Here is a 72,089-nt window from a genome sequence, read left to right on the forward strand (position 1 = left end):
GATGTTGGATGGGATGGGATCTGAGTTACTGCAGAGAATTCTTTACTGAGTGCTGGCTGGTGAGTCTTGCCCACATGCTCAGGGTTTAGCTGATCGCCATATTTGGGGTCTGGAAGGAATTTTCCTCCAGGGCAGATTGGCAGAGGCCCTGGAGGTTTTTCGCCTTCCCCTGCAGTGTGGGGCATGAGTCAATTGCTGGTGGATTCTCTACAGCTTGAGGTCTTCAGACCACAATTTCAAGACTTCAATAACGCAGGCATAGGTTAGGGGTTTGTTATAGAAGTGGATGGGTAAGGTTCTGTGGCCTTCTTTGTGCAGGGGGTTGGACTAGATGATCACATGGTCCCTTCTGACCCTGGAATCTATGAATCTATGAATCTATGAGTTGCTTAAGTGTAACACCACACAACTACTTAAGACATAAATAAAAATATATTATACCTAGTTGTAACTGCAGGGAGGAATGAATAAAGTATTAGTCAGTTAAGAGTTTGGGCAGTTCAGGGCTTTACAACTGTTGTAAAATGTGTCATGAGATTTTTCACAACTGAGAGTCAGTAGGACCTTGGTTTCTGTATTTCATCTGGAAGGCAGCATCTTCAACAGTATAGTGACTTAATTCCTCTGGTGGTGTTTTGGTTCAATACTGACTTCTTGTGGAGGAGCACTACATATTGAATAACTACCATTTCCTGAAGTATTCAAAGTTTCTCTGAGTGATCTGCTATATACACTATTTACAAACTAGACAAATGATATCATCTGAGCGCAGATATTGCAGCATAGAGTATTGTGGATGCAAACTATATGGGCCTGATTTTTCAAAGATATGTGCAAGCATTTGCATGCACATAATTATATGTGTCTTATCTGTCCATGAAAGCACCATGATTACGATTACAAATCTGGTATTTGGCTGTTTAGGTGCCCAGCTTGCCATGAGTGCATGATCACTGATGGTATTTGGAGACATAAATTAGGCATAAACATCTTAGAAAATCTGGAATCATTCATCTCTAGAGAGCAGAGCAATATTAAAATAGTTCAGCTTTGATTTTTTGGGCACATCCTATGCTGATAAAAACCTTGGGGTTACCACTAATAAAGTCAATATTTATTATGGAGGTGAAATCATAGTTGGCCCTTGTCCATCACCTTACATGATATCTGCCATTGCTGGTATTGGGTTTCAGTTGCAGTGGCAGCAGTTCAAAGGAACGTGCTGTATTGAAGGATTTTTGCTACTATTCAAGACATTCAGGAAGCCTATGTACCTTGCACTGTACTGCGTCCTACAGTGAAGGTTTTTCAGAATTTCATTAACAGCACACTTTGAGCTGTTTACGCACATGGAAGAAGCTCAAGTTAGACAAACCAAAGAAAAATAAATGAAAATTTCTAAAGCATTTCTGCACACAGTCATATTTCATGTCAAAACTTTCCATTGAGGGACAAAATATTAAAAAAAAATCAGATTTCACTCAATTCATATTAGGTAGGCTTTTCTCATTGAGAATTCTCATATCTACCAAATGTGTATTGCAGTGTTACAGTACTTTTTGTTTTGATTTCTTGGTGGCAGGTATATGACCTGAAAATTTACTGTTTTGCATTTTGTGGTAATTTACGTATGTACAATGTGAATGCAAAGTGGATATAGATCACTTCCAAATCAAAATGCCTCATTCGCTCACACCAGTGGCAGCATTTTACTCGTACTTTATTCAGTCTTTTCCCAGATGTTGGCATGTAGATAAGGTGCAAGGCAGTATTGAATTGAGCCCATTATCTCATAAATAAACCACTTTTGTTTAATATTAGACTTAAAATTCCGTAGTCGACTTTCTACAATGATTGTGAGTGTGCTGCTTTGTTCTCAGGCACCATAATTGATGGTAGTGACTCAGAAGAATTGTATCTGTTGCTAAAGAAGGGTGCTCTGGTCAGACTGCTGCACCACAACTTTTAGGGTGACCTGTTTTACAATAAAATGAACCTTAGTTTTCCAGTCCTTGTAGTGCTTAATATATCTTTTTTTTTTCAACAAATAGCTTATTTGCTGACAAATGTGGTTTTGGTCAATGCAAAATTATTTTTGAATTTACCATTAATTCCCTGAAAGGTATGGGCTAATTTATTTTTTCTAAGACTTAGATGCCAGTCACAAAATATAATGTTTTTATAACTTCTTCTAGCCCTGTGGTTAGGGCACTCCTCGAGGATATGGGAGACCCAGGTTCAAAAACCTTCTCTGCCTGCTGTAGCAGGGGTCAAACAAACATGTTTAATTTAGTCCAAATTGCTCTTTTTTGATTCATCCAGGCTTTTCACAATTTTTGGATTCAGTTCAACCTGAACTGATTTTTTTTTCCTTTTCCTTTCTTTTTTTTTTTTTAGAACTGTCAGAAAATTGAAAAATTAGTTCTTCTCTCAGCTATAAATGCATGTTAGGAGACAGGGTCTCACCTAGGTAAATCCAGTGATTAGGATGTAGATTAGAGGTCATATTACATAAACAGAACAGAGGACTGGATAATTGTAACAATGTACATGAAAGAAATAATTGCATTCTTTTTGCCAGGCAGAGAAAGAGAACAGTGCTACAAAAATATTGAGTAGCTGTATCAAGGTTATCAGACTTTAGGAGCCATATTTAGTAATGGTAGCTGCACTCTTGCCAAGGGTGCTAATATAATGCTTGCCAATTTTCCTGGTTGTTTCCGCCCAGCATCGCATCAGTCTAATCTAGATTAACCAACTCAACTTCATATAATGTCCAAACACTTGCAGGCACTGCATCATTCATTCCATTGCTCAAGCATGCTTAGGTGTGTTAGACTGCAAAAATTAATCCTTTACCTATAATCATCTTTGACTTAGTTGTTTGGCTGAGTCACTCAGTACGTGCCTCCTGGAAAATATTCTATCAGGGTGCTTCCACTACTGTTGGAACAGTTAGTCCTTATTAACTGATACAAACAGGAGGCTATTGAAAACATAGATACAGATCCTAATGAGACCCATGTTTTATATTTGTGTCAGACGGGGAAGTTGACTTTGCAGGGACTCCATTAAATAGTGATGGCTGTGATATAAGAGTGAGCCTTGAACAGGTATGGGACTGACATTGTTGAGAAAAGAAGCCTGGGATGATTAGCAAACCTGAGTGAATTTGTAGTTACATTTGGAAAGTCCGACTGAACTACACTGACTCAAACCTCTGAATCTCTTGAAATTCATCCATGACTAGTCAGATAATAAATTATTATTGCCTCTTTTCTGAAAATATCCTTGTTTCATGAGTAGTTCAATCTTAGGATTCCCCATCCTATTAAATATAAAATCATGCAAACTCAATCATTTTTCAGTTAATGTTGATGATTTAAAATTAAGGAAGGAGAGAAGAAAAGCATTGGAACTGTTAATAGTTCTTTTTTTTCTAGGATAAATTGTTTTAGGACTATTGATATCAGATGTATATCAGTGCGCTGATGAAACCTGACACAAAATGTCAAATGCTGTAATGCACCAGGGGGACATGAAAAAAAACCAAAACATGCCTCTTGTTGAAAAATTGAGGGTAAAGCTAAGATGAAGTTTCTTTCCTATCTCACTGGGCTTCATTTACTTAATTTGAAAGTGTGAAGTCAAAATTACAGTATAATAACTCTTTGATTATTCACATTCTAATGTCATGAGAGAGATGTTGCACTTTATCATATGCCTCCTACTGTAACATTAGTAGAGGATATTAGGTGGCAGTTTAATCATATCATAACTCACTTTACACTGGGGTAAAATCAATGAAGAGTCTGGTGGCACCTTAAAGACTAACAGATTTATTTGGGCATAAGCTTTCATGGGTAAAAAACCCACTTCTTCAGATGCATGGAGACATTGGGATGCCATCACAGCCACAGAATTGACAGGGAAATTGTGTCACAGCTCTTTTCTGTCTATTATACATTAGGGTATGATGTCCGTAATTTGATGGGATCAGGAAAGTGATAAGTTACTGCCTCCTTTCTGCCACCTCCACTTGCTCCTCTATTTTTAAAAATCTGTCACCATATTGTCTACGTACTGTACTTCGATTATAGGAAAACAGTGAAATTTGTTCAAACTTGACTGTTATCTCTTCATTCTACTCTTGAATTTTGCCACCAGCTTCTATCTTTTGAGAGTACTGCTGGTTTGTTTTTTTGTTCTGTTTTCCTGTTTTCCTGCTCCGGTTATTTGGGAAATGCTTTGATTGCAGCATGACCTGAAAATGGCAAGGGTTGAACTCATTCTGATTTCCTCTGGGAGGCTGTTCCAAAGTCTTGGTCCTGCTGTTGGAAAAAGTTCTAATTTGGGGTTCCTCTGGCTTGTGTATGGGCTCTGTTTAGTTGTAGCATGCCAAGTGATTGCAGCTGCTGTGGTGGTTCATTTGAGGAGAGGAGACTCTTTAATCAATCCCTTAAGTATGCAGCATAGTTATAATCATGTTGGTCTCAAGATATTACAGACACGAGGTCAGAGAGGTAACGTCTTTAATTGGACCAACTTCTGTTGGTCAGAGAGACAAGCTTTGAATTTACACAGAGCTGCTCTTCGGGTCTCCATCTCTTAAGGACTTTCTGGATCAATACCAGAACCCTGTAGTCCATGCATTACTGAATGAAAAGCCTCTGCAGGCTGTGAAATTATCAATGGATTTTGTTTGCTTTGTCTAACTTCAGAGACCAGTCCATTCCTACTATACAAACTGCAGCTGCCTCATAAACTTCCTAACTACTCCTACCTAGTTGGTGGTAATTTCAGAAGCCAGGTAATTATCAGAAAGGAATTAGTATAGTCTTCTTGTTAGCCAAAGATGGAAGAAGACACTTCTCTCTTTGTTATACATGGAGTGCTATGTCTCAGAGAAACACACTGTACAGTATCTATTGCAGTCACTGTAAAGGACCCTGATTTCCCAGCTTTCTCTGATTGAGCATATCAGTGGCTGTTCAGGAAAATTAAAAGGAGACATTTGAAATATCTTATATTGTAGTTTAGGTTTCCTTTTTTCTATTAACATGAAAAAGAAATGTTAGATGCTTTGATTTTCAGAAGAATGTTCTTCTGTATCTCTAATTGAGACATTCTTCTCAATTAAACTATTTCCCAGAGACCTTTGTGAGGTAAGATATTTGTGCTGTTCCTGCATTCCTTGCACATCAAGAAGTCCCACCGGAGTCAAAGTTTTCATTGCATAGTATAAGTAAGATTTAACATGTGAACAGTATTTAGGAAAAACAAGCTGCTGGATATGAAATCAGATTCCTTTGCACAGCTCTGCCACTAAGAAAACTCAGTGGTCACATTTTAGAAAGAAATGTTCATACCTTTTTGTGCATTGTCAAAAAAATTCTAATGAAAAGGTATTACTATATAATATAGAAAGTATTTTTGCAACTGATAACATTACATTAATAGAATATTTAACATAGGCAGGCTAATGCTCATTACTTGTGGAGTGTGTTTTTTTTTTACTGTTGTGAATAGTTCTGTTTATAATTGACATTGGTCACTTATATTCTGTGTATATATATTATGCACAAGTGTATATACCTGTATAGAAATTCATCAGTTGGTGTTGCATATTCTTTTTCAGATTTCATCATTTTGCCTTTTAAAAAACATTGAGCTGTAGTGTGTGGATAAAACATTGAGCTGTAGTATGTGGATAAAATTTAATTTCCTCTGAACCCAGTACTTTGGTTACTGGTTCATTTTAATAAGATCACTCAGTTTATATATACTTTTAATACTTTGCATGTTGTATATATGCCTAAGGGGCTTCCACTGGTCTCTATCAATAAATGTTCTCTGTATTTTTTTCTCTCTCTTTCACTCTCGCTCTGTGTGTGTGTGCGCACACACCCTTAGGAATTAGATTTCTATCTAAGAAAAATTGCTGCCAATTTGACCCTTAGAGTCAAATTGTATAATTTATGGGTTAAAAAACACTTTGTCAATATCAGCATCTTGGTACCAAACTTTTTTTTTTCCTCCCTCTGATAGTCTACACCTTAGCAGAGCAGCAAGAATTTTGATGAACCTGTAGAACTTCTGCTGAGAGTTATACCCCTAAGGTTATCTGAGTGATACTAGCAGAGGCTGATTGCTTTTCTCTCTCCATGCCATTTACATATCAGAGGGATTTTTTCTACATGCATCTGAGCTCTAGATAAATTTTGGTACAGCCTCAATCTCTCAGTGCCAGCCCCATGTTCCTTTAATACTGTTGGGAACTGTGAACTGGCAATAATATGGAATTGAAAAGATGGAAAATGTACTGTAATGTAATCTTCTCAGATTTTTTTAAATTTATGAGATTATAGTGATACCATTTCCGATGCAAAGGTTTTGGTATCTTTCAATTTAAAAACAAAACCACCATGTGAATTAACTAGAAGCATTTAATCATTTCTGCCATGGCAAACTCCAGTTCTACATAGTCTTGCAATGCTTACCCTTTAGATATGGTACACAAATGAATTGGGTAATCACAACAAAGCCTTTTCTAGGCTCTTATCAGTAGTTACACAGTCATTGCATATTTTAAATCAAAATGAAGTGGTTTGGGCTTTGACATACTAGTAAGCTGCACTGGAACTTTTTCATACACTGATTTGAGTAAAGATGTCCAAACCATCCTTTTTTGGGTAAAGAGCTATTACCATTTCCTCACTTTCTGTTACTTTAAAATGCTATCACTTTGTTTCTCCTGTATTACTTTCTGTTGTGCTGATAATAGGTGCTTTAGAAAGTCAGCCCCCTCCCAGCTCTGCAAATCAAGGCAGAAAGTAATCATTCTTGTGATAACATAGTAATTTCTGTGTGTAACTACCAGGAGGCATGGTTATTAATAACCAAGAGGTGTACATTTACAGTTGGCCATCAAAATATAGTAATATCCCCACTGACAAAACTTCATTAACTTATGGGTAAGGTAATAAATAAGAATACCTGACACAAAAATAATAAAATAGAACTTTATAACATAAATTTAAAAACAAAATGTTTGAAAGGCAGGAAATTAAGAGTTATAGTGCCACAAACAACCTTAACTTTGCCCTTCTCTGTCCTTTATCCCTTAGCCTTTATATTCCAGATACACCCTTTAAGTCATACACTATGCATCTTTCACATGTCCAGGATGAAACACATACTCACAATGTACTGTCCTATTTAATACACACTACAATAGCCATCTATCCAGCGATATCTTCCTCCAATTCATTCATTCTTTCTTTCAAAGAAGGCAGCAGAAATACTTATTTCTTCCTCTCCAAGGGAATGATCCAAATGGGTAGACTTCTTTTCCCATCAATGAATGTTGGACTGAGCCTCTTATGCATACCAAAGACCTTCACAATCCCCACTCAACCATTGCATGACCACCAAGAGACTACAGTATTTTAGTATCTCACTTCTGCATCCAGACAACAAACTTGGTCCCCAACAATAATTCTGCTAGGACCTAGGACACTTGGTATTCTGTTCCTCAATTGGATAAGTGTAACTCTTAAAATCATTTTTCCCATGGTTAATAATTGCAAATTTAAAATTTACTTTCCACAAATATTAAACTAACATTAATTTATGTTAGCTGTTTCTGAAATTATTCTTGCCAATAAAGTAACTTACTAAAATATTTGCAGAAAATGAACTAGAATATTTGCATGAGGATTGTTGAAACAAATTCATTTAATTTTTTTTTAAAAATACTTTGACGTATTTGCCAAGCTTTTATGAAAATGTACATTAGAAGATTTTGGTAATTTAACTGTGTATTGTTTTTACATATGTGAGTTACAGTTTTGAGTATTTTTTGTCATAGACCTTAGTGAAAATCAGCAAACAGGAAATTGAAAGTTAATGCTTACCTACTCCTTATGATGATTTGAAAAAACATTTTCAATTCCAAGTGGTTTTTTTTTTGCCTTTACATATAATAATAAATTATTTAATTGAATGTTTGTTTAAATAACCTTTAAATAACTCAGTAGCATCAGTATTAAAAGTATTTGTATTAATATTTCATTATCATTTTATTATATGTGTAATCTAAATAGCACCTAGCCTTAATCAAAATCAGGGCTCAGTTGTGCTAGGTGCTGTACAAACACATAATAAAAGATGGCCCCTCCCCCAAAAGATCTTACAGTATAAATAGACAAGATAGAAAATCAAATTATGCCTGCCCCTCTGCATGCGTGTACCAAAGGGTGCAATGGAAGATAATGCAGGGAGATCTTTTCTCCCCTCCAGCAGACTTACATGGTTGTAATGGGGAACACAACAGGGGTTTGGCTTTTGACAGTGCTTGCAATTTAAAGGGGAGCAGACCAGGGACACAGACCTGCCTCTCCAGAGCACTAGACAACACTTGGTGGATCACTGGATACATATTAGCAAAGATAACCACGTCCCACTGCACACCATTTCTGTCCCACTCCTGGCACTATGCCTTGGTTGTAGGGCCGGTGCAACCACTAGGCAAACTAGGCAGCCACCTAGAGTGCCAAGATTTGAGGGCGCCAAAAAGTGGTGCCCAAAATGTCTGGGATGCTGACCCAGCGCCGGCTAAATGTGTACACCTCTTCCCGCCATTGTGCGACGGGGCGCTGTGGCTTTGATCAGCTCCTGCTGGCCTGGAAGTGATGTCATTCCCCTTCTGGCCACCGGGAGTGCTGCGCTGCTCCCTGCTGCTCTGGCTCCGCCCAGGGTCCCCGCCACTGCTCTGCCTCACCCCACCCCCACTCCCCTGAGCTCTGCAGGAGGGCTGGGCCTGCACTCACCAGCGGGGGGGAAGTGCAGAGACTTGGCCCCAGCCGCCCTGCCAGGGAGTGCTGGGGGGCAGTTTCCCCCTGCCCTTAAAGCCAGCCCCACCCCCCGAGAGGCCTGCCATCCCTGTTCCCGCCCCCCCACAGAGGCCTGGGGCACCAGACCCCTCCCCCAGCATTGGATCTGCGTAGGGCCCCAGAAATATCTAGGGATGGCCCTGGTACCCGTCACCCTGCCCACAGCCAGCCCCTGCTGCACCTGCTGCCCTGCCTGCAGCCAGCCAGCTCCATACCCCCTGCCCTGCCCATAGCCAGCCTCACACCCCCTGTCTCCAGCCAGCCCCTGCTGCACCCTTCTGCCTGAAGCCAGCCAGCCCCACACCCTGACAAGTTATTCATTTATTTTCATTAAATATGTAAACGAAATAATGAAATTAATAAATTTTCAAGCCGAATGTGTACTAATTCTAATGAACAATGCCACATTATGCAGTATTCATTTTTGAAAGTTTATAAAGTGGGGGTGGGAGGGCGCAAAGTGGAAGTTGCATCTAGGGTGCAAAATATCCTTGCACTGGCCTTGCTTGGTTGATATACCTGCTCTTCTCTTCAGCATAATTCCACCTCTATACAAGCACATGGGACAGTAATAATGATGCTTAAATAACGCTCTTCATCAATAGAACTCAAAGTTCTTTATAATGATGAGTTAGCGTTATCCCAATTTTACAGTTGGTGAAACTCAGGTTCAGAGGTGTTCAGGCCAATTTTTTTCAAAAGTGGTTTTTGATTTTGGCTGCTTTGTTTTTTTGGGTGCCCAGCTTGAGCTGCCTGGGGTCTGATTGTCAGAGGTGCTGAGCACCCACAACTCCATTTGAAATCAATAGGGGGCAGTAGGTACTGAAGCACAAGGTATCTCAGTTGGGCACCTGAAATGAAAAACAAATATTTAAAAATTTGGGTCACTAACTCAGTCATACTCAGTCAGTGGCAGAGACCTGAGTAGGATCCCAGTCTTGTGTCTATTAGCTCTATCCACTGCACCCCAATTCATCCTACTCAAACCCATGATCTTCACTACCAAAAAAAAAAAAAGTCACATGAATGAACGGAACTTCTTTTTTCAAAAGAGTGTGTGTGTGTGTGTGTGTGTGTGTGTGTGTGTGTGTGTGTGTGTGAATATTTATTACAGAAAATTATCTTGGGCTGTAACCTTTTATGTCAAGCTATTATCCAGAAGCAACTCTCGGGGGTGAGAATTTCTTTATTTTGAGAGAGTTATTGCTGTAATGTGCAAGTGAGCTTTAAGTGCCGTTAGCAGGTAAAAAACATGAAGTGTAATCTTTTCAGATCTGAAATTTAGGGTTTTTACAGACAGATTTTTTGGCAAGTGCTATTTGGACTGACAGATTAAGGGGTAGAACCTGCATGCCAGTGAGAAAAGTGAAACAAGTTATGAAGAGTGGATCTTTCCATTTTCACATCACTCTCTCCACATGGGTGTAATCTGCATTGGCAGCAATTTAATGTCCTTTTTACTCATTCTCACTCTCTCTCTTTGTTTCATGCACAATATTAATTTGAAAGGTCATTATCAAAATTCACTCATCAAAAACAGCATAAAAAGAACAGGATGTACCATAAACTGAATGCTTGGTTAAGATTAGTAAAATATGTATTAAGAGACGACATTGGTATGCCTGTGAGTGCTCAGTAGGAAATAGAAATAGAAATCTCTAGGAACTGGGAACATTTGTCACCTCACAAGTTTGAGGTCCTAGTGGTATATGGCACATTGTATGGCAGTGTATTGGAAGAGCTGTCGTATGTCTTAACTTAAATTTGCATTTCTTTAATCTTGCTAGATTATGGCACATTAACATTTTAAATTTAGCCTTTGGTATATAATTTTTTTTAAATTGCTTTTTAAATATTGCACAATATAGTTTGGATGGATCCAAAACCCTGCATTCTAGTGGGAGTCAGGTGTAGTTGTTTGTAGGGTTCCATTGTTGAAGGGATCGTGGTGTCCAGGTAGTTGGTAATGGTGTGGGAGTATTCTGGAGAGAGCTTGATGGATTGGTGGTGGTGATTGAAATTGCGGTGGAAACCTAAGAGGTGGAAATCCAGGAACGTATCCGGGGTACTCACCCTAAGGCATTCTTAGGGACCAAGCCTAAGGGAGAAACCTGCAATTTCTTCACAGGTACATGACTGAACAGTTCTGCTTCTCTATTGGCCTTTAATTATTGTACAATCTTTTTCATGATGATATGACCTAACCCTACTAAGGACTTAAAATTTTGAGGACATTACATGATTTCTTTCCCCCATATATGGGATCCTAAACCCCCAAGTAAACCCTTACAGCTTGTCTGTCTTGTTAGGTAATCCCAAGGGAACAATATAACACCTCAAGCTTAAATGGAGAAAGTGTTTTTGTCCACTGCCCTGCTTTTGTCCAGTGCCTCCCCTTTCCTGCTCGTGGACTCCCATACCCTGTTCCTGTACCAAGGGACCTACAGGGGAGCACCGAAACTACTTCCCAATTTGTAACCATACTGCAGCCTCCCCTGACTACTATAACAATTGTGGGCTATATGGGCACCAAAGCAAATTCGTAAGTAGGCACAAAATGTACAAAGCATAAAATTCACTTACTCGAGGAGGCTAGCAGAAGGCCTATACATCATTTAAAAACTAATTTGAGGGACTAACTGTTGGGTAGATTTTATGCAGGTCCTCTGCACACAAGTGAATTTCATTTATAATGAGATATGAATTACAAAAGATTTTTCTTCTCTTTTTGTAAGAATCTGGGAGAGATGAATAGGGAAAAAAAGTGAAAGAAATAATTATGCAGGAGACTTCCACTAGGCACACTACAATGGCATGATTTTACAGCCTGATATGAAAGCACACTGAAGTCAACAGAAGTCAGTCTTTCCATTGACTTCATTGGGCTTTGGATCAGACCTGTAATGAGGAAAAGGACAGACCAGAAAAGCAGCACATTTTAACATATTGTAGATGCCAGATATTGTGCCCCATTTTAACAAACTTTTATTTAAAAAGTGAAACAAGCCTTTAGAAGCTTTGCTTTTTATTTGAGACTAGGAACTGTTTTATGTAACCAGTCTTTCTTCAGAAATACAGAAATTCTGCAGTTAGTCAATATCTTTTCTTTCTGTAACATAGTTGTATGCTTATCCTGTGAAAATTACAGAAGACTTACTTGAGTCTTTTTATAATACCTGTCCTTCTATAGCCACCTGATAGATCACTTAACCATAACCTTTCCCATGCATGTAATACAATGGCTGTATGAGAGGTCATATATGGCTGTTGGAAATGTCAGCACATAAATCCTAGAATTCGTATTTGTTGTTTTTGTCAAAAGCAAGGAGCTTTTTGTGGTGGATCTCTAACAGTTGTTTCACATGAAGAAAAAAGTCCTGATTCTGATCTCACACTAGTTTTGTCCCACTGTAAGTCCCTAGTGACTTAATTATAATTCTGATTTACACTGGTATGAGATCTGAATCAGGCTAAAAGACACTAGTCTACTTATTCATCTTCACAGATACAGTACTTCAACTATATTTGTTTTCATAATGCTATAATTAGAGTTGCAAAATTCAGATCTGGATTTAATTTTCCCCAAAGCTTTTTGAGTGGGGAGAGGCAGTTGAAACCTAGTCTTGATTTGAGCTCATCTATAATTTGAAATATTTCTTTTTGCTCTTGCCTCTTATAACGTTAAATATGTATCTCTTTTATAAAGTGCTTCTTATTTATAGATATTAAAGTGTTTTACAAAAAAGGGTAAGTATTATTATTCACATTTACACTTGGAGAAATGGAGGCACAGGGATTAAGTTACTTGCCTAAGGTCACATAGGAGTCAGCAGCAGAGCCAAAAAGAGACCCCAGCTCTTTTGGAATTAAAGTGGGCCCAAGCCTGGAAATTTGGATTCAAATTTTGAGAGTGTCCCCAACTTTCCAAGTGTTCCAATCTATGGTTTTGTTTCAGCCCATTACAAAATTAGAGGCTGTTTGCAGACTTTGTGTGTTTATGGTTTTGATTCAGGCACATCTCTAACCAAAACATTTTTTATGGTTATGAAGTTATATGAACTGTACTAACCTGTTTCCCCTGAGTGTGAGTTATTGTAAACTGAAAGTGCTTTATTGAACCCCACATGCAGTGCTCTAAGCAATTTACCCCGTTTGATGTTTTTTTTTTTAAAGTCCTCTCCTTGGAGAATTATCAAATTAAGAGGCATAAATGCAGTTTATATAACTCAAGCTTTCATTATGAATTCCCATCAGCAGTCTTCCAAAGCTATCCTCATTTACTCTTCTAAGTGTTTCTAAATCCTCTAAAAATGCTCCCTGCAATGTTTCTTTGACTGACAGTATTGCTGATTGATTTATTTTGTTTGGAAACCTTCCTTCTTGTACCAATCATACAGCAATTTTATTTCACTATAGTAACTTTGGTGAAAAATTAATATTTTGTTTACTATTGACATTTTAAGCTATCAAACACTTCAGGCTGCAGTTATTTTTAAAGGATAATAGATCCCTCTCTTTTTCTCTCATGCATTGAGGTTTTGCCTAGAGGAGAAATCCTGTGTTCTTGAGTCTTTTGTTATTATGTAAAGTACTTACCATCCTGATTTTACAGAGATGATTCTTTTACCTTTTCTTTAATTACAGTTCTTCTTTTAAGAACCTGATTGAATTTTCATTGTTCTTAAGATCCCAGGGTTTGGGTCTGTGTTCACCTGTAGCAATTGGTCAGGATATTATTCTCAAGCCTCCCCAGGAAAGGGGCTGTAGGGGCTTGAGGGGATATTTGGTGAAGGTAAGGCTCCAAGAGGCCCTCCGTGAATGTTTATTTAAATCACTTGGTGGTGGTAGCATACTGTTCAAGGTGGAAGTTGTGCCTTGGGAAAGTTTTTAACCTAAGCTGGTAAAAATAAGCCAGAGTTCAGAGTGGAGAAGGAACCCTGACATGCATGCTGTCTCAAGTTTCACTTTGTTACACAAATGTGTTTTAAGAACCCAAATTGTTATAAAATCAGTTGATTTTTGTTGTATTGGGCTACACTGTTGCACGCTAAATCCTTAGCTGATCTTACAGGAAACAGTATAGTACAGGGAAGGCACTTGCAGGGGAAATAAGGGAACATGAATAAGCAAGAGATGTAAAGCAAGAACAGCACCACTGTGAGGCAGCTCTTTAACAAATAGCATAAAGGCATTGTCTGGGTTAGTTAGAGTGCTCCTTTACTATGAAGCCATTCCATTGCCGGGACCTTACTATCCACTACCCCCCCACCCCCAGAGGTTTAAGGTGGGCTATAAGTATGTGGGTTTGACTCTCTGCTGTACCAATCATAGGAGTCCCCAACTGCCCCCGACCCCATTCACTCCTTTAATGAACACCTCTTTTTAAGTCCTTTTCCAAGCCATTTATTCGGTCCCTGTATATCTTCCCTGTGGGGTACCTGCACTGGACATCCGCCCTACACTTAAATAATTAGTTGTGACATTTGGCCTACCACCCATCATGTCATGGATTATCAGAGCCCTTCCTGACACCCGCTATGGGAAAGAAAAAATAACCCCAACTGCACCCAAGCCAATATGGTGGTAAGGGGAAAATTCCTTCCCAGCCCCTCTAAGAAAAGGGCAGCTAGCGTAACGCCCACAGCAGGTCTTGACCAAACCTGGTATATCATCACCTAAAATGGAGCAAGGGTGGGTCCTGCTTCAGACTTCTCTGTGTAAAAGGAAGGCTTCAAGGGCAGAGCTGTCCCTTTTAAACCCTGCATTCCCAGAGGATGAGTCAGTGACCATGCTGACCCCTTTATGCAGCAGTTTACATCATAGAATCATAGAAGATGAGGGATGGAAGGGACCTCAGGAGGTCATTTAGTCCAACCCCCCCTGCTCAAAGCAGGACCAATCCCCAACTAAGTCATCCCAGCCAGGGCTTTTTCAAGCTTGACCTTAAAAACCTCTAAGGAAGGAGATTCCACCACCTCAGTAGGTAACCTATTTCAGTGTTTCACCTCCTAGTGAAAAAGTTTTTCCTAATATCCAACATAAACCTCCCCCACTGCAACTTGAGACCATTACTCCTTGTTCTGCTCTCTGCTACCACTGAGAACAGCCTAGATCCATCCTCTTTGGAACCTCCTTTCAGGTAGTTAAAAGCAGCTATCAAATCCCCCCTCATTCTTCTCTTCTGCAGATTAAACAATCCCAATTCCCTCAGCCTGTCCTCATAAGTCATGTGCTCCAGTCCCTCCAATCATTTTTGTTGCTCTCTGCTTGACTCCTTCCAATTTTTTCCACATCCTTCTTGTAGTGTGGCCCCAAAACTGGACATGGTACTCCAGATGAGGCCTCACCAATGTTGAATAGAAGGGATCGATCACATCCCTCCATCTGCTGGCAGTGCCCCTACTTATACAACCCAAAATACTGTTAGCCTTCTTGGCAACAAGGACACACTGTCAACTCATATCCAGCTTCTCATCCATTGTAACCCTAGGTCCTTTTCTGTAGAACTGCTGCCTAGCCACTTGGTCTCTAGTCTGTAGCGGTACATGGGATTCTTCCGTCCTAAGTGCAGGACTCTGCATTTGTCCTTGTTGAACTTCATCATGTTTCTTTTGGTCCAATCTTCTGATTTGTCTAGGTCCCTCTGTATCCTATCCCTACCCTCTAGCGTATCTACCCCTCCTCCAAGCTTATTGTCATCTGCAAATTTGCTGAGGGTGCAGTCCACGCCATCCTCCAGATCATTAATGAAGATATTGAACAAAATTGGCCCCAGGACTGACCCTTGGAGCACTCTGTTTGATACCGGCTGCCAACTAGACATGGAGCCATTGATCACTACCTGTTGAGCCTGACGATCTAGCCAGCTTTCTATCCACCTTATAGTCCATTCATCCAGCCCATATTTTTTTTAACTTGCCGGCAAGAATACTGTGGGAGACCGTATCAAATGCTTTGCTAAAGTCAAGGAATAACACATCCACTGCTTTCCCCTCATCCACAGAGTCAGTTATCTCCTCATAGAAGGCAATTAGGTTAGTCAGGCATGACCCTGCTCTTGGTGAATCCATGCTGACTGTTCCGGATCACTTTCCTCTTCTCTAAGTGCTTCAGAATTGATTCCTTGAGGACCTGCTCCATGATTTTTCCAGGGACTGAGGTGAGGCTGACTGGCCTGTAGCTCCTCGGATCCTCCTTCTTCCCTTTTTTAAAGATGGGCACTACATTAGCCCTTCTCTCATTTTACAGGGGACCAGAACTGCGAACAGATGAATTCTGATACCCAGTCTTTAGATTATTAGCACATACTGATCTGCAGAACATTGCCTCCACCAGAGCAGGCTACGTGGCTTTTTAGAGAGTAGCCAGACAAGATCTTCATTGAAGATGTGGCACCAAATAGGTAGAGAAAGACATTTAGAAATAAAAAGAACAGGAGATAGCACAGTAAAGAGTGGTTGGGAACTGTCAGGCTATATCAGCAGAGGAGATACATGCCTTTGACATGACTAGAATAGGGAGTGTGGCGGAGAAAGGCACCCAGCTGAACTCTGCAAAAGCCATGTACCAAGAGAGAAATGGAAGAGAACAGATAGCTTTAAGAACAAAAAGCACAAAACAGAAACCCTTCAAACAACGGCAGTCCTGTTGAGAAGGTGCCAGTTCAGGGCTGCATTGCATATGCAGTACGTCATGGTTACCTGTCCCCCCAGCCAGTAATGCTAACTGCCTGGACGATGTAGATTGCAATTTGGCAGAAAAAGACTATGACTAAAAGAAGCTGAAGGAGCTGTCAGACCTGAAAGTTTTGCTCACAAGAACATAAGAATGGCCATTCTGGGTCAGACCAAAATGGTCCATCTAGCTGAGTATTCTGTCTTGCAACAGTGGCCAATGACGGATGCTTTAGAGTGAAAGGACAGAACAGGGCAATTTTTGAGTGATCCATCCCCTATTGTTCAAACCCAGCTTCTGGCAGACAGAGGTTTAGGGACACCCAGAGCATGGGGTTGCATCCTGGACCAGCTTGGCTAATAGCCATTCATGGATCTATCCCCCATGAACTTATCTAATTCTTTTTATAACCTGGTTATAATTTTGGCCTTCACAATATCCCCTGGCAATGAGTTCCGCAGATTGACTGCATTGTGTGAAGAAATACTTCCTTATGTTTCTTTCAAACTTGCCCTGTTAACTTCATTGGGTGACCCGTGGTTCTTGTGTTATGTGAAGGGGGGGCGGAATGTCCTGTGTTAGTTTGTGTGTCTTTTGTTAATTGCTCTTCAAATTCTTTTTTTGGCATGTCTAATTATACTTTTACACTTGATTTGCCAGAGCTTATGTTCCTTTCTATTTTCCTCAGTAGGATTTGCCTTTGATTGCCTCATTTACTATGCTTTTTAGCCATTGTGATGTTTGATAGGTCCTCTTACTGTGTGTGTGTGTGGGGGGGGAGTTATTTGGAGATACACATTTAGTTTGACCCTCCATTATGGTGTTTTTAAATAGTTTCCATGTGGCTTGGCAGCATATCACTTTTGTGATTGTTCCTTTAAATTTCCATTTAACTAGCTTCCTCATTTTTGTGTTGTTCCCCTTTTTGAAGTTAAATACTACTGTGGTGGGTTTTTTTGGCACTCCCCTCTCCCCCAAACTGGACCCTGTGCTGAAGCATGTTTTACCAAACAATGCTAACTCCTGGAAAAAGTTAAAGGATCTGCACTGAGTCCCTCCTTGCTCTGAGGATTAGTTCCACACCATTCTCAAATCATTTCCCCCCCAAGATGCACCACAATTCTATCTGGTGGCCACTGACCAGCCCACACAACATACAGCAGCGGTATTAGATGATCCAGTAACTTGCCCCTTCTTGCATGCACTGCCAAAGTCCAGCTGCAAACCCTGGGGCAACCTGGAAGCATGGAGCCGCACCTTTTAAAACCTGCATTCCCAGGGGATGTCTCAGTGACCATACTGAGCATTTTTTTGCAGCAATTTTACCTCTCTTCCCCACACCCCCACCAGTCATAAAACACTGTTCCCTTCACTCTGCCAACCAGCCTACCCCCTCCCACACACACACACACTTAAAAGTGTAGGACAGTCATTAAGGGTAACAGTGTTGCTTCAAAATCTCTGCAAAAGAGGGTGGTAACATAAATTTGTACAAAAATCTATACAGAATCTGTATAACAATTTTGCCATCTCAGTGCTGACTGAGATTAACACTAAAACCAAATGGAAAAAACTGAATTTCCCTCACTTGAAATATTGATGGCCAATGGAGGGAGTTAAAACAATTTAAGATTTACAACGTTAAAGCCTTTAAAATTCCTATTCTGCGGGAAAAATATATATCTGTTTTTACTGGAACTCATTGTTATTTCATGGAATTGACTTTGCAGGACAGGACAGATGGAGCTTTGAAACTCCAAGGCAATATATTAATGAGTATGTATATAGAGGAAAATCCATGGAAATTTCAATTCTCCGTTGTTCCTGAACGTATTTAGGGGGGAGGGGGGAGCACAGCAGTACAGGAGATTTTTAAACACATTAACCATTAGAAAAATTTTTGAAAAAAAATACTCTGGACAGGGTTTTACAGAAATGTGAGATAATACTGTATGTATACACATACACACAAAGATTAATGTGTTTAGGAACAAGATGAGATAATACATCAATATTTAATGACACTTAAACTTATGTTTGAAAACCATCTATACATGCACTTAAAATGTACATCCAAAGCTCTCACTTGAACATGTTTGGCTAGATTCTGGTCCCTGATGTGGGTACTTTGGGCCAGTCCACTAGGACAATACCAGTTTAGCAGACTACCTGAAGAATCCCCAACCAAGGGTTGTGTTTAGGTGGTGTAGAGCTCATGTAGCTGGCCCACAGTGCCACCATCTTGGCGAGCTTGGTCTAGGGAATGTAGAGAATGTAGGGCTGATGTGTAAAATATTATGAATAGATGACCTCGCTATTAAGACATTCATAAGAAAAAAATTAAAAGAGAAGGACTTACAATAGTTGTAATGTGTACAGCTTGTGTGTGTGACCCTCAAAGATATTGCACTATGGATTCATGATTACTAGTTCTGTGTTATATGCCCCCTGAAATTAGGCATCTGGACTTCCAGCAACATTATTAAACCTCAGTATTATTAAACCCTTGGAAAGGCAATATCTATCTGAAGCAGCTAAAATGATCAGTTTAGAGCCATGGTGTGATAGAGTGGTGGATATGGTTTACTTACTGTGTTTTCACAATGGGTCATATTTACCTGTAATTTGAAAAGATTTGCAAGTTAGACTGAAAATCAGGTTCCAGTTAAACCTTTTTCCCCATCTGTAGTTTTCAAGGTACAGAAATCATATCTAAACTTGCAACAAGCTACCTCAGGGTACATAGAGTATTGGATTTCCTGACAGGCCAGCCAGTGGTAATGAACTATCAGTAGCACCCTTCCTAGCTGATGGAGAAAGTGGCTTTGAGTCCTTACATTTGTTTCCTGTTGCATAACCCTCTATTAAGTGAACTTGTTTTTTTCATGGTCCTTAAATGATTGATAGTCTGGCATTTTCAAACACTCAGAGGAGTTCCTAACTATAGCTTTTCAAGTCTGTTTATATGTGCTACAACTTTGCTTGTAAAAAGAACTTAAAAAAAAAGTTGGGAGTATTATAAAAACTGAAATTGATACAATTGCACTCGTGACATATCAGAATATTTTGAGCCTGATGCAGCATATAATTTACTCCAATTCTATGTTGCTTATCTTTCCCTTCCCACTTTGGGGACCACTGGATTGGAAGGGAGCACATTGTATCTTTGTCCCCCAATGTCTCTATCTCTCTCACTCACCCACTTACTCAATCCTTGCAGAAAAGATAATACAGTTTTAGGCTGATTTTCCTGTCTTTACTACATTGCTAAAAAGTGGAAGTTATGGTGTAACTCCAGTAATCTGAGGCCTGGTCACACCTACAAGGTCGACACAAAGCAGCTTATGTCAACCTAACTGTGAATGTGTCTTAATGTAAATTTGGCTTCCACCAAAATAAGTGCTCGCTATGCTGACTTATAAACACCTCCTTCCCGAGCAGTGTAGAGTCATGGTTGATGTACCTTGGTCGATGCAATGATAGTATAGACAATGCATTACTTTCACTGACTGTTACTGGCCTCCAGGAACTATCCTCCATTGACCCACACTGATCGCTCTGATCACAATTGTGAGTTCCGCTGCACAAGGGACAGGTAGACAGGAAGCTGACCCTCCCATTTAAAGCCCCGTGAATTTTTAAAATTCCTTTTCTTGGTTGCCTGGCTTGGTGAGCACACCTCGCAGCTTTCCATGGTTGAGTGTAACTGCCCAGCTGACCATGCAGTCTAGACGCTGCAGATGTGCTCCTGCCTGGAGTAGACAGGCGGTGTTGGCTCTCCTGGGTCTGTGGGGAGAAGAGGCTGCACAGGCACAGCTCCGGCTCACCAATAGAGATGCGGATGTCTATGAGGAGATTGCTCAGGGGATTCAGGAGAAGGGCTACAACAGGGACCAGCAGCAGTGCTGCTTGAAAGCCCAGGAACTGTGTCAAGAAGACCAGGGACATCAACAATAAATCCAATGGAAAGCTGCAGACTACCTGCTTTTACAAAGACTTGTAGGCCATCCTGAGCGGAGACCCCACAACCCCTATGGATACTTCCAAGGAGCCTGAGTCACAGGCACCTGCCATGAACAGCAAGGAGGAGGAGGTGAATGAGAAAGAGGAGATCCATGGAGGACAGGCAACCAGGGGATCCACCTGTGTCATGAGCCAGGACATGTTTTTGACTCCACCACAGTCCAGCCAATCCCAACAGGTGAGCACAAGCGAGCCTGATGCAGGGGAAGGAACCTCTGGTAAGCACACAGTTAGTTTTAAAATTACGGGGATGTAGCCCCCGAAGTAGCAGGACATATCTGTTAATTTACCTTTTTTTTTGCTAGAAGAGGTAGTGAAACAACCAAGAGGGAGAGTTGCTATTTGCTTTTCATTCCCCTCTAGAGCTGGGCAGAAGAGGCCACACAGAGCAGTTTGTGTATGTGCCCTGGGATGTTTTGTGAATCCTCCATAGACCTCTTGATAAAGCTTTCATAGAGGAATTCTGCAAACCTCTGCCAAAGGTTTCTGGGCAGGGCTGCCTTATTTCTTCTGCCACAGTAGGACACTTTCCAATGCCACTCAGCAATTACTTCAGCAAGCACCACTGCAGTACTTATGCTTGCGGCATACAGGCCTGGGCAGCATTAGAACACCAGCAGCAACTGTGCTTTCTCTGCCTCTGTTACCTTCAGGAGTGAGATATCAGCTAAAATCACCACTGCCTATGGAAAATGGTGCAAGTATTCTGTTCCATTGCCCTGTTCAACTAGAATCATGCCAGCAAGCTATGACCCCTCATTTCCCCAATTCCCTTCCGACGGCCATGGTCACCATGGTTCATGCTGTGACTAGCCCTGTGCTCTGTCAATCCCTAGCAGAAGTGAGAATGTGATTCTTACAACTTCTGAGGAGGAAGGGGAGTGAGTTCAGTATTTAAGTTTCAATTTCCATCGTGAATACTCTGACAATGCTACCTCTGTGTGTTGTATCTGCAGCTGCTGCCATCGTGGCTTTTGGGGTTATCGCTCCACTCCCACAGAATGCCTGAGCCAGATAAGGAGGAAAAAGAAAAGGACTTGGGATCACATGTTCCAGGAAATTCTTCAGGCCAATGCTGTATCACAGAACGAGCCCAGGACCTCGAGGATCACCCTTGCAGACAGCATGGAGAAGGAAAGAGTGGAGAGGAGAAAGGTGCAGAAAAAGGAGAGGGACATGCAGCAGGAGATTCTTGTGCTTGTCTGACAGCAAATTGAGCTGCTGCAGATTTTGGTAGACCTGCAAGTTCAACAATCCCATGCTCGCCTCCCTCTGCAGGCCATAGAGAACTTGATATCGAGATATCCCTATATCCCTCCCCTTCAACATTCCATGTGGCATCTGTGCACTACTCTTACCACTCCACCCAGGGGGATATTGAAGACAGAGTTTCACGTACACTGACCTATGAAATTCCTGGTTGTTGTATGTCTACCTCAAATGGAGTGTTCTTTCCCCTTCATAAGTTCTGTTCTCTTAATTTATTAAGTTGTAAATGATTATTTAATTACCTCATTATGTGACAGAATATTTTTAAGCAAAGTTCGTTTTTATTAGTTCACAACTGATGCTGAGCAGTAATGACAACCACCAATTCCCTATTACTTTATTTTGAATCCATACAGAATCCATAACATCCTTCACAGTCAATATTAATAGATGCATTGACAATGTTGCAGTCCTACAGACACAACCATCACTACAAGGTTCATGCTGGACTGCAAAAGAGCAAGGCTGGGTAGGGCACACTACAACAATATATTACAACAATACTCAGGCTCACCATTAAAATGTTCTTTCAAAGCCTTCCTGAGCCATATAGGTCTGCACTGAGCTCTTCTAATAGCGTTTGTATCTGCCTGTTCAAATTCAGCAGACAATCCCTTCGCCTCTGCAAAACGTTTCCTCTTTGCTTCACAGATATTATGCAGGACACAGCAGGCAGCTAGAACTATTGGGATATTTTTCTCATTGAGGTCCAATCTTGTAAGCAAACAATGCCAGTGACCCTTCAAATGATTAAAAGCATATTCAATTGTCTCCCTCCTTATAGGTTTGTAAGGTCAGGCTTGACAAAGCCCTGGCTGGGATGATTTAGTTGGGGTTGGTCCTGCTTTGAGCAGGGGGTTGGACTAGATACCTCCTGAGGTCCCTTCCAACCCTGACATTCTATGATTCAACCTGCTGAGCCTGTAATTGAAGGACTCCTGGCTACTGTTGAGGTGGTCAGTGTATGGCTTCATGAGCCATGGGAGCAAGGGGTAGGCTGGGACTCCAAGGATCGCTACTGACATTTCAACGTTCCCAGTGGTAATCCGCTTATTGGGAAAGTCCCTGCTTGCAACTTTCTGAACAGTCCTGTGTTCTTAAAGATGCACGTTTCATGCACATTCCCTGACCAGCCCACAGTGATGTTTGTAATGTATCCCTGGTGATCTACCAGTGCTTACGTTACCATAGAAAAGTAGCTCTTTCTGTTGATGATCTCTGTGGCAAGGGGGTCTGGGGCTAAAATAAGAATGTGTGTCACCTCTAACCCCACCACAGTTCAGGAAGCTCATTGCTGCAAAACCATCTGCTATTTCCCACACATTGCCCAGAGTCACAATCTTGTGTAGCATGACAACCCCCGCGGTTGATTTCTTGACTACAAATTGATTCCCAACTGACATTGCAAGTTTCCACATGCAATCACCACTCGCTGCTCATGTCTCAGTAAGGCTCCCATCTTGTTCCTGAGCTGGAGGGTTGGGGCAAGTTTGATGCAGAGATCCAGAAATGTGGCCTTGTGCATCTGAAAGTTCTGCAGCCGCTGCTATTTTTCCTGAACCTGAATGACAGTGCAATCCCACTATTCAGTGCTTGTTTCTTGGGTTCAGAACTGGTGCTCCACCATGTCCAGCTGCTCCATGAATGCCACCAACAACTTTTTAATTGTTTCTTTCTGTGTCCCACAGCAATCCGTCCTCCAAGGACTCATTCTGTTCCCTGCAGCTCCTATTGCAGTTCTGCAAATACTGCACGATCACGCACCCTGTGATTGCAATGCTCATTACATAAGTGCAAATTGTGCTGCAGATGAAATTATGGGATGGAGAACACTGCATTATGGGAATTTGACTCCAGGCGCGGTCACACCTGTGGTTCATTTCAGCCCCATTAGGCATTGCAAAAACTACCCCAAACAGTGTGTTCTAGATGGTGCACTGCATTCTGCATCAATACAAGTGCTCGTAGTGAGGATGCTAACACAAGGAGCAAAGCGTGCATACGCACAAGTGATGTAATAACTGCAGCAGCTATATACTGATGTAACTTATTTTGACATAATTTTGTAGTGTAGACATGGCCTTAGTAGAGGACGCTGTTTTCCTAAACATCTCTGAATATGTACTATCAGCTATGTATATGATTTCCTAGTTCAATTGCTTTTGTAATTTAGCTTTGACAATTTGATCTGTTTTCTTGTTCAACCAGTTTTTTTTTACAAAGTTCTTTTTAGTAAAGGGCCTTTTTTTGGTTACTGTTTCATCAAATTCTCTTCATAAACCATCATTTTATGTTATGTATAATGATTGGCTCTGCTTTAGTACCTTTTAAAATAAGAGTTAAACACAAGTCATAGAACAAACTATTTCATATAAAAATGAGTATATTTTTCTGTATCACAGAGCATGATTGAACATGTCTGCAATAACTCTTGATACATACAAAGCTCCTTCTGTAGTTGTCATCTTTGTGATCTCCTTTAAAATGGAAAAACCCCGTCTGTGCAGATGGCTTTTTCCATTAGCCTCTCAGTGATCTGACTCTAATAATACTTTTCTGGAGTATAAATTGTACATGCTATAGATAAAAGCTGACACTCTTGTAAAGTCTAACAGTTATATTTCAGTAATAGCATTAATGCAATTTTAGCTTTCATTTAACAAAGTTTTTTTTTTCTTGATAGTAATATTTAGTGTTAATAGCACAGCATATTTTAACCAGCTGATCATATACTATGGTTACGGCTTTGTTCTCTAAATGATATTGAACAAAAATAATTTCAAACTTGGGAAAGTCTGATTTTGTAGGATGATTTAAGAGTGAATAAAAAAATCTGCTTTTCTCATTCTATAAAATTGCAACAATAAACATGTCTCGGTACTGTACAAAGTCATTTATGTGCTTCTTAAAATGAGGAAAAAAGGGACTAGCTGGATGTCTGATAAGATGGGTACCTCTAGATGGCTAGTTTAAATCCATTCTAATTTAGTATGATTGGAAGTTCACCCTCTCATCAGTTGTCACTGACATTCAGCACTGTGTTACCAATATCTTGATTTTTGTTGTTTTTCTTAAAGCCCCAGTTTCTGGGGTAAGGTGATTACATGAGTGTCTCAGGCCTTGTTGTTTTTGTTTTGAAAGTAAGTTTCCAGTTTTCATGGGTGTGGAGAAAAGTTTGAAAATGTGAATCCTAAAGACTCAAACACCACAAGGCAAATAAAAGGAACACAAAATGTATTATTTTTCATTTATTATGATTCCAAGCTAATCTCATAGTTTTTAAATTCATGGAGTTGGTAAAACTGAGTGTATATAAAATGAGTTGGTAGGTTTCTCCACTGGTAACTGGATGAGTATACATCACAAAACCCAGCATCCCAGTAAGTTATAATTGTCACCTGTTATAGAATGATGGCCTCTATAAATAAATCAGGTCCAGCTCCCCTGAGCCAGAACAAGTGCTTCTAGTTTGGCCAGTTAAGAGCGCAGAGCAGCACCTGTGGCCATAAAGAATCAGACAGAATCTAAGAGTGTGCCTACACTACAAACCTAAATCACCCTATATTAGGTCAATTTACAGCCATTGCACCAGGAGTGCTTCCAGTAACCTAAGAGGGGCGATGTGGGGAACTGAGAGCCCGGGGTCTCAGCTCTGCTGGCAGCTCCCTGCCAGGATCTTGGTTGTCCCACAGGCGCCTGGGTTCAGGAAAGCCTTCCCCCCTGCTCTCTGTTCTCCGCTGGTTGTGGGGGGAAGCCACCTGGGGCTTCTCACCCCCAGTTCCCTGCTGGGAACAGGGGGAGAAGCCACCCAGGGCTTCTCAGTCCCCACTCTCGACCACTCTCCTCAGGGAGCTCAGCAGCCTAGCCAATTTCACAGCTCATTGAGCTGTGAAATTGACAAGGCTGATCGGCTCCTGGGTGGGAGTCCCGTGGGCTTCTTGTCAAGCTGGGATCAATATCCAAAGCTATCCTGGCTTTTCACCCCAGATTCCAACTGGGATTGTGGTTTGAAGCAGCTCCAGGCTTCTCGTCCCAGCTCCCAAATGGGATTGGGTTCCAGCCACCCAGCTCTCCTGGGGAGTGGGGACTTTCTTATCAATTTCATAATTGCTCTAACTATACTGACATAAGCCTTATGCCTCTCCTGGACATGGGAGTTATGATTTTGATGTAGTAGGATATGTACATGAGTGGGAGAAAGGCTGTAATGTAGACACTGACATAATTAGGTCAATGTAAACTGACTCCCAGGCATACATAAAAATCCGTAGCTTGAGTTAAGTGGTGTTTTAAACTTAAGCTAGCTGGTCTTTGAGCAGATATGGGTTGAAGTTCAGGCACTACCAATGCTCGATCTAGTATTGCTGTGGGGACTCAGCTACTCTATGTTGCTAATATATATCTCTAGGCATAGAGTATCATAGATTATTAGTGTTGGAAGGAACCTCAGGAGATCATCTAGTCCAACCCCCTGCTCAAAGCAGGGCCAATCCCCAAATGGCCCCCTCAGGGATTGAACTCACAACCCTGGGTTTGGCATCTCAGCTAACTTATGTATATAACTTGAGCTAACATTACATTTAAGATAAGCCCTGAATTTTTAGGCATTTTGACTATTTGTAATAAATATTTCTATGCATATAATTAAATCAATAATGCTCTTGCATTAGTTAAATAGATTTCAGGTAGCTGTTTGCAATGGTGTTCTAGATGTGTTGGTCCCAGGATATCAGAGACAGGATGGGTGAGGTAATGGCTTTTATTGGACCCACTTCTGTTGTTGAAAGGGACAAGCTTTCAAACTGCTCAAAGCTCTTCTTTTTCAGGGCTGAAGAGGAGCTCTGTATAGCTTGAAAGATTGTCTCTTTCACCAACAGACATTGGGTCCAATAAAAGATATTATCTCACCCACCTTGTCTCTCAGATTTCAAATAGGCATTTTCAAACACTTGGTTCAGTTTTGGAAATATTCAGGGAGCCAGTGCATACTTTGCTCAGCTGATGCACAAGAAGTCATAACCCTGGTTGAACCAGCTTTCCAGCATTCCTCCCAATGTTTCACATTTGAACTGAGGCAGAGACATCTGGAACAAGTCAGATTAATTTTTTGGCACAGACCTATTTAACATTTGCCTTGAACAAAACACTTCAGTGATCTGGTCGGCAGTCTTTCCAATAATAACTGGTTCTAGTCTTGGAAGGATTAGATCTTTTTGGGTAAATGTCAGTAAACCTCAACTTTGCTGTGTACACAAACTGATGAAAAATATTGCTATTGGGGATTGAAATTTACAGATAGGCAAAATAACACAACAAAAAATGCTGCCTGAGATCTTATTAGTGTTTGATTTAAGGATATTTACTTTGTATATTTTGACATGTGATTTTGTCAATTGGTGTTTTAATAAATTTAAAGCTTTATGAATCTCCACCTCTACTGTCATGTAATAATTGTCTGACCTTCCACCTCTATTGTCTGACCCACATAGTTTCTTGCTGCTGTGAAAATAAATAAAAAAAATGCTTAAAAATAAACATCAATGTTGTACATCCAAATTATTAAAAATATAGAATTCTACCAAGCCTATCTAAAAGCTATGCAAATTAAATGTTGTCTACCATGTTTCTCTTCTACAATTTAAATCTTTGTTCTCCATTACATATACATCTGCTGTTTTTGATCTCCCATACATTGGGACCTCAGTTGTTGACTGTAGAATGTGTACTGCTGTGGTTAGAGAAGACACTTCCTGGAGTGGAATTGTGTTGATCAATTAGAATTGGAAATCCCTTAGGGTACATTAGAGGGTTTTTTTCTGAGATTTTTTTAGTTAAATGTGAAAAATCTATATCACTGTTTTGCTGTATTCCAATCAAATGCACATTCTTGGCTTTAACTGTGCAACTTGAGTTTGGGGAAGAAATCCATTGTAGTTATAATTTGACCAAACGGTAGATAATTACTTGGATTTTATTCTCTATGATGGCTAGTGCATAGGAATTTTTGTCTGTCAGAAAATATTTTATCCCTATTTTGATATTTTTCTTTTCTTCATTTTCTCTTTGAAATGATGCCAGATTAACTAGCTGTTCATTTTGTACTATGTCATTTTAAGCACACATCTATATTTCATTAATTTCATTGCCTTTAAAAATGTCAGTGACTTGAAGGTTAAAACATGTTTCCTGCAGCAGTCTGCACCTCACAGGTTCACTTTGGACTCCAAATTTGAGTCTCTCTTTTCCTAAAGGAGTGACATGGTTATCCAAAGTCACACATTTGACCTCTAACTCATACATCTACTTTTTTGTAGTGCTCTTGATTTATGAATAAAAACGTCAAAGTCTCAAAAGGGGCTTTAGGGGTTACCATGCCTCTTAGACAATTTATCATAGCAGATGATTAAATTTGTCTTCTCTTTCGTCCTATATAAAATAATCAAATATCTTCAGCTATTCTGCATATCTGTGGAGAAATTTGAGAGCTAGCCCTTTAGATGCTTTCTCTACAGCCCCATGATTAAAAAAGAGTAAAATAATTGCTTATGTTGATGCTAATCCTTTGCAAGGAAGTAATTGCTCAAACTTTGGTTCAGTAGAACATGACATTTTTTGATGTATAACAAGCACTCAAAAGTTAGGTTTTTCAGAAAAGAAAACAACATTTATGTTAAATGCATGAGAATTCAGCTTTGTCTGAGTCTCCTCAAGCCTTTGGGAACAACCAGCTCTTTTCTAGAAACTCTGACTCTATTTAGAGGCTTAAGCCAGGCATTAGCATATTCATTTCTAAGAGCTGGTCTTCACTACAGGAAGATTGACACTGCAGCAGGGGTCAATATAGTGGGTCTAGTGAAGACCTGCTAAATCGATAGCAGAATGTTCTCTGGTCAATCACTTATCAGTTTGTCTATTTTTCAAAAGCGACTTAGGCACTTAGACTTCCCAAGTCTTTTAGCTCTTAAGTCACATAAATGCTTTTGAAAATATTACCCTAAGCCTGATTGAAAATCAACAGGACTTAAGATCCTGTATGTGTTTTGAAAATGAGACCTAGGTACTTTTGAAATTCTTAACTTCAGAAATCTCCAACTATAATCTGAATTTAAAAAATATACAAAATTCATGTAGATAATATTAAGTTGTTTTAAAACCGGCAGCTTGATAGATCTCAATGTAATAGTAACAGTAACTAGTCATCAAAATGAGGCACTTTAATAGTGTCCCACAGATAGCGGATCTTGGCTTAGTGATATTCACTATCTTTAGCAATTGTGTGTGTGTGTGTGTGTGTGTGTGTATATATATATGTTATGATGGGGCAAGGCCAGATGGCTACAGGAAAGTAGTGAGAAACATGTATGGTAGGCCCAGCCTAAACAAATCCCTGTACCATGGTACCCAAATGGCAGTTGCTCTAGGTTAATCAAGACACCTGGGGCCAATTAAGATCCTTCCAGAAAGCCAGGTTGATTGGGACACCTGAAGCCAATCAAGGGATGGTTGAAACTAGTTAGAAACCTCCCAGTTAGTCACGGGGGCACATGTCAGGAGCTGTGGGAGGAAGTTGCACTGTTGGAGAGACTGAGCAGTACACACCATATCAGGCACAAGGAAGGAGGCCCCGAGGTAAGGTGAAATGGAGCTTGAGGAAGTGGGGGCTGCTGTGAGGAAGTAGCACAGGGAATTGTACACGTCCTATTTCTAAAAGGTCAGGTACCATAGCTGATACTATTAGGGTCCCTGGGCTGGAGCCCGGAGTAGAGGGTGGGCCCGGGATCCCCACTCCCCCCCCCCGACTAATCACTGAGACTGGGAGACAACAGAGACTGTGCAAGGCGGATAGTATCAGAGGGGTAGCCGAGTTAGTCTGGATCTGTAAAAAGCAACAAAGAGTCTTGTGGTACCTTAAAGACTAACAGATGTATTGGAGCATAAACTTTCGTGGGTGAATACCCACTTCATCAGACGCATGCTCTCATAGGTTTCACACCCACTCTGAACTTTAGGGTACAGATGTGGGGACCTGCATGAGAACCCCTAAGCTTAATTACCAGCTTAGAACTGGTTGCTGCCACCACCAAATGGTTTAAACACATGTTTATGGGAAAGTCATTTGGAAACTTTTCCTTTCCCCTCCCCACCAATTCCCTGGTGAACACAATCCAAAATCCTTGGATCTTAAACCAAGGAGAAATTGCTCAGCCCCCCTTTCCTGGCAGGATTGGAGTTTAATTTCCCTTTCCCCCACTAATCCCTAATGAGTCCAGATCCAAACCCCAAGGAAAAATCAATCAGGTTCTTAAAAGGAAGACTTTTAATTAAAGAAAAAGGGTGAAAGAAATACCTCTGAGAGATTAGCACGCAGGCTACTCTCACAGACAACAGATTCAAAATACAGAGGATGTTCCCCTGGGCAAAAACCTTAGTTACACAAAAGAAAACCCAATTTGATTATCTCTCTAATGAAAAAAACAAGACACAAATGAAAATAAACATAACCTAATTCATTCCTTCTCTAATACTCACTACCTTGGTTGATTCCGGGATCTTTTCACTCCGGCACAGAATTTAATGAATAGAACAAAGGAAAAATTTCCCTCCTTCCTCTTGAAAAAGCTTTTCCCACCATTGGTTCCTCTGGTCAGGGGTTACTAGGCTAGGTGAACTTCTTAACCTTTTACTGTCTGTTTATGACACATGCATCTGACAAAGTGGGTATTCACCCAGAAAAGCTTATGCTCCAATACATCTGTTAGTCTTTAAGGTGCCACAGGACACAAGGGAAGATAGTTTCTCATGATGAAAATGGCTCATAAGTCTGTGACCCTTGCCTCTAGAGAGAGTAGGGCTACATGAAGGGTCACAGTGAGCCTTTGAGGCTAGCAAAATCTGCCAGGAAATGCGGGACCCAGGAGACAAGGACAGAGCTTTGTCACAACTGGTGTTAGCAGTGGGATTATCGTTCACAGCGTGGGGGAAGGAGGTTAAAAAAATGTGCACTGGGGTTTGGGATTTTGTTTTGTTTTGTGTTTTTCCTTTGTACCACAATGGAGGAAGTGGTAAGAGCTCTGGTACAAGCCATGGCAGCCCAGTAGGAGGCCACCCGGGTTCAGGCAATGGCACAACAGGACTCTATGCAGCTATAGCAGGAAACCAATCAGTTATTGATGGGCCAGGCAACCCAAGATCGTGCCCTCTTGTGAGAGGTTGTGGACCAGCTCAAGATCCTCACCACCCAGGCCCAGGGGTCTGATGGGATGTGAACCCTGAAGGCCACTGATTATCTGCCAAAGATGACATTGGAAGATGACATAGAGGCATATCTCCTCTCATTTGAGAGGACGGTTTAACATGAGGTGTGGCCCCAGGAGCAGTACGCCAGCATTCTCACCCCTTTTTTTTTGTGAAGAAGCCCAGAAACCCTACTTTGACTTGCCTGCCCCGGATGCCACTGACTATACCCAGCTGGAGGCAGAGATTCTAGCACGATCAGGGGTGATGGCAGCAGTACGGGCCCAGAGGTTCAGTGAGAGGAAATACCAGGGGAACAGGTCCCAGCTTATCGACCTCATACACCTTGCACATAAGTGGTTACAGCCTGATGTGTGCAGCCCAGAGGAGATTTTGGAGATGCTGGTCATGGACCATTACATGCGAGGACTGCCAGCAAATCTTTGCAAATGAGTAGGCCAGAATGATCCCTCCACCTATGACAAGATGATCACACTGGTAGAAAGATACATAACAGCCAGGGAACTGACCCAACTACCCAAGGAAGGCCCCTTTTGAAGAAAGCACTCGACCCCAACCCTGGAAGGTTGGGCAGCCAAACACCTGGGGAGTCCTAGGTGGAAGAAGAGGACAGGCTGAAAACCAGCAGGGACCCCAGAAGGAAGGAATTGGCCTGAGTGGGGGGAACCCTGCGACTAAACCCCTTAACCTCTGTGATAGGGGCATGATTAGAAGCAATTATAGATGTTATGCATGTGGGGAGTGGAGACATGTGGCAGCACAGTGTCCTAGCACTGAGGAGCCTATGCAATGTAACTTGGGGGATTGGGAAGTCCCATGCTCCCTTATCCACCTTGTGGGTGTCGCATTAGCCCCACATAACTACACCAGGCTGGTGAAGATAAATGGAACAGAGACTACAGTGCTTGTGGATTCTGGGAGTGCTGTCACCCTTATATCGGGTAAACTGGTAAAAAGTAGCCAGCTGCTACAAGCCAAACGTGTAGCAGTATATGAGTGCATGGGGCCATGAGCCATTACCCCACCATAGCAGTGGAGATAGAAGTTCAAGGGAACCCCATTGAGGTGACAGTGGATGTAGTTCCTAAACTCACATATCCTGTAGTCATTGGGAGGGACTATCCAGGGTTTGATAATTTACTCCCCTCGGAGAGGCTGGAGGGAGGTGGGGACAATGAGGGCAGCAACTCGTCACTAGCGGAATATCAACTCTTGATGTTTGCTGAGATTTCTCAGGATCTCTTCTCAGTCCTCCAAAAGAGCTAGAAGACAAAAAAAGAGAGGAAGGCTGCAAAAGCTTTGGGAACCAGATCCTGACCCAGGGCCAGAAGACTGCCCTACTAGGCAAATGAACACAACCAGCCATCAAGAAACTACCACCATGGAAGGCTGGCCTCAGCTGTGATGGCAGTGAGCCGTTGGAAGAAGCAAAAGCCAGCCCCTGGGAGCTCGGGCAGGTTAGTCCTGGGAGAGAGACTTTCAGGTGGGACAAGGCAGAGGACCCTAGATATGATAATGCCAGGAAAGAGGTGGCTGAGATAGATGGGATACCCGTGGATGGGAAGGTCCGGGGTCCAGAACCTTAAGTTATAGTGAAGAAAGATCTCCTGTACCGCATGGTGGAAGTGCAGGAGCAAGAGATACATCAACTTCTGGTGCCACGAAAAAACCCATATTGAGCCTCACCCACAGCCATCCATTTGGAGGACACCTAGGGGTAGAGAAAACCCAGGCACAGATCCTGTGGAGGTTCTTCTGGCCAGGAGTACATGAAGATGTCCAGCGATACTGCACCTCTTGTCCGGAGTGTCAGCTACATAGCCCTCCTGCACATTTGCAGGCCCCTTTGATACCTCTTCCAATAATAGAGGTACTATTTTAATGCATAGCCATGGATCTGATTGGGTCCCTAGAGAAGACAGCTTGGGGCAACCAACAAGTGCTGGTTGTACTAGACTATGTACTGATACCTGGAAGCCATCCCACAATGCAACCCGGCTTCCAAGACAATAGCGAAGGAGCTAGTACAGATCTTTGCCCGGGTTGGGCTACCCAAGAAGACATTGACTGATCAAGTGACACTTTTTGTGTCCAAGATGATGAAAGATCTCTGTTCGTTGCTCCATATACAAGCCCTGTGGACCTCTGTATACCACCAACAAACAGATGGACTTGTGGAAAGTTTAAATAGGACCCTCAAGGCAATGATCAGGAAAGTGGTGATCCGGGATGGGAAAGATTGGGATACCCTATTGCCATACCTCATGTTTGCTATACAGGTGCCAACCTAGGGCATATTGGATATAGTCAGAGAAGCATGGGAAGAGGAGCCAAATCCCAGAAGGAAGATAGTCAAGCATGTACTGCAGATGAGGGATCGGATAGCCTGAGTTACACCCATTGTATGGGAACACTTGGAGAAAGCACAGGAGACCCAACGAACCTATTATAACCACCAAGCTAAGCTTCAGTAGTTCCAACCAGGGGATCCAGTGATGGTCCTGGTGCACACAGCAGAAAGTAAACTGTTGGCCCAGGGACCCTACGAAGTGATCGAAGCCATGGGAGAGGTGAACTATAAGGTGTGGCAGCCAGGCCACAGGAAACCGGGACAAATTTACAGCATCAATCTTCTAAAACCTTCGCACAATCGAGGTGCATGCTTAGTCACGTAGGAGACCCTTCCCCAGGAGGAAAACTTACACAAGTGAGGATATCACCCGACTTGACGCTGATCCAAAAGATTGAGGCAGCTGACAAGATTAATTGCAACCAAGATGTGTTCTCTACAAAACCGAGGTGGACGACTGAGACCTATCATCATATCCGCATGATCCCCGGATCCAAGGTAACATTGAGACCCTACTGAATCCCAGCAGCCAAAAGAGAAGAAATCAAGTACAAAGTAAAGAAAATGTTAGAATTAGGGGTTATCGAAGAATCTTACAGTCAGTGGTCCAGTCCAATTTTTCTAGTGCCTAAACCTGACAGTACCACGAGATTCTGTAATGACTTTTGCCAACTGAATGAAATATCCCAATTTGATGCATACCCCATAGCACGCATCAACTAACTGGTTGATTGACTGGGTATTGCCCGCTTCTTGACTTCACTGAATCTGACAAAAGGATATTGGCAGATTCCCTTGACTAAAGAAGCTAATGAAAAGACAGCATTCTCCACCCTGGACAGGCTATTCTAGTACACTGTCCTCCCTTTCGGGTTACATGGGGCCTGGCCATATTCCAGCGCCTCATGGATAAACTGCTGTGCCCCCATACTCGTTATGCAGCTGTGTACCTAGATGATGTCATAATCCATATGCTAAACTGGGGAACCCACTTGGAGAAAGTTGAGGCAGTACTGCACATCTTAAAATGGGCTGGCCTCACTGCTAATCCCACTAAATTCACCATAGGGCTAGCAGAGTCTAGGTACATGGGGCATATTGTAGGAAGGGGAATAAGCTAATAAATGAATAAACTAGAGGCAATTCAAAACAGGCCCCAGCCAACCTGAAAGAAGCAGGTCCATGTGTTCCTAGGTGTGGTAGGTTATTACCAGTGTTTTATTCCCCACTTCGCTGGGGTGTATGGGGTTGTCAGAGAGGGGTAGTACCTCTGACGGGGGAGCAGTCATACTCCTAGGAGTAGCTTATCCACTTTGGTCCCCACTTGACACCCAGCTCTCACCTGCTGCTCCAAGTAGCTGTCAGTATGCGACAGCGGCCACACCCCGGAAACCGTCTCGACTGGCGGGCTAAACCAGATGAGGGAAGCCGATGTGTCTGAGACCCTCAGTGAGTTAGGGCCTGTCTACCCATTGCATGCGAAGGCTGGATCCGGCTGACTGAGGAAACCGGTTCAACGGTCAGCAAGGCGGTGACAGCAAGCACGGTGGAACGCTTAAGAGCACGACAAGACACGTAGGCGTCCTGGTCATCCACTGCGCCCTGCCCTATCTCCAGCCGTCTCGACTCTTGTCCTGCCACTGGATACAGATAGGAACCGGGAAGAGAGAGTGAGATTGATATCACGCAACTCTCCCTCACTTTAATCCAATTCATGCACAAGTCTCAACATCATATCATATCATATCACATTATATCAAGTCCTGCGACGATGGGCGAGAGACAAAGCAGCAGGTGTGGATACACTGGGAGCTGTAGCCACGGACCTGCACACAGGCGGCTCAGGTATAATGGTCGTTCCTCACTTACCGACGCAGCAGTGGAGCTCGGCATCTTCCTGAGCGATTGAGCAGCCCTATTCAGGATTGCACTGCTCACCTCCGTAGAATGAGGAGAGGGCTAGAAAAGGTGCCCTAAACATTGCCTGCTTCACCTTACCCTGGCCAGCATACCGCGGTTGGCGGGGATCCCACAAAAGCAGTTGAACAAAAACAAAACTCAGAGTGACACTGATCACCATCGACACATGGAATGTGCGCACGCTACTGGACAACATCGCGGCAGACAGACTGGAGAGAAGAACAGCACTTGTTGCCAGAGAGCTCGCACGCTACAACTTTGACATTGCAGCCCTTAGCAAAACTCGCCTTGCTAATGAAGGACAGCTGTCCGAGTCAGGCGGAGGCTATACATTCTTTTGGAGTGGCCGCAGCAGTGATGAGCGTCGTGAATCTGGAGTTGGCTTCGCCATCAAGAATCATCTTGTTTGGAAACTTGCCAGTCCCCCCAAGGATGTGAATGACTGACTAATGACAATGCAGCTTCCGCTTCAAAAAGGAAAACAAGCTACTTTGATCAGCGCATACCTCCCACAATGACCAACCCAGAAGATGTGAAGGATAAATTCTACGAAGAACTAGATGCTCTGCTATCATCAGTGCACCTCACAGACAAGCTGATTCTGCTTGGCGATTTTAACGCAAGAGTCGGATGCGATGCCGCAGCCTGGGAAGGAGTCATCGGGAAAAATGGAGTGGGAAAGTGTAACAGCAGTGGCCTGTTACTGCTGAAAACTTGTGCAGCACGTGACCTTCTGATCACCAATACAGTCTTCCGCCTCCCTACCCGTAACAGGACTTCGTGGATGCATCCCTGTTCCAAGCACTGGCATCTGATCGACTATGTCATCATCAGGAGAAGGGACAGACAAGATGTCAGGGTTACAAAAGATATGTGTGGCGCTGATTGTTGGACGGATCATAGGCTCATAGTATCCAAAATGAAGCTCCATATCATGCCGAAGAGACGACCACAAGGCTGTAAGACTCTCAAAAGGATCAACGTGTTGAAGCTGAAAAACAGCCGCATCACTGAAAATCTAGCAGAAGACCTAGAGAATGAGCTTGCTGATCTTCGTATTGAGGATGACACTGAGAAAGACTGGGAGCGATTCCGCAACACTGTCCATACAGCTGCATCAAAGGTATTAGGGCCCTCCACACACAGGCGGCAAGACTGGTTTGACAAAAATGATGCAGAAATCCAGGCCTTACTTGCTGAGAAGCACTGCCTGCATCGTGCATATCAAAACGATCCATCCTTAGCGGCAAAGAAGACCGCCTTTATCAACGCTCGCAGAACAGTACAGAACCGACTGCATAAAATGAGGGACTTGTGGCTGAGCGCCAAAGCAGATGAAATACAGGCGTATGCAGACAGGAACGACTACAAGCAGTTCTATGAAGCTTTCAACACACTCTATGGTTCACAGTCTTCTGGGAGCTTTCCCCTCCTGAACTCTGATGGCATTGTGCTTCTTACAGAGAAGACACAGATTCTCCAGAGATGGGCTGAACATTTTGAAGTAGTTCTCAACTGCCCCTCAGTCATCAATGATGAGGCCATTGACAAGATGCCTCAGGTTGCAGTCAATGACTCCATGGATGCTTCACCAGAAGAGGAGGAAGTGAAGAAAGCCATCAACCAGCTGTCAAGTGGCAAAGCCCCAGGGTCAGATGCCATACCAGCAGAGGTGTACAAAGTCGGTGGACCCGTGCTGTCAATAACCTAGTCCCAGATTTGGACCTTAGAGTCCAAAATATGGGGGTTAGCATGAAAAACCTCCAAGCTTAGTTACCAGCTTGGACCTGGTACTGCTGCCACCACCCAAAAAATTAGAGTGTTTTGGGGCACTCTGGTCCCCCCAAAAACCTTCCCTGGGGACCCCAAGACCCAAATCCCTTGAGTCTCACAACAAAGGGAAATAACTCTTTTCCCTTCCCCCCTCCAGGTGCTCCTGGAGAGATACACAGAAGCAACCTCCGTGAATCTAAGCAGAGGGATTCCACCCTCCCCGTTCCCAGCCTGGAGAACAGAATTACCGAGAGTCAATCTCTCTTCCCCCCTCACCCAGAGTGAATGCAAAGTCAGGCTAGTACATCTAACTCACACAGGTTTTCCCCTGACTTCTTCCTCCCACCAATTCCCTGGTGAGCTGCAGACCCAATTCCCTGGAGTTCCTCACTAAAGAGAAACTCCAACAGGTCTTCAAAGAAAGCTTTATATAAAAAAGAAAGAAAAATACATACAAATGGTCTCTCTGTATTAAGGTGACAGATACAGGGTCAATTGCTTAAAAGAAATATGAATAAACAGCCTTATTCAAAAAGAATACAATTCAAAGCACTCCAGCAACTATAGACATGTAAATACAAAAGAACATAAAAATCCCCTATCTGATCTTTGGTACTTACAACTGGGAAACAGAAGATTAGAAAGCAGGAAATAGAAAAATTCTCCTTATAGCTGAGAGAGATTCAGGCAGACAGAAGACAAAGAACTTAGACACCAACTTCCCTCCACCCAGAGTTGAAAAAATCCGGTTTCCTGATTGGTCCTCTGGTCAGGTGCTTCAGGTTACTTTTTTTTCAGGTGAAAGAGACATTAACCCTTAGCTATCTGTTTATGACACGTGCTGCTACGGAAATTCACTGAGCTGTTTCAGTCCTTCTGGAAGCAGGGATCAATTCCACAGGAATTTAGAGACACATCCATTGTGCACCTCTATAAGAGGAAGGGCAATCACCAGGTATGCGATAATCACCGTGGAATCTCACTGCTCTCTACAGCGGGGAAAGTTCTTGCAAGGGTTCTGTTGAACTGATTGATCACTCACCTGGAACAGGGCTTACTGCCAGAATCACAGTGCGGCTTTCACAAGGGATGTGGGACTATTGACATGATCTTCACTGCGCGTCAGCTACAAGAGAAATGTCAAGAACAGAATCATGAACTCTACATAACTTTTGTGGACCTGACGAAAGCGTTTGACTCTGTCAGTCGCCAGGGCCTGTGGAGGATCATGTCGAAATTCAGCTGTCCAGATAGATTCATACGAATGGTACGTCAATTTCATCACGGTATGATGGCTTGTGTCCTGGATTATGGTGAAACATCTGAGGCCTTCCCAGTCACCAACAATGTCAAGCAAGGGTGTGTTTTAGCACCCACTTTGTTCAGCATGATATTCTCTGCCACTCTCACTGATGCCTTTCAACACTGCACTGAAGGAGTAGGCCTGAAGTACAGAACTGACAGGAAACTATTCAATCTGAGGTGATTGCGTGCCATCACCAAGGTGAAGGAAACTGTACTTCGAGACTTTCTCTTTGCCGATGATTGTGCTCTGAATGCTAGTAGAGCCGGAAATGGAAGCCAGTATGGACAAGTTTTCATCTGCATGCAACAATTTCGGTCTCACCATTAACATCAAGAACACTGAGGTCATGCACCAGCCAGCTCCCCACGCTCCGTACTCATAACCGTCCATCACTGTAAATGGACAGAGACTTCAGGCAGTGGACCACTTCATGTACCTGGGCAGTACCCTTTCCTGAGCAGTGTCAATCGATGATGAAGTAAACTGCCGAATTGCTAAAGCCAGCTCTGCATTTGGCCGATTGCACTCCAAGGTCTGGGAACGTCGAGGGATCAGCCTACCAACGAAGCTGAAGGTCTACCGAGCAGCGGTGCTTCCAACTCTGCTATTCGCCTGCGAGATGTGGACTGTCTATCGGAGTCATGCACGAAGGCTCAATCACTTCCACATTTCCTGTCTGCGAAAGCTTCTAAAAATCAGATGGCCGGACAAAGTGCCCGATACTGAAGTCCTTACCAGAGCCAGTCTGCCATCAGTTCACACACTGCTGATGGGAGCCCAGACCAGATGGGCCGGACATGTCGTGAGAATGTCAGACGAGCACATTCCAAAACAGCTCTTCTACGGAGAACTTATCCAGGGAAAGTGCTCCCATGGAGGACAAAAGAAGCTGTTCAAAGACACGCTGAAGACCTCTCTGAAGTCCCTCGAGATCAACACCGCCACATGGGAAACCCTCGCACTGAACCGTCCAGCATGGCGCAGCCTCATTCACACAGGCAGTAATATCTCTGAGGCAAGGCATACTGCTGAGGCTGAAAGAAAGTGTGAGCTATGCAAGTCCAGGGCTGCCCGCACATTATCGACAGTGCCATCACATGTCTGCCCGAAGTGTGACAGGGAGTTTCACGCCCGAATCAGACTGATCAGTCATCTTCAGATGCACACAGCCCGGTCATCGAACGAATGAGCTGTTGAGGTCTTCATCGACAACGATGGACGAACATCAATTCCCCACTTCTCCATGAGTGCAAGTCCCCTAATGGATTTGGTAAAGGCCCGAGGTCCAGAAATGGTGAAGTGGACCAATGCAGCAGAGGGGGCGTTCACGGATCTTTGGACAACCCTTTGTAATGATTCATAGTCCCAGACTTTAACAAGGAATTTATTTTACAAACAGATGCTTCCTAGGTGCAGTTGGAGCAGTTCTGTTGCAAACGGTGGGAGAAGAGGAACACCCGATCCTCTACCTAAGAAGAAAGCTGCTCTCAAGAGAACAGAAATACGCAGTAGTCAAGAAAGAATGCCTTGCTGTCAAATGGGCCATAGAGATACTGTGTTATTACCTCATAGGCTGGCGATTTACTCTTGTGACGGACCATGCACCCCTCCAGTGGATGCAGCGGAATAAGGAAAAGAACACAAGGGTCACCAGGTGGTTCTTATCCCTCCAACCATTCCAGTTCCGCATACGGTGCAGAGCTGGATGCCACCATGGCAACACTGATGGTCTGTCACGAGCACACTGCCTGGCGTCCCAAGTTGCCCAACTCTATGGTGTTGAGCATGGGGGTGGTATGTGATGGAAAGTAAAACAGGTATGTCAGCCCCAGACTAAACAAATCCCTGTTACCATGGTAACCAAACAGCAGTTGCTCCAGGTTAATCAAGACACCAGGGGCCAATTAAGATCCTTCCAGAAAGCAGTGGAGATAACAGCTAGGTTGACTGGAACACTTGAAGCCAATCGGGGGTGGCTGAAACTAGTTAGGAACCTCCCAGTTAGTCAGGTGGACACATATCAGGAGCTGAGTGAGGAAGTTGCGCTGTTGGAGAGACTGAGCAGTACACACCATATCAGGCACAAGGAAGGAGGCCCCGAGTTAAGGGTGAAATGGAGCTTGAGGAAGTGGGGGCTGCTGTGGGAAAGTAGCCTAGGGAATTGTATGTGTCCTGTTTCTAAAAGGTCAGGTACCATAGCTGATACTATTGGGGTCCCTAGGCTGGAGTCCAGAGAAGAGGGCGGGCCCAAACTCCCCACTTTGCCCCCCTTGACTAATCACTGAGACTGGGAGACAAAAGAGACTGTGCAAGGGAGGATAGTTTCTTATCATCCCCCTCGCTGGCTTATAATGAAAATGGCTCAGTAGGCTATGACCCTTGCCTCTAGAGAAAGAAGGGCTCATAGAGGGTCACAGTGAGCCTCTGAGGCTAGTGAAATCCACCAGGAAATGCATAACCCACAGAAACAGACAGCTGCAGCGGCACAGGAACCAGTAAACAGAGCTGTAATCAGGGGAGTTTCAGAGGGAGTTCTGTTGGAGGAGCAGGTTTTTGTAGTTTGTGGATTGTATTGTGTAGTGTGTGTGTGTGTGTGTGTGTGTGTGTGTGTGTGTGTGTGTGTGGAGGCTGCTAGGGGCAGTGTGCTGGGAGAGCAGCGGAGCCCTGATTAGGGGGCGGGGCTTACCTGATTAGGGGTCCTATATAAGTAGCCAGCCAGCCAGGCAGTGGCACAGGAGCCAGCAACCAGAGCTGTAAACAGGGGAGTTTCAGGGGGAGGTTGCTGGGGAGACTAAGACAGAGGAACTGACAAGCTAGTTAAGGGATAGGGTGGTGGTCTGATGCCTGCTGAGGGTTTGTGTTGTGTTGTGTTCCATTGACTACCAGGCTTTAGGTGGGAAGGCTATGACTGATATAGAGGTAGCAGTGAAAGACACAATGAGGATGACTGGATGTGGAAGCTGCGGCATGTACATGATCCTGGAGGGGGTGCCTGAAAAGAGTTTTGTCTGCATGAAGTGCCGCCTGATAGAGCTCATGGAAGAAAATATCCGAGGACTGGAGATGCAGGTGGAAAGTCTCGTTGAGTTTAGGAGGGGGTTTGAGCAGATGATGGAGCACAGACACGAGGGGGCTGAAGGGATAAGCTCAGACGTGCAGATGGAAGCAGGATCAAAGAATTCAGAGGAGAGACTGCTTGGTGAGGAAAGTGGACGGTAGAAGCATGTGACTAAGAGAAGCAGGCAGAGGAAAAGACTGGCCAGTGAAGGGGAAATAGAACTCAGGAACAGGTTTGCAGAGTTGGAAAATGAAGAAGGGGCACAGCAGGTGGCCGCTGAAGGAGAGAGGGCAAGGAAAAAGAGAAGAGCTGATAGTCCTACAAGAGGAGGGGAGGAGTCAATGGAGGCAACATCAAATATGAGCCCCAGGAGGATTGCAAGGGTGAATAGGAATCGACAGGACTTGCAGCCAGTGGGATAGACCGGAGAATCACACTGTCACCAGGAAAAGGCAGGTCTACGTGATTGGAGACTCCTTATTGAGAAGAATAGACAGGCCTGTAACTAGAGCTGATCGGGAGAACAGAAGGGTGTGCTGTCTGCCAAGTGCTAAGATACAGGATGTGGACCTGAGGCTGAAAAGGATCCTAGCAGGAGCAGGGAAGAATCCATTGATTGTCCTTCATGTGGGAACGAATGATACGGCTAGATACTCTCTGGAATGTATCAAGGGAGACTATGCCAGACTGGGGAAGACGCTTAAGGAAATCGAGGCTCAGGTGATCTTCAGTGGGATTCTGCCGGTTCCTAGAGAAGGGCGACAAAGGTGTGACAAGATTATGGCGATCAACAGATGGCTCAGGCAGTGGTGCTATAAGGAGGGCTTTGGGATGTATGGCCATTGGGAAGCATTTACGGACAGAAGACTATTCTCTCAGGATGGACTTCACCTGAGTAAGGAAGGAAATAGACTTCTAGGATGGAGGCTCGCCAACCTGATTAAGAGAGCTTTAAACTAGAAATTTGGGGGAGATGGTTGGGAGATGTCCAGGAGAGCTCCAAGCCGGAATTTAACCTTGAGAGGGAAGTAAACAAAGTAAGAGGGGATACAGCCACGGACAGAAGAATTGGCATAAGGAGGAAGGGTAGTGTAGATAGCAGACTAACAGGTGATGCTGGTGGTAGAATGTCTCTGCCTAACAGGGTAAAGAATGTCAGTGAAGCCAAAAGGCAAAAATTAAGATGTCTGTACACTAATGCGAGGAGCCTAGGGAACAAAATGGAGGAACTAGAGCTACTGGTGCAGGAAGTGAAACCGGATATTATAGGGATAACAGAAACATGGTGGAATAGTAGTCATGACTGGAGTACAGGTATTGAAGGCTATGTGCTGTTTAGGAAACACAGTAATAAAGGCAAAGTTGGTGGGGTAGCATTGTACATCAATGAGGAGGTTAAATGTAAAGAAATGAGAAGCGATGGAATGGACAAGACAGAGTCTGTCTGGGCAAAAATCACACTGGGAAAGAAAGCTACTAGAGCCTCCCCTGAGATAGTGCTTGGGGTTTGCTACAGACCGCCGGGATCTGATTTGGATATGGATAGAAATCTCTTTAATGTTTTTAATGAAGTAAACACTAATGGGAAATGTGTAATCATGGGAGACGTTAACTTCCCAGATATAGACTGGAGGACAAGTGCTAGCAAGAATAATAGGGCTCAGATTTTTCTGGATGTGATAGCAGATGGATTTCTTCACCAAGTAGTTGAAGAACCAACAAGAGGGGATGCCATTTTAGATTTGGTTTTGGTGAGTAGTGAGGACCTCATAGAAGAAATGGTTGTAGGGGACAACCTTGGTTCAAGTGATCATGAGCTAATACAGTTCAAACTAGATGGAAGGATAAACAAAAATAGATTTGGGACTAGGGTTTTGATTTCAAAAGGGCTAACTTTAAAGAATTAAGGAAATTTGTTAGGGAAGTGGATTGGACTGAAGAACTTGTGGATCTAAATGCGGAGGAGGCCTGGAATTACTTTAAGTTGCAGCTGCAGAAACTATCAGAAGCCTGCATCCCAAGAAAGGGAAAAAAAACCATAGGCAGGAGTTGTAGACCAAGCTGGATGAGCAAGCATCTCAGAGAGGTGATTAAGAAAAAGCAGAAAGCCTACAAGGAGTGGAAGAAGGGTGAGATTAGCAAGGAAAGCTATCTTAGTGAGGTCAGAACATGTAGGGATAAAGTGAGAAAGGCTAAAAGCCATGTAGAGTTGGACCTTGCAAAGGGAATTAAAACCAATAGTAAAAGGTTCTACAACCATGTAAATAAGAAGAAAACAAAGAGAGAAGAAGTGAGACTGCTAAACACTGAGGATGGAAAGGAGGTTAAGGATAACCTAGGCATGGCCCAATATCTAAATAAGTACTTTGCCTCAGTCTTTAATAAGGCTAATGAGGAGCTTAGGGGTAATGGAAGGATGACAAACGGGAATGAGGATATGGAGGAGGATATCACCACATCTGAGGTAGAAGCCAAACTTGAACAGCTTAATGGGACAAAATCGGAGGGCCCAGACAATCTTCATCCAAGAATATTAAAGGAACTGGCGCATGAAATTGCAAGCCCGTTAGCGAGAATTTTTAATGAATCGGTAAACTCAGGGGTTGTACCGTATGACTGGAGAATTGCTAACATAGTTCCTATCTTTAAGAAAGGGAGAAAGAGTGATCCAAGTAACTATAGGCCTGTTAGTTTGACATATGTAGTATGTAAGGTCTTGGAAAAAATTTTGAAGGAGAAAGTAGTTAAGGACATTGAGGTCAATGGTAATTGGGACAAATTACAATATGGTTTTACTAAAGGTAGATGGTGCCAAACCAACCTGATCTCCTTTGAAAAGGTGACAGATTATTTAGACAAAGGAAATGCGGTAGACCTAATTTACCTCCATTTCAGTAAGGCATTTGACACGGTTCCACATGCGGAATTATTAGTCAAATTGGAAAAGATGGGGATCAATATGAAAATTGAAAGGTGGATAAGGAACTGGTTAACTGGAGACTACAACGTGTCGTACTGAAGGGTGAACTGTCAGGCTGGAAGGAGGTTACTAGTGGAGTTCCTCAAGGATTGGTTTTGGGACCAATCTTATTTAACCTTTTTATTACTGACCTTGGCACAAAAAGCGGGAATGTGCTAATAAAGTTTGCGGATGACATGAAGCTGGGGGGTATTGCTAACATGGAGAAGGACCGGGATATCATACAGGAAGTTCTGGATGACCTTGTAAACTGGAGTAATAGTAATAGGATGAAATTTAATAGTGAAAAGTGCAAGGTCATGCACTTAGGGATTAATAATAAGAATTTTAGATATACATTGGGGACACATCAGTTGGAAGCAACAGAGGAGGAGAAGGACCTTGGGGTATTGGTTGATCACAGGATGACTATGAGCCGCCAATGTGATATGGCCGTTAAAAAAGCTAATGCGGTTTTAGGATGCATCAGGCGAGGTATTTCCAGCAAAGATAAGGAGGTGTTAGTACTGTTATATAAGGCACTGGTGAGACCCCACCTGGAATACTGTGTGCAGTTCTGGTCTCCCATGTTTAAGAAGGATGAATTCAAACTGGAACAGGTTCAGAGACGGGCTACTAGGATGATCCGAGGAATGGGAAACCTGTCATATGAAAGAAGACTCAAAGAGCTTGGCTTGTTTAGTCTAGCCAAAAGAAGGCTGAGGGGGGATATGCTTGCTCGTTATAAATATATCAGAGGGATTAATATTAGGGAGGGAGAGGAATTATTTAAGCTTAGTACCAATGTAGACAGAAGAACGAATGGGTATAAACTGGACACTAGGAAGTTTAGACTTGAAATTAGACGAAAGTTTCTAACCATTAGAGGAGTGAAGTTCTGGAACAGCCTTCCAAGGGGAATAGTGGGGGCAAAAGACATATCTGGCTTTAAGACTAAGCTTGATAAGTTTATGGAAGGGATGGTATGATGGAATAGTTTAATTTTGGCAATTGATCTTTGATTATCGCCAGATAAGTATGCCCAGTGGTCGGTGATGGGATGTTGGATGGGATGGGATCTGAGTTACTGCAGAGAATTCTTTTCTGAGTGCTGGCTGGTGAGTCTTGCCCACATGCTCAGGGTTTAGCTGATCGCCATATCTGGGGTCGGGAGGGAATTTTCCTCCGGGGCAGATTGGCAGAGGCCCTGGAGGTTTTTCGCCTTCCTCTGCAAAGTGGGGCATGGGTCACTTGCTGGTGGATTCTCTGCAGCTTGAGGTCTTCAAACCACAATTTGAAGACTTCAATAACTCGGACATAGGTTAGGGGTTTGTTATAGAAGTGGATGGGTAGGGTTCTGTGGCCTGCTTTGTGCAGGGGGTCTATGAGTCTATGAGAAAAGGATAGAGCTTTGTCACTCTCTCTATATAAAAATTTTTTAAAAATTATTGGTGATGAAGTTGTCCAGAGATGGAGAGGATGGGACTATAAGTTTTCAGATGACACGAGAATTGATAGAGTTGTAAATAATGAAAACAGGTCGGTTGCACAGAGTGTTGTTTCAATTTTAATAATTAATAATATTTCAAGTTGTCAGATAACTGGCTCAATTGGACTGTATCAAAGAATATTCCTCAAAAATGTACACAGCACAAGACTGACATAAAGGTTACACATACCAAACCAATCTGGGCAGCAGCTAGCAGCACTGGACTCTTCCAACTAGTCACCAGAATTACAACCCTTTATATACGATGCATGTTTACAGAAAAGAGACACAGAAAGTGACCTCTTGATCCATGGAGCAATTTTTGTGGTATTTGGTTTACATAACTGATGAGTATGTTGAAATCCTCATTGTTTAAACTTTCTGGTTCTTCCATTATATCCATCGCCATGATATCTGAGCACTTTGGGAGACTTTGTTCAAAAGAAGCAGGAGGGATAGCTCAGTGGTTTGAGCATTGGCCTGCTAAACCCAGGGTTATGAATTCAATCCTTGAGGGGGCCATTTGGGGCAAAAATGTGTCAGGGGATTGGTCCTGCTTTGAGCAGGAGGTTGGACTAGATGATCTCTTGAAGTCCCTTCCAACCCTGATATTCTGTGATAGCAAAGAGGGGCTCTATAAAGAGGTATTAAGCTTACAAAAACAATTGAACAAGTTTTTGAATACTCTTGATCAATTTATGGCCTGCTCATCTACAGTCACAATTTCAGTGGTAATCTGGTTTGATTTAATTCACAACAAAGAAATGGAATTATATAAAGAGAAAACTGGAAAAAAAATGATTCAGAGAAGCTATGCAACCTATCCATTTCCTAGCAAACATGACTGATTCCAAATGAAGAGATGAGAGGTTAAATCAAGAACAAGGTGGTTACACTTAATGCAATATATTTATTTATGCTTCCTGTCTTTTATAACATTCAGAATTAGATTTCTACCCCAAAAGTTTGCAAAGGAAGTTGTACCACAGTTTGCTGCATTAAAATAGTGAGAAATAGTGTAAGTTAAGTCATAGAAGACTGGACAGTTGAATTCAGAGTTTTGTCAGTTTTTAAAAGACCTACACTGTAGTCTAGTCACTTCAGCCATCAGTTATATTTTAGTACATTTAGATTGGCCTGGTAAGAATTTCATCATATACTAGATACTGAAAAAGCAGTTAAACTGGTTAGAGTAGCTTACCATTCATTTACATCTAAGGGTAGATACAGAAGAATAGCAAGCCTAACTTTTTAGTAGGCTGGCAAGTTGGTTATTTTTTTCTTGTGTTTTACTTTCAACATTACAAGCATTAATTCTGGAGAATATCTTTTTATATGTGAGGTATGAAGAAGCTTACAAAATGAATCACATAGTTCAACATCTGTTTTGTATTTCTTAATTTTTTTTTTAGTGGAATGTTTTTTCACAAAAAAAGTGAGACATTAGCTGGGGGAGAATCACAATGATCCTCTGAGCCTCAGTCTTGTGGATTACATGATGCAATCAAAATCCTCTGGAATATTTTTGTATATTTCTGTACAGTCCTCTAGCTCATATTTATACATATGTATATTTGTATCAAATAATTTTACACAATCTGTATGTTGTAATATCTCCTATTTCTCCTAGTAGATCTATATTTTTAATGGCACGAAAGGTGGGAGTCATTTTGGTGACCACTAAGAGTAATATTTTTTTTGAATTAAGTGTACACACAAGAAAAAAAAAACCGGAGCTACACAGAATTCAAAACATCACTGAGTGGCTAACATAGAAGGAGGGCATCACTGAGTGGCTAACATAGAAGAGGGAAGAATTTTATTTTTAATCTAAAAAGTAGAAAGTCTATCATGCTAGCATTAGTGGATTTAGATTCAGATAATAAACTAATCCTCTCACTTTACTTTATTTGCACTTACAGCTATAATTCCCCCATTAGAGAACACAGACCTATTATACTTCTCATTTCTTTGATGTGTTCTGTCTCCATTGTACATTACAGATGTACTGACCTTGTTTTGCTTACATCCCAAATGTGTTGCTGAGTGGCAGAGATATTACCAGTATTTGCTAAATGATACTTCCATTTTATACTTCAGGATGAACAACTATTAGTCAAACTTCTAGTGACCACTTACTGTCATTATTTTTAAATTGTATTACTCAACATCACACTTTTTAAAGAAAAAAATACCTCATCTACTGAAAAAAGTGACCTGAATGTCAATATACTTGCTTAATGCTCCAGCAAGCACCTCAATTTCTCTCCATTTTCAAAGCACTTGGAAGTCATTTGTATGTCATACTTTGACATCAGAATGAAATCTTTTATGTTTTAAAATCACTTGGCAAACCTTCAGGACATTTCTCCTTTAATATTAGAAGTTGTGTGGAATGTAGAGGGCTGATTTCAATCAATTTCATTGGCTAATTTTCCAGGTATTAATTCTGTAAATGCCCTCTGCATACCGACTGTAAGTGAATCACCCAGAAGAAAAAAAATCCATATGCTTGTTTCTCATTAATTTTCAGTTTATATTAGCAGTAGATGCCTTGGCACAGGGTATTATGTGTCTCAGGCAACCAGCTTCCACAAGCCAGTTATTAATCCCCAAGGAATTATCTGGTCCTTGATCATTATTGCTTAATTAAAAGAGAAATATCTTTATTGTTTTTCCTACTGAATTATTCTCTTTTAAATCTGTGAACATCTTATATTTTTATAATATATCTTTAAAATTTGTACCAAGAACTCTGGATGTCAAAATGACCATTCTTGCTACAAACACATTAATGGCTGCTTGAACCACTTCATACTTTCACTTTTTATGAAAGACAAATCAAACGCTGAAGTACATTTGTTTTTGATTTTCAATTAAAGTGAAAATTTATATGAAAAAGTTTGTAGAGCCCTTGCAAAACTGAGGGAAAACCATTTACCACTGAACTGTAAAGGATGGGGAAAAAAGACTGAAATAGTGTTTCCAACTTAAACTTAAAATCATATCCTAGTAAATAAGAGTGACAACAATTTAGTCTCAGCCTACAGCAGAACAGCCAGGATCAGATAAAACAAATACAGTGCACACTGGATTGGACAGATTCATATATTGGAGGTTTTCCCATTCAATATGAATATGCATAGAAATATAATGTCAAGACATATTACAGCAGTGGAAAAAAGTATAGCCATATGCAGTATGGTATATATTAGGGAAAAGAGCATACAATTCTGTAATATTTGCTTATAGCAATCAAAGGATTTATTGGAATGCTGCAAATGACAACTCCAGCAAACACAGGCAGGATTTAACTTCCTTCTAGTGTCCCCTGAACCAACACAACAACAACATATCAAAACAAGACATGAACACACAATCTTAAACCTATCATGTAAGGTGCTGAGCAGGATTGATTGTTCATTAGGAGCTGGCAGAACTACACCCCACCAATAAAGCCTAATCACTATCTGTAGTGTTGCTACTGTAATTTAGGGTGCAGTAATACCTTGGAGAGGCTGAAGCTGTTACAGTGCTTACTAGGACTCTGCAGCATGTAGCTGGGGAAGAAGCTGCAGAGCTGTGATTCCAGAACAATACTAGACTAATTTAAACTAGCAGGAGGGTATGGAGCATCTCAAACTTTTCCTCCTGCTTGCAGCCAAGGTATATCCTAGCTTCTCCAGGCTCAGCAACAGGGGGCTCAAAATTGGAAGGGGTGAGGTACTTGGATGAGAAAGATCTGGTGGAAGTTTTTCAAGATCAAGTAAGTTAGATGGGAAGAGGAAAGGTTTTGAGCCTGATCAGGAGCTGGAAAGTGGGGGATCAGGAATGGCCAAGGTTTTGAGCTAGGGCAAAGGGTTTCTGAACTTTGGGTTTGAAAAATGTGTGGACAGAGTGGGAGTTTCTCATTCTGGGGTGCTTTTTTGAGCTAAGAAATGTTGTGGGTTCTAGTAATTTTATGAGGAAGCAGAGTGTCTCTCTTGTGGTTTATATTTTTGTAATGGCAAGCCATTTACTGTGGGTGTTTTCTGAGAAACCAAAGTCTGTAAATCTGCATGCACAAATGTCTTGGGTCCATCTCAGTTTTACTTTCAAAAGTTCAACAATTTATGCAATGTATGGATGTCCACTCAGATTATTCTTTATTCATTATTTTCTGAACTCCTTAGTGTAGATCCTGCTGACTCAGTATGTAGTCGTAAAGTCAAGCAAAATTTTCTATGAAATTAATAGCGGTTATGGCTTAGTAAATATTGTAACACTAGGCCCTGAATCAGCAGGAACTGAAGAAACTACTTTCACGAATCAAGTATCACGAGTCTTAAACATAATACATTAGCTAACTAGAGTCCTGTGAATACAAATAACAGACCAGGACAATATAATTGATTTTTAGTCTCTGTCTGACCAAGGCCTGCCCACCATCTTCATTTGGTGTAACATAGTCACTTGGTATGACAGAACTAAGACAAGTTGATTACATTACTTTAATTCTTTACAGAAGGAAGAAAATGTAATGAATTTTGTCCAGTCCTCAACATTTGAGCTGTATTTACAACACCACATCTTAAAACAAGCTGATACTGTTTTCCCCTAACCATTCCCACCTTTTCTTTTTCATAGCTGCTAATAAGTAGAATGGACATTAGAGAAATTATAGTAGAGCTGACTTCAAGAAGCAGAACAAAAACAATACTCCCATAGAATCAAAGAAATGTGAGGCTGGAAGGGACCTCAAAAGGTCATCTAGTCCCATGTTGGATTTACTGGGGACAGACACAGCTGAAAATGTTTAGTTTATGGAATTGAGTAAAATAGCATATAATCAGAAGATTCATTCATTTGTGAATGCCCTAGAAATAAATAATTACACCAGTCACAAGTTAATTCTAGAATGATTATTTTCACAAAATAATCTTTGACAATGCACCCAAAGACACTGAACAGTTGTATTATGATATTGAGTAGTGTATTAGAACAGTAATCCTACTGACAGTTGTTCATTATTGCTATAGTGTATCTATTTGGCTTTGATTACCTAAGATACATTCCAGACCCTCTTCATCCAATATTCACAATTTTAACCATTCCTTGATTGATAAGTAGAATAAGTTTATTCTACCTAGGTTTTATATGTGCGCTGGAATGCTGGGGATAGCTGGAGATGCATTTCAAAGCGTGGATAATGTTTCACTATCAGTTCTATTAAGTCTCTGACACGTCCATATTGATTTAATCATTAGACTCATGATGACCTTTAAAAGTCAATTCCCCTCTTGAGCAAAGGAGGGTTATTTCAATGAAAAATGAGAGTTTTTTTTTCTTTTCATGAGAAATATTTTTTTTCCAGTATTTTTTATTTTGATCACCATGGAAATGATTTATGCCATAGTTTCTATACATGTTCATGCTGGATATGTGGACCATTGGAGTTAGGCAGCTAAATACAATGCCAGTGTATCAAGAATGGAAAATCTAGATTTCTTTCTGCTTTCTTCTTCTTATCTGAAACACTGAGTAGTTGCACAAGTGACTAATGAGCAGACACTAGCAAGTGTCCTGAAAAAGTTTTTCTATTTGTTCAAACAATTTTAATTTTGATTGTGAGCATTTTGCAGCACTGTTTCTGTCACCATAATTTCCAAGGAGCATGCAATCAGGTGAATTAAGAAATAATCTGAACCTTTACTTAAAGCTTAAACTAATCACTTCTGCAGTCCAGGAAAGTTCATTAATAAAACCACTGCTTTTCATTACTCTTCTGTAAGATCCTGCTAGTAGTCACTGCTATAGATATTGATGGAGGACATTTTAACTTTCTCTTTTCACATGCATATAACTATCTGAAACTTAATTATTCATTTGTATTGCAGCTAAGATTGAGGCCCCACAAAGCCGAGTACTGTGCAGAGTAGGAGACAGTCCCTGCTCTGATGAGCTTACAGTTTAAATAGACAAGACAGATGGAAGGTGTGAGAGAGCGAGTATTAGTAGCCTCATTGTACTGATGGAGAACTGAGGCACAGAGATTGAGACGTTCCCAAGGTCACACAGGAAATCTTTGACAGAGCTGAAAATTGAACTAGATCTTAAAAGACCAAGCTCCCTTGTTAACTTTTAGGCTGAAACCTTTCACACTTGTGCTCTGCCTCCAGGTAAGCAAAATCTCTTTAGAAGTTTTGGTGTAATGGGCAGTGGGGAATCATTGTTCCCATTGTGTAAAATAAAACAAATACCACCAACAATATTTTCTTTTACCAGGATTACAGCAAATACGCTTTGGGCATGAAAACTGGCATGAATATTGTCTTCACTTTAAGGCAGCAGAGATAAGTATTTTCATTTAGTTTAGAGGTAAAAGTCTGTTTTACTAAAGACGTGACCATTTGAAAATTATATACTGAAGACAGATAACAAAATATTCTCTGAAATATGCAGATGTGAAAATAAACAGATGCACACACCATGTATGTAGCTAGTACAGAGGCAAATTTTGTATGGGTTCTCAAGGTCTGAAAATCAATGCAAAGAACATGATTCCACTATGCTGAAAGAAAGTCTGTGCAGAGGCTGCACAGGGAGGTCCACAGACCCTGTGTAGCACAGCTCGTTGCTTCCCTTATTCCTGATCATCCGGTGACTTGTTTCGTGGACCTGCAATAATCATATGCCCCAGTCTGTTGGAGATATTAAAAAAGGGAGTATTATCAGACCATGCTTGGAATGATTAGCCTAGAAAAAGAAGCTGTCTTTCAGTCATGCCCAAGGTGAGGTATGAACATAATTTTCAGCTTGAGGTATGAACATAATTATTTCACAAAGGTCAAGGGGTTGCAGCTGAGGTTTAGAACATGCTTTTTGCCTGTTCCACTACTTTGTACCACGCAGGAGTCCCCAGTCAGTATAGCCCTCTTCTACACTCTCTTCCCCACAGTCTTCTCATGAGCATGTGGAGGGCTATCTACTCAAAGAACTTACACAGCCCTCATCACTATAGTATCCAAGTATTTTAAAAATAGAACTAACCTTAACAACCTTCCTCTTCATTTCCAGCCTATAGGGAAAATGCTTGATTAAGGTTTAGTTTTATGTTGGTGGGCATGTGAAAAGTGTACTGAGGTGAGGCTAACTTGAAGAGACTAATTTTGCATTATGTGTGTGTGTGTGTGTGTGTTCATCCTTATTTTCCAGGGTTTCATCCTAGCCATTCAAATATTCTGCTAATATCTATTTGTTCAGGAGCTTGACCCTTATTTAGTACTCTGTGTTTTGCCCACTATCTACATATGGATGGTAGTTGGAGATTTTACTGTTCAGAAGCTGATTTCTATACATCTCTTTCCCTCTTTGGAAACCTGTAGATCATGGAGAAATAGGAAAAAGCAAGCTTTAAAATCCATGTGTGAAAGACATACTAGTTTTACACTGTTAGATATATGAATTCTAGAAATGCTGGCTTTTACATGTGGCCTGATACTTCTAATTGTAAATGAAATACTGTCATAATATGGGGCCATTTACTAGTTCCAAAAAGATCAGGTGGCATGTGTGTACGTGCATATAGCCCTGAACTGGTGTCAGTGGGTACGCAGGGCTGCAGCAGTAGTTTATAACAAATTAGAATCAGTCCCTTCCTTGCAACATCTCTCTCTGACAACACCAGTTTTGTTTACAGCAGTTGAAGAGTCTAGCACATTGGCACCTAGTTACAAAATCAGCCACCTAATTAGATGGGGATCACTTTCTGTGTGAACTCTTCCAAAGAAGGAACTCTCCTTTTCAGTGGGTGGCTAGAATGGTTATTTTCATTCCAAGCCATTTTTATTTCACTTGATGTCCAGGGAAGATACAAGTATATATAAAAATAGCAGCACAGAACTGCATTCAAAGCTTGTCAGTTTATCACACAGCACTAAAGGAACAAATAATGGGTTTAACTTATCTGGCAGTTGGATTTGCTCTTGGTGTGTAATATTCACCATTCACGAAGACCATCACCATCGTTGCTCATTGCTATGCCAATAAACATTTTCCTGTTAATGATACTTAGTTTGGACTTCCCTTTGATTTGGATAGTGATGTCTTTTTTTATTGATTGTTAGAAAACTAAAAGGAAAATCTGAGATTGCACTAGCAGAGATAAAGCTATCTGATGGCAACAAGTGTGAAGATTCTGTTTGGTTTGAGTTTTGTATGATGTTTTTCTATGAGGATTTTGAGAAAATCCTGAAGTTAAAAGAACATCAGCTGCTTCTGGACAAAGTCTCCAGCTGACCGAAGAAGCAATATCTTGTAGTATTCAAGTATTATATGCCAGCAGGCTTGGTTGATTTAGAATGGTGAAAATTCCTTGATAGTCAGGGGAGATATTTTAGCATGGACATGACAGAAGTCTATTTCATGTAGTTTCAAATACATTAAGCTAACTATGAAAACAATTTCGCTGTGAGTTTTGGTAGTCTATATATGCAGCAATTCTACTCCCTTCTCCCCCATGACCCCCACAATATCTGTATATTACATACATAGAGCTAGATCTTCAGCTGATGTAAATGGACACAGCTTCACTGAATTCAGCAGAGGTAAACCAGTTTACATCAGTTGACACTCAAAGTAGCATATTGGGTAAGTATTGCTTACTGTGTACTTATACTGTAATTAATTTTGTTGGACTCAGTTTATCTGGCTTATACAGACTAATTCCTAGTATTTTAAGATATTATACCTACATTTAAGGCTGTAGAAAAAAATTATATTTTGTTTTAGAAAAACTGCACAATGATGTAATTAAAGACCATATCAGACTATATATACAGAGGATGAAGGCACTATTAAGGTTCTGCATGCAGTATTACAGGTTACCTGAACAGTGTTTTTTTTAAATTCAGGCTTGCACTCTTTTTTTGTTATTTCTCTCTGATGTATAAATAAATCCTTAACAATTCAGGTTCATTTATTTACTTGTGATCTATTTAGAAATATAAGCTACGTCAAGTCCATTTTTCACTTCTTTTGCTGAAAAATTTCTCTGTATTTCTAACTCTAGTCTTAATTGAAGGGGCAGGGGTATTGAGTCTTTAATAAACACCATAGTTAAGCAACTGTTTTACTGATTATCTGTATCACCTTTCTCAGTGTTCTTTTAATTTTGATTGCTTAACTAAAGAAAAGCCTTGAGGAATTAAATTATGTGTTTTGTTTAGTTTTTTAAGAGATTATTACATATCCTTATCAATAGCAATTAATAGAACAGGATATAAGAAGTCAAAATAGTATTGGATTATGATTTGGCAAAATAAATTAGATTTTTTTTTGACATAACGATTCAGATTTTCAGAATTAAATCACACAACCACAATAGAAAATAACACACACTCAATCACAATCTTGGGAAGGGGACTTGTTCTAGATTTTTGACTGAAATAAGTTATACCAAAGCTATTGGTACAACCATCTTGGGACATACCTGGAACACCGACTGCTTTGCTCTGTTTAGCACCTTACCGCCACAAGTCTCTTTTCCCTGGACGCCTTTGTGGATCATTCCTTGGCCAGTTACAGTTATTCTTGCTGAAGTTGCAGTCTCCCTGCTGTTGGTTGCTGGAATGTCCAGTTTAAAATAATATATGAAGTCTCTCCATATTGTTTGATGCACTTTAAACTTGTTTTAACAGTCCATTATACAATGCAAAGTCATTTCAAGAACTACTGTTATCCAGTTGGCTGGAACAGTGATGTAATCTTCCATTTCTGTTCTCTTTGTTTTAACAATGGTGGAATCTTGGTGTGTATGGCTGAGATGAGGCTGTGCATTATACATCAAAGAGTTACCTTATTGATTATTCCACTCTGGGGTCAAGTATCCATTTAAATACATTATTTGCTTTGGTTCCTTTTATTTACTGTCTCTGTCAGCACTTGTGCATTTCACCAACTTGATAGCATAAATATGCTTCTTTGAAAATACTAGCTGGCTTCTTCATTTAAAAGACAAGTGAGCTATATGAACACAACCCTTTCTTTCCTAATAGAATTGTCCTTGAGATACACCTGGTCATTAAAGTTGACAATATTTTGCCCAAAGCTGTATTACTTAAAGCTGACTTCCTTTTTATACAAATTTTAAGGATAGTATTACTTTCCATAAAGTTCCCCATTACACTACTGTATCTGGCACATCATATAATATCAATGTTTTATATTAATTCAATGTGTTTTTAATTAATTCATTCAGAGAAAAGGGGAAAATCTCTTTATTTGTACCAGTGGTGCACTCTTGTGAAAGCTTCTCTGAGTTTCCTCCGACTATTGAAGAAATCTAGCCATTAGACCTTAAGTTTTGATTCTCTTAGACTTCGATCATACCTTTTTCTAAAATTTTCTTGATACTTGGGCAATTCTAAGTTAGTAACAACTCATAATTTTTGAGCGTTAGTTATTATACTTGCATTTCAGTTTCTTGTGTCTTTTGATGTCGTGATTTCACAGGTTTCCTAGTGGTAATATATATTTCAGGGTAGATGAACCCTAATTTCTAATTTAAAATGCAAGCAAAATTTAAATATATATTCAGGTCTTCTTTATACACAATGGGGACACATGAAATGTTGATTAGACCAATGAAAAAATCTAGTCCAGTATCCTGTCTCTGACAATGATCAGTACCAATTATTTCAGAAGCAGGTTCAAGAAGGCTATATTACACAATTACAGAATCATTTGGTCATAGGTGTAGTTTCTTTCTAACCACTATCAGTGAATGGTCACCTTATGAAGAATGAGTTTATATCCCTTCTTTAAAAAAATTTACTCTATCTATTGTAATTATGAATATTCTCATTAATCAAGTAACTGTTCAATTCTTTTTTGAATCCTGATATTTTATGACAATTAGTTTCACAGGTAAATTATAACTTGTGTATATACATTTTTTTACCAGTTTTAAATTTGGTGCCTTTTATTCACGATCTTCTTATTCTTTTATTATGGAAAAAAGTAAATAGAAGTACCCAATTTACCTTTTCTATGTCCTTCATTATTTATATTCCTCTACTATAGTCCTTCTTATTCATCTCCTCTCCCAATGAGACAGTCCCATCTTTTGCCTACAGCAGTCTCCTCATGACTGAGCACTCTCATCTTTTATCAGAGAACTGATTCTCTTTCTTCTGTTTACAGAGAAACAAGGGCATAGCCCTTTCCCTCATTGTAAGTCACCTTTAACTGTGATATTTCTTAACTTTTGAGTGCTGAATGTGCAATCCTTATGATCTCTTAACATAGTTTTTGCATGGCATTTCCTAATGTTTTGAAGAAAAAATGGGGCAAGGAACCCTCTACTCCCTTTAAAAAGGAACTTTTCTTGGCAGGACTTCAAAGCTCTGCAGGCTTCAAACAATTTGACAGTAGCATGTGCAAATACCATAATCTGAAATGGTCTCTCTCTCTCTCACACACACACACACACACACACACACACACACACACACACACACACACACACACACACACACACACAGTATACTCTCTGATGTAGCCATTTCAGATGTATTAAAATAAAAATTCACAAGAATTCCTTTTGTAATATAAATGTATATTTTTTATCACCCACTTTGCATTAATGTTCATGGAGTTAGACTGGAAGAAATCCAGAGAAACAGCAAAATTTGGGCCAATGATCACTTTTTTTTAAATGTTGTATTTGTGTAGTATTCAGGCAGCCACTCTAACTGCCCAGGAAATGTTACATTATATAGTGGAGTAAAACAGCTGTATATAATAACTCTTATCTTTTCTTGTTCCAAATTGCCATGTCAAGTTATATTAATTGTACGTACATAATACTACCTCATATATAAATTTTTAAATAAGAACAAAGTATATGAAATTGAAGTAAATGCTTCCCCCCCACCACACTTAAAACATTAATGGGTTTCATTTTCACACCATATCTGTCAACCTGTCACATTCAAAAGCTGCATTCCAAGCATAATTTACTGTATACCTTATTGCTGGTGAAAGGTTTATTGCTTGATGAAACTAATTGCTGTGGATGATGCAATGCTGTACAGCTTTTTGTGGAATTCAGCAAATGTACATAACTGTAAAAATCAGTATTTTATTATTTAATTAAATAGTGTGTTTGGCTGATTCCTTATAGGTGATGGCATATTTGTGGAGTGAGGGAGTTAAACTGCCTTTTTTGAACCTTCGTCACTTAAAGTTGAACTGAGACATCACAGGTAGCAAATCTTAACTATTCCAGTGATTTATAGAAAGACAGTAAAACAACAGAATGGGTATATACAGCTTTTTTTTTCTGTGCCATCTATGCTTTAGCAAAAAGAGCATTTTGAAACATAAATCCACTTTGCTTGTTAGCTTATATGCAAACATAAATGGCAAGAGCTGTCAAAAGTTTATCAGAAATCATACCTCAGAATCCCCCCACACCCCAAACTCTTCACAAGGAGACAGGCTAGGCCTGTGGCAGGTTCAGGAATGGAGGGATTCTCTCCCTCCTGCCCCACTCCCAGGGCTTGAAGTAGCTTCCATGGTCTGTTATGCCACATCCCTGCATAAGGGGAGAGAATGGGAAGATCTACACAGTGTGAGGGATCTTACATCTTTAGTCTGTCTATGCCCTTTCCCTCCATCCTAGTATGTTGCTGCATAGAACTTCACAAAAAGCAGTTAAGCTCCGCTCCACACACAGGACATGTAATTCCTGGTGGTCCAGTTCCTTCTACAGTAGAATTCCATCAGAGCAGTTCTGGTCCTTTCATTTGGTAAGGAAGGGATTCTCCTTTGGCAGGGTAACACAAATACCATCGGGTTCCTTTGTTTTCAGGCTAGCATAAACAAACACAACAGTGTCTCCCCTGGTGACCCTCCATGATTAGCTCCAGCTTCCACTGAACTGTAGGACAGTAGCTCTTTTCTCCAGACTGCTACTTCCTTATTTCTCTTGATTGATGATCCCAGCGTACCAATTTCTATCAGAAGTGGCTTTCCTTATCCAGATGCTGCTGTATTAACCAAATGTTTGCTTGATCTGCTCTGCCTCCCACCATTCTCTTTGTTCCTTTTTATTCCATAATGTTTCAATACTCCACTAGGACATTGTGGTTTTCCCTCCACCCACCTTTATCCACTATGGGAGAATTCATTTCTCCTTGCTATAATCTTCAGTGTCAGGTTTCCCCTGTATATTGCTGTTCTCCCTCTCATACTAGAGGGTCTCTGTGACTTGCATGTCACAGCGGTCATCTTTTAGCTATTAGGACTGTTAAATCTTCTTTACTGCAGCACCATGGAGAGCTCTCAGAATCCCTTAACCCCTTTTCCTAGCCTAGGCCCATGTGACTGCTGCCACAGCTTAAGTCAGGCTGTTCAGTCTCCTTTATGTTCTCACTCCTTTTCACACAATCCTTTCTTTTATAAGACTGCTTGTTCCTGCCTCTGGGCTTGATCCAATGTCCAAGTGCCCCATTTTATGAACCACCAGTGGGACCTGCTTGCTGGGACGAAAATGATCCTTCAGGATGACTGCTTCATAGAATGTTATGTATAATTTCCCTGAGGAAAGTCTCAGATCTGAACAAGCTTCCTGTTCAGCACCCTTGGGACCCTAGTCTCAGGGTGGAACTTCTATAATTAGAATCTGAGGTACATGTTCTTGGGAGAGCCCCTGATCATAGCAATGTGGCTTTGGCACCCCAGAATTTTAGTTCAAGTTTGGGGCCACTTTTCAGACATCTTGTCTCTAGTGCCACATCTTTAGCAAGGAACTTGTCATCCCTGAGGAGTTATTAAATTGAAGTTCTTACTCAAGCTAGCTGGAGGGTGGGGATGGAAAGCTAAATAAAAGCACTGATCTTCCAAAACAGATGTTGTCATATAAGTTGTGCTTTGGATGCACCCACTACACTGATCTCTCCATCAACAGGCTGCCACTTCAATGTTTCCAATTAAGGTGTGGCTTATTTTAGCTGAAACAGGCAAGATCAGTGAGAGCCCAGATCAATGGCACATCCAGGCTGAAATTATTGTGGTTTTGATAGTGATGAACTGCTCAGGAAACCTGAGCAGTGTAGACAGAACACTATTATAACTAATAGAGTTAACATTTAGAATAAAGTAGAAGAAGGAAGAGAGAGTAAATGGATTTTGCTTTAAATTCATAATTCCACATTTAAACTGGACAGCCTGGGGAAAAGATTAGAAAACAAGTTACAATCTTAATAACTTTCCTTCTCTTCTGCTTTATCTATTTTTTCCCCTTCCGGTCTACTTACCTTTGTGGAAGCAAGTTCAAACTTGGAAGTAGGATAAGGGGAAAAGGGAAAAGAAGCCAGACTGCATGATATGAAGCTGAAGAGACTTAAAGTTAAGCGAAAGAAGCTGCAGCTGTAGTTTTAGGTGGACTGGATCTTTTCTGTCATATCTGCATTTGGGCTGTTGCTCTGGTGTTCTGCTTGGCTGTATTTAAATTACATTTAAGTGACTAACAGTACTAAGCCTTGCACATTAAGATCACTACTTCAGCAGTTCTGAAAAGCGTATCAAAGACATTCCTCACAACAGGACCACCCAGAGGATTCAGGGGGCCTGAGACAAAGCAATTTCAGGGGCCCTTTCCATAAGAAAAAATTGCAATACTATAGAATACTATATTCTTGTGGGGGCCCCTGCAGGGCCCAAGGCAAATTGCCCCACTTGCCCTCTCCCGCCCCCCACCCCGCGCGGCCCTGCCTCACAAAATGAATCATTTAGTTCTAGCAAAAGACGCTACAACTAAGTAAAAAGAGTTAATGAAGGAAAGGAACTTAGGAATCATGTTTTCTCAGTTTGCTTAGGAAGCAAGGTTTGTCTTTTTTAAAAAGTTAGTGCACAGTTGCAGCCAGTCCTAGTTAGCTCTAGAAAGATTTTTTGAATTCAGCTAATTTTTGTTTTCTAGTTTTTCAGTCAGTTTTTGTATGATTCAGGTATTCATCAGAGTCAGGCTAGAAATCATGATGGGTTTTATGCTCTATAAACAAAAAAAATACTTAATATAGTTCAGTATTTTAAATAAAAATCTCATTTGGGTAATTTGTATGTAACGTGTATCCAGTGTCTTTTAGAAACAGCTGTGATGTTAACCTGTGGTGCATTACCAAGGTGACATTATTCATTTTAGAGGCAGTCCAGAATTCTGTTGTAGCTGGTCTCATTGCTGAACATGGTATCTGCTGTAAAGTTACAACTGGCCATAAAAATGCTATAAATTTAAAATGATTAGATGCTCCAAGGTGACCAGCAACAAATAGGATAGGTTATTCCTTGCTACAGACTAGCCCAAACCAGAAACAATAGTCTGAGTACCTCAAATTTTATTGTTGTTTTTTTCCTAAATCAGGACTCATACCCAAATCTGAGCTTTGTGACTTTCATAGCCTGATTTTTAGGGCTGCTGAGCAGTTGCAGCTTGTGTTAACTTCAGCTGAACTTGTGGATTCTCATCACCACTGAAAATCAAGCGCTAGGGATATTCCAGATAAACTCCAGACCAGAATTTTTGGAACAACTGAAGTGGAGACTGACACCAAATAATTCATTCCAGACTTTACATTCAGGCTAGTGCATGCTGTGACCCGACTCTGGGATTTCAGTGAGAGTGCAATGTGAGCCATAGAGTTCATAGGGCCAGATCAGGTTGGAGGGGGGCAAAAGGGAGAGGGAATATCACAGATTATTACCAGAACCTATGAATTTTGAGAGATCTGCTGGAAGCCAAGTCCACTTGGAATGGACCCTCTTTGCCTCTGCATCGCCTCCAGGGATCCCTGCCTACTCTCCAGCTCCTTGGCAGCATGAGTCTGAGCCTCAAAGCAGCATTAACTCCTCAGCATGAAGTTGGTAGAGGAGAATGTTAATTGTCTTCCCTGCAGCCTCCTTCTCTACCCTCTGAACTCAGTGCCTCCTCCTGCATACGTGGATTCTTTAACCCTTCAGACTGCTCTTTCCATGGACTGTAGCAGTGCTGGCTCGGGGGCGGGGAGAGATTATCCCTGATCCAGGCAGTGGGAAGCTGCATACAGAGGGAACATGATTTGGGCCCTAATTATGCACTTGAGTATCATCTCAGCAATCAGAAATACAACCTGGCCCAGGCCTATTATTATTCCTTAGTTATAAGGACTCCTTGTTAAAATATATGCCTTAAAGAACTAGCAATGTCTCAGGAGGCTTCGATATCAGCAGATATGTTGTGGAGAAGAGTAGCTGCCTGCAAATTTGCAGAACTGGTGAGTTTGCTTAATTTGAGAGGCTTTCACCTTGGCAGATTGTGTGATGTAACATACACAACACAGGTGATATAAATTAGGTGTCTCTGCAATGGACCTTGCCCTTCCCACCCAAAGAGTTTATTGCACAGGCTCCATAAGACCATTTCAACAGTAGAGAATGTGCATATCCACTGAATCTTGCTCCTCTTGCTTAGCCTGGTTTAGTGGAGTTCTAATGTGTCTTCATCTCCTGCTCTGACTGTACTTTAGGCTAAAAAATAGTTGCCTTTCCTCTGCCTAAGGGGATAGTTATAGAGAACTATCCCACTGGACTCCCTCTAGACTTGCATATGAAGGCTGCAAAATAAATACTACTTTATGGCCTTTTCACACTGGGAATGTGTGAAAGGACTGCTCCTCTTGTGGGGAAGGAAATGTTTCCTAGTTTCCCCCTCTCAGGGCAGAGGAAATCTCACCTGGCCTCTCCTCTGCTTTCACTAAGAAGTAGGAGTAGAAAAAAGAATCTCACTTTCTCCTCTTCCCTGTCTGCCCCCCCCCACCCGGGTTTGAGGGAAGGGATTGAGGAGGGAAACAAAATATCAGTAACAAATTATCAGTCTCTTGTGCTTAAACAAGACCCTAATCATTATAGAAGAGATTGAAGAGTCCAGGGATTATGGGGATTGGAAATGCTGGATTAGCACATGCTAAATGCCTGATGTGTGTCTGCAAACCTCCAACCCAACTAAACACATTAGGTTTTTTATTATGCAAAATAACATGCTCCTAGAAATTGGGGGAAAGGAAATATTTTCCTGAGGAAAGGGAGGGAACTTTCCCATATGTAAGAAACTCATGACTTTATTTCTTATCCAAACATACAGGATTTCTTATTTATTGTATAATTTTTCCCAGCATATTAGGTGATCTCTCACAAGTCTTGCTTATATATTATTATTATTTTATCATGAGAGTGATGTTTCCATCATGGTTCGTAAATTGTGATTACGTACTTTTGTTTGAGCCTTTTGCTATTTTTCCTTTACATTAGCAAACTTCTGCAGCATCCTCTTCACTTGTATGCAGGCACTAAATAAATTAGCTTAAAACATATCATATAACTTTTATCTATATTTATTATATCTTTTATAAAATATAAAGTATATATTTTAAAACAACGTTAAATGCAAAATAAAGCTTTTGTTAGACTATTATTCTTTAGTGACATCTAGTGGCTAGTAGAGCAACTCTGACTAAGGCTATGATTTAGTCACGGATATTTTTAGTAAAAGTAATGGACCCAGGGCCATCCCTAGTCATTTGGGTGCCCTACGCAGCCCCCTCCCCCACGGGGGGGGGGGCTGTGTGGGGCCCCAGGCCTCCTCTCCCCCATACTCTGGGAGGCAGGAGTAATGAGGGGCCACTTTTGAAGGCCCCACAGTCCCAGAGTGGGCTGGAGGATTAGCAGGGATCAGGAGCAGCCTGTCGCTCAGGACACAGGGCTTGGGAGAAGCCTGGTTTCAACCTGCTCTACTCTGCCAGCTCCCAGCTGCGGCGCTCTGCTTCCTGCCACCGGTGAGCAGGGCTGGCGCAAACCCATTAGGTGATCTAGGCTGTCGCTTAGGGCACTAACATTTGGGGACCGGCGACTGCGGCGGCTGGATCTTTGGCTGCCCCGCTCATCGGTGGCATTTCGGAGATGGGACCTTCCGCCACCTCTGTCGGGGGCGGCATTTCAGGGGCAGGACCTTCTGCTGCCTCTGTCAGGGGTGACATTTTGGGGGCAGGACCTTCTGCCGCCTAGGGTGGCAAAAAAGCTGGAGGCGCTCTTGCTGGTGAGAGCCAAGAACGGTCCTTTCCCTAACCTGAGTGACATGGCTGGGGCCAGGGCAAGGGAAGCAGAGGAGGCTGGAGCTGCGTCACTCTGCCTCCTGCCACTGGTGAGTGAGGGGGGGTGATCCTTTCCCCACACTCACCAGTGGTGGGAAGCAGAGCGCTGTGGCTGGGAGCTGGTGGAATAGAGCGGGCTGGGGCTGGATTGCTCTGCTTCCTGCCATTTTCGGTGAGTGTGGGGTTGCTAGGGGAAGAGATGGAATGGGGGTGGGCTGGGGGCGGAGCAGGGGGAAGGGTAAGAGGCAGGGCGAAGGGATTGTCTAGGGACCCAAACTCCCCTAGGGATGGTCCCTGGGGCCAACTGCCCAGGGCTGCCAGAGCATTGGCCGGTGCAGCTGGCTGCAGAGCCACTCTAGCAGTGGCCAATGTGGCAGTCCCCAGGGCTGCCTGAGCATATCTAACTTTTGCCCCAGCTTAGTATCATCTGTGAACTTGCTGAGGGTGCAATGCCAGGCCTTAAAACTTCTAGGGATGGAGATTCCACCACCTCCCATGTAACTCATTCCAGTGCTTCACTACCATCCTAGTGACATAGTGTTTCCTAATATCCAACCTAAACCTCCCCCGCTGCAACTTGAGACCATTGCTTCTTGTTCTGTCATCTGCTACCACCGAGAATAGCCTAACCCCATCCTCTTTGGAACCCCCCGTCAGGTAGTTGAAGGCTGCTATCAAATCCCCACTCACTCTTCTGTTCTGCAGACTAAATAACCCCAGTTCCCTCACCCTCTTCTCATAAGTCATGTGCCCCAGCCCACTAATAGTTTTTGTTGCCCTTCACCGGTCTCTCTCTAATTTTTCCACATCCCTTCTGTAGTGGGGGAACCAAAACTGGACACAATATTCTAGGAATGGCCTCACCAGTGCCGAATAGAGGGGACGCTCCTACTAATGCAGCCCAATATGCCATTTGCCTTCTTGGCAACAAGGGCACACTCTTGACTCATATCCAGCTTCTCATCCACTGTAATCCCCATGTCCTTTTTTGCAGAATTTCTGCTTAGCAGTCGGTCTTCAGCCTGTAGCAGTGCATGGGATTCTTCCTTTCTAAGTGCAGGACTCTGCACTTGTCCTTGTTGAACCTCATCAGGTTTCTTTTGGCCCAATCCTCCAATTTGTCTAAGTCACTCTGGACCCTATCCCTACTCTCCAGCATATCTATCCTTTCCCTCAGCTTAGTGTCATCTGTGAACTTGCTGAGGGTGCAATTCATCCCATCATCCAGATTATTAATAAAGATGTTGAACAAAACCGGCCCCAGGACTGACCCCTGGGGCACTCCGCTTGATACCGGCTGCCAATTAGACATCGAGCCGTTGATCACTACCCATTGAGCTCGACAATCTAGCCAGCTTTCTATTCATTTTGTAGTCCATTCATCCAATCTATACTTCTTTAACTTGCTAGCACAAATACTGTGGGAGACCGTATCAAAAGCTTTGCTAAAGTCAAGATATATCACAGCCACTGTTTTCCCTATATCTACAGAGCCAGTTGTCTCATCATAGAGGGCAATCAGGTTGGTTGGGCATGACTTGCCCTTAGTGAAACCATGCTGACTGTACCTGATAACCTTCCTGTCCTCCAAGTGCTTCAAAATGGATTCTTTGACGAACTGTTCCATGATTTTGCCAGGGGACTGAAGTGAGGCTGACCGGTCTGTAGTTCCCCAGGTTCTCTTTCTTTCCCTTTTTAAATAGGGCTCTATATTTGCCTTTTTCCAATCATCTGGGACCTCCCCGATTGCCACACATTTTCAAAGATATGTTATGAAATATGTCATGTCTCTTGATAAATGAACATTGTAGTGTTTGTTTATTAATATTATAATCTATTAAATCTGTGAAATATCTTAATGTTCTTGTATGAAATGCTGGATTTGCTTCGTGTAAAGTGCAGAGTTTAGGATGAGTGTAAAAAAAAAAGGGGAGGAGAACAGGTAAATAAACTCCTAGCTTTAACCGACAGTTTAGCTCCAGTTTTCCAACCAGTCACAAAAAGAGCAGCTCTTATCACACCAGTAAAAAAGAAATTAACTGGGACACATTATTGTTTTCTGAGAACCACTGAAGATTATTAAAATGACAACAAACATCCAAGTGCATTGGGCTTAATTGTACTGGGATCTTGACCACCCCAGCCATCTTTAGAGCCACACAGAATTTTTTTTGTTCCCTGAGTCTCATACTGTTAGGAAGCAGGGCCTGCAGCAGAGCCAGTCTCCAGGCAACCTAATGCGCAGGGCTGGCCATACTACCTGGCAGGTGGGAAGAGGCAGCAGACTCTTCAGCTGCTCAGAGTTAAAGCATTTGTCCATGTCCGTGATAGTTCCTGTGCCTGCTTCTTCCCAACATTGTTTCTGCAATGGACCCAAACTTGCTTCAATCCAGGTGACCATGCTCTGACCCTTGGCTCTGGCTTCTGACTCCAGTTCTAACCCACAGCTGTGATTTCTGACTCCAGCTCTGGCACCTAGGCTGCTGTTCCTGGCTTCTGATTCCTGCCCTAACCACAGGCCTGGCCCTTGCTCTAATCACAGGCCATGACTGCCCATGCCCACTGTCTGACTCACACCTGAGGAAAGAATTGTCTCAATGACTTAAAATTTAGGCAAAACATTTTCTGAAGGATACAGGCCCCACATGCCCAAAAGAATGGAAGTGGAGAGTATGTTTAGAAAGGGAGTCCAAAATTGGGCTTGGAATAGCAGGTAACTTTCAAACTCATCTATTGAGAGTCTATAATCAAGCAAAGGCTACATCCACTCAACAAGCCACTGGCAGCAGCATGTAGTGTATGTGTAGTTACGTGTTGTGGTGAAAAGCCTGCTGTGTCTTCACTGTGGTGTGTAGCTACTTGTATCAGTGTCAGGCTCTGGCAGGGGAGAGACAGCAGGCAAAACATCAGCAATTCCCTGCTGCTGAAGTCTTTCCCTGCAGTAAGGAAAGGATCTGGCAAGGAAGGGTTCCAGCTGTGGGGAGCTGGCAGAGCTTTTCTTCCCTGCCAGAGTCTTTCCCTACAGTACGGAAGTGCTCCACCAGTGGGGAGCTGCGCAAACCTTTCCCTGCTGCTTCCCTACTTCCAGAACCCTTCCCTGCTAGGGGAGTCTTTTCCTGTGGAGGGGAAAGGTTTTAGCACTGGGGCACCACATTGCTAAACATAGTAGTGTAGAAAGGAGGCACAGCTTGGGTAAATAGAGTGTGCATTGGGTAGGTGCATTGAGTATGCACTTGTATCACAACATTCAGCATGGGCAGTTGGTGAAGCAGCCATTGGGGGAGGCTAGCCCCTGTCCCCTCTCTTTCTATCTCCCCTCCACTGTGGAGCCCAGAGCACCCACAACACAGTTGCCAGCCCCCCCAGGCCTGGGCTGCCCGAGCATCTCCAGCTCTGGAGCGCCGGGCAAAGGGTTTGCCCCCCCCCCCGCCCCGGCCCCAGAGCGCCAGGCAAGGGGTTCAGCCTCAGTCAACCTGGGCCACAGAAGAGCAGAGAGAATTGCAGGAGGGTCTGGGAGTGGAATGTGGCGGGGGGGGCTCAGCCTCCCCCAGCCTATGATATCCACCATCTATGACCTTCAGACATGTCATTACTCACCTGAGATGTGCTTCCTTGTCTATACTACTGTCTGTACCCATGCTAGTGGGGCTGCATGAGTATGTACTCTACCACTCCCTCATTAGCATAACCTCAAGGGGTTTAGTTTATAAGTGGTCTGTTTTCTACTTGATTCTGCACCCCCCCCCAGCTCTCTGGAGTAGATAGATGAAGATATGTTTTTAAAGCAAACAAAAAAGAGAAGCGGGGGGAGGGCAAAGTTAGGAGGAAAAGAGGGATGGTTACTGTTGAAACACAGTGGGGGCACCCTCTGGTTCAGATGCCATCTCTTATATTAGAAAATAAGAGAGGGGAAATAAACCTTTTCTCAAGGCTAATCCAATAGCTTTGTTTCAAATGATGGGGGGGGGGGGGGTCAGTTCAGGTTTCTTAGTTTCTGTGTAGCTTTTATTCTTTAATTCAAACTAACAGATTTTTCATTAGTGTAACTTTACTATGAAAAGAATTTTTCTAAAAACAAAATTAAACACATAGTATTTCATCACATTTTCTTGTTACTTCGCATACATGTAGGTCTTGATAAGAACAAAACCTTTTATTCTGTCCTCTTTGGCCCTTTTACAATTTGTCTTGCTTATAGTAACACAGGTTATAGTGAAGTAGATTGAAAGTCCCAGATTGTGGCTATCAGTCTAGATACTTACGTAGAACAGCTGATTGAAACCTATCCCAAAGTGGTTTAACTAAAACAACGTACCATATAGTGTGAAAATTGCAATTCTGGCTGTATTGAACCTCCACTAATAATTAAGGTGTGGGGGAATTCCTAAGAGTTTCATTCTATTTATGTATTATATTGTTTACTTGAAAATCTCCATATTTTTCTAATCCAATCGGGGACAACAAGGGTGTCCTCTGATCACATTTACCACATGCAGTTTTCCATAGATGTTATCTAAAGACTGAGTAGCTTGGTGGATAAATGTTTCTGCTTCATATTTATCAGTTGAATTTAAATCCTCTGGCTTACAAATCATGAATTTGAATTGTTGAGTCAGGACTCCAATTTTGTCTTATTTAACCTGACCATTTTAACCCCTAACATTTTTCTAATATGGCTATTTTGAATACTATACTATCTTCCCATGGCTGAGCTATTCTTTCTGACTTTGCTTTTGTTATAGGTGAAATGCAATCAATCAGATAAAGAAATAAAGCTTGGCATGCTATTGGAAAGGGGGAAAGGTAAGTTTGAGATGACTATCAAGGGGGGAGGGATAGCTCAGTGGTTTGAGCATTGGTCTGCTAAACCTCAGATTGTGAGTTCAATCCTTGAGGAGGCTGCTTAGGGGTCTGGGGCAAAAATCAGTACTTGGTCCTGCTAGTAAAGGCAGGGGGCTGGACCTGATCCAGTTCTACAAGATAGGTATATCTTCATATATTAAACACATAGACATGGTCCTGCTAGTGAAGGCAGCAGGCTGGACTCAATGACCTTTCAAGGTCCCTTCTCATTCTAGGAGATAGGTATATCTCCAAATGTTATTTTTTTTGTTATGAATTTTCCCATTGTGTGAGAACCGAGGAAAAACCTGTGCTAAAGAACTTTGTGCTGATCTACTGAGAAAATAGCTGCATTTAGCTAATTACTAAATGTTTCATATTCTCACAGGAATATACTGACAAAGTGGTTTCCAGGGTGTCTAATGTGTTTGGAGGAGGCAGTTATTGTATAAAATGCAAAGGCCAGGTTCATAACATGAATAATGGATTTGTGCCCAAGAATAAATGACAATGCTAACGGTTAAAAAACTATTTAATGGTTATTCAACAAGTATTTCTGGGACTACCTATTGATTGTTTTTTATATACTAGCTGGTGGAAAACTGGACCTAATTATAGTATTTTATATTAGTTTTATTTAAAATCTGTTTGTGCCACTTAATGACACCCAGGTGCCTAGAATGCTACATAAACTATGTTATGTGCACCAATATACAGTGCCTTATAGCTCAAGTGCTTTGAGATCTTTTTATAAACTCCAGTCTTAAACACAAATGATCCCCAGTAGTCATTTTTTTTCCACCACTGTAATTTCTTGCCATTTCTTGTGTGAAATGTGGCAATCATCTTACAGCACAATGGATTAGATACTGTGGTGACCAATACTCTCTAAATACTTTGGCTCAATGCTGCCAAACCCATTCTATGGAAGGGACTGAATTCCACTCTTAATTATGGTCCATGGCTGAGGTCCAAATGTAAGACCACATTCTCCCTTCACTCCACAGTTGATTTACCTCTGTCTGCAGGAGGTTTTCTCAGAGCTAGAACCTGGCCTTTGTGTAGTAGTTAGTCTTTGGTTTGTATGCCTTATTTAGAAGTACACATCAATGCCAAAGTTTTATTAAAGGAGGTAAGTCTTTGGAGTGTTACTAAATGTGGAATAAAAAAAAAATTACAAAGGAAGACCTGAACCTTAAATGGCAGCAAAATATTTCAGTAACTCTACTGTAAATATTTGTTGTTCTGAGCAGAATGCTGTTAGTATTTAAATAAACCTATAAAAGAGAGATTTACCTCTGTGTCACATGCAACCCACAAAGAGCTATATTAAACTCTTAATATTCGCAGTGGAGACACTAGGGAAATCCCAATTTATACATAATGCTTGTGGTAAACTACTAATAAATTAATCAACAGACCAAATAATACTTCAACAACAGACATTTAAATTCCTAAGGGCGAGTATATCTGTTTCTTTGGAGTTACATTAAAAGTGATATTGGTCTTCAATGAATATTAACATTTATTCATGAGACATATCTAATATGTTTGCTACTATTTTTTCTTTACTACATATTGCTCTTGGAATGATTCCATAAAACAATTAGGGGGAAAGAGCAAGTAATGGGTAGACTGAGACAAGCATATAAAATGTATTTAAGGAAAAAAGGGATAACATTATCCTGAAATTATTGTGTTACTTTGTCTGTGGCTGTGACAGAAGTTTCTGAATGCTTCTTTTTAGATGGAATGTTAGGTGATATGGATTTAATATGGAGAAATTTGGTATTGTAGTGGATAGTGGAAACTACAGATAATTTCTTTAAAATGTTAGCCTTATAAGTAGGGCCCTTCCAAATTCATGGTCATGAAAACTGCATCATGGACTGTGAAATCTGGTCTCCCCCACCCCCCGAAATCTGGTCTTTTGTGTATTTTTATCCTATGCTATACAGTTTTCAGGGGGGAGACCAGATTTCATAGTCCCAAGAGACCCAAAAGCATGCCATGGGCTGTCAAAGGGTGTCAAAGCTATTGTAGGGGGGTCACTATATTGCCACCTTTACTTTTGCACTGCCTTCAGAGCTGGGCAGCTGGAGAATAACAGATGCTGGCCGAACATCCATCTCTGAAAGCAGTGCTGCAGCGAGCAGCAGCACAGAAGTTAAAGTGGCAATACCATGCCATGACACCCTTATTTCAGCACTGCGGCTGGCGGTGGCACCGCTTTCAGAGCTGAGGTCCCAGCCAGCAGCCACAGAGCTTCCTGCAGCCAGGGGGACATTCCTGGAGGTGAGTCTTACCCAGCTGGGGAAGAGGAAGTCCCATCTCTCACTAACCCAGCCAGGACCAGAAGCTGGAGCCTGGTGTATGGTAGGAGCCCTCCGCCAGGGTGCCGCAGCCCTGTTTCTCCCCAGCTCCAGACCGGTGCTCGGATGTTAAAGGGGCCTTGAGACTGTGATGTGGGGGGGGGAGTGGAGTGTGTGACCACAGAAACTCCCTCTCCACCCCACCCCCCCAACCACGGTGCCCTAGGTGGTCATCTACACATAAGGCTGGCCCTGCCTCCCCCCTAAAAGTGAGAACTTTCTCATACCATGTCACCTCTCTTCTGTACTGCTGCTGATGACAGTGCTTCAGAGCTGGGCACTGTCAGGTCCTGCTTATAAGATGCAATTCTTCTTTTTGTTGAAGGAGAATAAGGGACTCTTATGCAATTTGTGTACTGCTGTGTTGGGGTGCAAAACTAGTTCATGACTGCAACCTTATTCTTTTCTATATTTTAAACCTATATTCTCCCCCCCTTTCTCCGCCCACCCCATTCGGTAAGTCAGTTTATTTTTTATTTAGGTAAAGACAGTCTTCCCCACCAGCCAGGCTGGCTCATAACAGGTATATTGTCTATTTTTCTTCAGAGGATCATTTTCCACCATCTGCTACATTTTTACCCTATTTTTCAATTGTTTTCTCTCCCTCTTGGCATTTAAATATGAAGGCATAGCTGCATAGATATCCAGGTAATAGGCACCTTATAAATATAGATAAACTTTTTTTGTCATAGTGACTATTGAAGCAGAACAGAAACCCAATAATGTTTAAACTGAACTATC

The 72,089-nt window shown here is 41.8% G+C and overlaps 1 pseudogene; it reads left to right on the top strand.

The window, feature by feature from the left end:
* The first annotated feature begins 35,236 nt into the window (after positions 1-35,236).
* On the top strand, positions 35,237-54,247 carry LOC127044659 (uncharacterized; annotated as a pseudogene).
* Positions 54,248-72,089: the final 17,842 nt, after the last annotated feature.

This window comes from Gopherus flavomarginatus, chromosome 2 (genome assembly GCF_025201925.1).
Source record: "Gopherus flavomarginatus isolate rGopFla2 chromosome 2, rGopFla2.mat.asm, whole genome shotgun sequence".
Classification (NCBI taxonomy): Eukaryota; Metazoa; Chordata; order Testudines; family Testudinidae; genus Gopherus; species Gopherus flavomarginatus.